General features: G+C 51.7%; 2 protein-coding genes across 2 annotated transcripts; both read right to left on the reverse strand.

The window, feature by feature from the left end:
• Positions 1 to 13,794: 13,794 nt before the first annotated feature.
• On the reverse strand, positions 13,795 to 14,100 carry LOC309599830 (feather keratin Cos2-3; the record flags this gene model as incomplete). The annotated part of the gene is made up of 1 exon (XM_082331669.1): positions 13,795 to 14,100. One exon carries the CDS (start codon positions 14,098 to 14,100, stop codon positions 13,795 to 13,797), a length of 306 nt encoding a protein of 101 aa, XP_082187795.1.
• Positions 14,101 to 42,827: 28,727 nt separating this feature from the next.
• LOC309600151 (feather keratin Cos2-3-like) lies at positions 42,828 to 54,046 on the reverse strand (the record flags this gene model as incomplete). The annotated part of the gene is made up of 2 exons (XM_082332225.1): positions 42,828 to 43,135; positions 53,968 to 54,046. The coding sequence occupies 2 exons, from the start codon at positions 54,044 to 54,046 to the stop codon at positions 42,828 to 42,830; spliced, it is 387 nt and encodes a 128-aa protein (XP_082188351.1).
• Between the last annotated feature and the right edge of the window lie 12,150 nt (positions 54,047 to 66,196).

The following is a 66,196-nucleotide window of genomic DNA, read 5'->3' on the forward strand; positions in this document are numbered from 1 at the left end:
CAGAGCTGGGCGTGTGCAACAGGTGCGAGGGGACAGCCCCGGCTGAGCCCACACAGGGGCGCCGCCACTCCACCCACCGAGGCCTCATTTCCCTGAGTACTGAGCATTCCTGCATGTCCTGCTAATAGAGATGAAGCCTGAAAGAGGGAAAGATGCCAGGGAACGGAGCGATGCAGCATATAGGAGGAGCGTCTCTTCTAGATGTATTGGGGAGAATGCTACCAATCTCTGTAGGTGCCAGCGTGACTTTTACAGCTGCGCCTAACATCCAGGGTCTTTGATGATGAAAAGAGTCCAAGAAAGCTGACTTGGTGGCTGCACCCTAAACAAGGCAAGCCAGCCTTGTAATTGCCTTCTGCTTAAAAGAGCTGGGACACTGGAGTGAGTACTCAGGGCAAGTGACCTATCAGCTTGTCTGCTTGTTCCCTTTCCCTCTGCCTCCACTGATGGCCACAGCTGGAGAACAAAGCTTGGGCAGGAGGCACAACTGCTCTTATGGTTTTGCCAGGTGACAAGGGTGGGCATCAGCCTGTCCTTGGGCACTGGTGCCTGGGCCTGCCTGCAGGTCTAAGAGCCAAGTGGCCAGCACAGGTGGACGCAGGAGGTTGGTGAATGAGCTCCAGAAGCACCACTGCTTCCAGAAGGGAGGAGTAGACGTTCAGTCTGGACTCAGTCATCTCACTTGGAGAGCTCTACACTCAGCTGACATCAATCCCACACTGCTCATAACAGTGTATCAGCCATGTTGATGCCTCCTCCTTAGGAAGTGGTCACGTGGGCTCCCTTCACTGTCAGTGTGCAGAGAGAAGAGCTTGGAGAACGTGATTCAGAACATCTGTTCTGAATTGACAATGGGAAGGGGAAAAGCAAGTGCCCTTTGGAAGGGCTGATGTCCTCCCAATGAGTGTAAAGAGAGACTTGCTCCCCAGCCAGCATTTCACAGCTCTGCAGTTTGGGGACTTGGCCAATCGCATTGAAGTGTGAGGGTCTCCAGCTACGTGAAAGGCTGTTGCAGTGAGGAAGGGAATAACATACGTGCACGCTTCAGGGCAGGAGGCATGGAGTTGTGATTTCAGCACATGAGACTGAGGGATTGGAAAACTGTCATGATAACGTGGCACTGGAAGAGATTTTCTTACCTCTTCTAGGTCAGTTCAACACAAGAGCTTCTGACTGAAATGGCAGTGGCACAGGGCAGCAGGCTAGTCTGACAGTCATTGCTCAAGGACTCATGGTCTTGTATATTTGCTTTCTTCCAAGTCCCAGCACAGGAAGCTTTGGGAAATACCTCCATTCCCTCCACTGACGTCTGCTTCTCAGCATAGCTCCTAGGGCTAGGGTTCACCTCTTTAAAATCTTGCCATCTCAGAGTGAGGGGAAGGATTTCTGCTGACCAAGTTGAAAGACCCACAATGAAATACTCCTATCTCAGCTCCTCAGCTTACCCTCCTTCTTTCTCAATGGACAGAGAAAAGGCACGGGGGAGACATGGCTCATCTTCCCGTATGTACATGGCTAAAAGCCCTCTAGAAGTTCCAGGTTGTCTCTGAGGTCTAAGGCAGGAGTCTAGTGAGAAGCTCAGATGGATAAGTCAGACATCTCAACTTGGGCAGAGATATCCATGCCTCAGTGCTTGAAGGCAAAAATCCCCTCCAAGGCAGCTCTGCTGAGAAGCCAGGCAAAATGCAGGGTATAATCTATGCTCTCCCTGCAGACAAGGGAGGATTCTTGATCAGTTCTCTAGAGGAGAATGGATCTCATCCTCAGGTGGGTGTCTAAGACAGGAGACAGAGAGAGCTGGACCACCGTCTGAATGAACCCTTTCTCTCCTTTCTTCCTCCTTAGGAATTTCCATACCAGAAATCTCATGTGGCTAAAGAGCAGAGAAATCCCCCTAAATCCATCTCTCCTTAACCATGCAAGGCATTGCAAGTCTATGCTTTGTGTCTTGGGCAGGCTTCACTCACAGCTCAGCCAATGGAACTGGTCCAAATGACATCTCTTCATGCACCATCCTCCAGATGAAGCCATGGTCCCCTTGGCTGAGGGAGAACATTGGGAAGAGGCTGATTTATTGGAGGGACTCTGGATGCAGTGATGTCAGGAGAAGCGTGGACGAGCAGCTCTCACCTTGCCAACTCACTTCAAGCTGTACACAATTGCCTGACCCTGTTTCCTCTCCATCCACCTGGTAGGTATTGACAGCTTGTGCTCCCGATTTTCTTTCCCCCTCACGGCCACCGCTGTACTTCCACAAAGGGGAGCTTTGTGTGCACACACAGTGTAAAGTCTCTGCAGTTTAGCTCCATATAGTGAGAGCGTACATCAGAGAGTCACCAGCATCATTAGCAGGAAATCATCCCCACACCCACGTCATTAACACACTGAAGTTCAAACTGGCCACGCCGAGGAGACGGTTTTCTGATTCCCCTCTGTGTGCCACAGGGAGTTTGATCTCTGGGGGATTTCATGGGATTGTCGCAGGCAGCTAATGCTCTCTCTTCACACAGGCCAATTAAAGAACAGCAATGCAATTCTCTCAAGTGGCTGTCAGGCTGGGTGTTTGCCTCCTGCCTGCAGCTGTGGTATGTGGACCTTGTCAGGAACCCAGTGCTCTCTTGTGTAGCCATTTGCTGACATGCGGAGGATGTCTGAAAGAGCCACGTCCCAAGAGACTGGAAGTGTCAAGTATTCGGTGCTGGATACTGACATGGTCTTGAAACCTCCAGGGTGGGAGAGAACTAAAGGCAAGCATGGACACAAGGCTACAGAGAGAGTAAGGTAAGGGATTCACCTACCTCATTTCTGAGCCTCTAACTGCAGTTAAGGCCTATGTCTTCAGTCTTCATTGAAGTGAAGATCTAAGTAAAGATCTAAGTGCAAAGTCAGACAAGACTTGAGTAGGGGGAAATTGATCTCCTCTGCCTCCAGAGCAGCTGTGTCTCCAGGTGACCTACTCATCTTTGCTCCATTGATCGTCAGCAGAGAGAGATAGGTGCCGTCAAGCCTCAGTTCAGCCTGTTCAAAAGGTGCTGCCTCACACAAATGAGGCAATCCATACCTCAGAAGCACCTATTTTTCTTCTGTTGACCCTCAAGATAAACTAGACAGCTAGCTTAAACAACACAGGCACACCCATCTCGACCTCTAGGCATCGAGAGTTAGTTGAGAAGACTCACACCCCAAGAGAGGCGGTCTGCACTGTCCACGGCTACCGCACATGTTTTGGAATTGAGAGAGTCATCGTCTGCAACTCCTGTGTCCAAGAGTTCAGTGTGGTTGAGAGAAAACTGATCTGCACCTGGTGTGAGGGGGAGATGCAGCTGCTGAGAGTAATGTGCCCAGGTTGAGCTCATTTGCTGGCACAGAAGTCCTCTCCCTGCTCTCCATCTCTCCTAGAGCAGCCTGGACAGGGATATGGGGTTTATGGTAGGACAGCCTGTGGGTTCACTTCTGATGGCATGATGAAGCCATGCACACGTGAGCAGCTACGCAGGCCCTGCTGTAAGCTTATGCTAGCTGGGGAGCTCAAAGGCCACAAATGGTCACTTGCAGGATCAGTGTCTCCAGAAAGATGATTTGTCCCATTAATGTGCACATCTGCTTTGGGATGGGATAAGTCCTGTGTGTGAGCTGATGTCTCTTCTCTGACTGTGGGAAGAGTCTGCAGAGTCCATTAGACTGAGTCCAGAGGAGGGCCATGAAGTGGTCAGAGGATTGGAACACCTCTCCGATGAAGGAAGGCTGAGAGAGTTGGCGCTGTTTAGCCTGGAGAAAAGAAGGCCCTGCAGAGACCTTCTTGCGGCCTTGCAGTATGTATATGGGGCTTCTAAGAAAGATGGAGAGAGACTTTTTACCAGGGCCTGTAGTGGCAGGACAAGGGACAATGGTTTTAAACTAAAGCAGGGTAGATTTAGATGAGATATAAGCAAGACATTTTATAGAATGAGGGTGGTGAGACACTGGAAAATGTTTCCCAGAGAAGTTGTGGATGCCTCATCATTAGAAGTGTTCAAGAAGAGGGTGGATGGAGCTTTGAGCATCGTGGTGCAGTGACCGATGTCCCTGCCCATGGCAGGTGGGTTGGACAAGATGATCTTTCAAGGTCCCTTCCACCCCAAAGCAGCGTATGCTTCTATGAATCTACGATTCCATGAATTTTGCTGAGAACAAAGATCGTTCCGTGAGGTCCTCCCTTCCAGGGCAGTGAGTTTGGGCTGAAAGAGCCTCCCTTCAGCAGATATGTCTTTTCAGCCCTGTGGGACCAATTCAGATTCCAAAGACATCCTCGTGTGGAGGCTCTTTCACTTGTTCTGAGATATGCTTCATGAGCCACAATTCCCTTTTCGTGGAGGACAGTGCTGTGGGGATTTCTGTTCTTCCAGTTGTACAGTTTTATCAAGCCATCTGGATTTTCATGCAGGAAATAGGATACGAGACTGTAGTGGCTACTACGAGCACTCACGCGCACACGCATACAGAAATGCACTTGTTCCCGAACACCCCGGCAGACACTCACTCTCACATGTGCAATTGCAAATGAACAAACAAATGCAAGCACGCAGGCACGAATACGCCCAAAGGCACAGCCAGATGCATATGCACATGAGGAAGCACAGGCTCTCCCCACACGCTGACAACCAGGACTCCACCGGCCACCTCTCTGCCCCTGACAACTTTCCACAAGTCCTTGAAAGCCCAGTGCTAAGAAGGTAAAGGAGGCACCAGCCATCCATGGTGGATTTAGTGACAGCAGAGGGCTTTGGGGCTTTTGGGGATTGGCCAGAAGTACTTCAATCGATTGTGTTCTCATTGCAGGAAAGAGAGAAGGTGTACTGGGGTCCAAGCCACAGGGTCTTGTTTGGAATTTCAGCCTGCAAAGTCTGTGCATGAAAGAGAAAGTCAAAGCTAGAGACCATCTCTATTGCTGCAACTTCAGGTGTTCTGCACTTTACAAGTCAAAAAATTCCCAAAGTCTGACAAGATGCAGCCCATCCCTGGTGATCAGCGTAGGGCGGTCTGGGACCAGTTCCAGCTTCAATGCAGGGAGAGGTGCTGCCCTGACACGCTCACATGGGAGCCAAGGGTGGTGTGCCTGTGGTGAGCCACACACCCTGCAGCTGCAAAGGCTGAGGCCGGGATGCCAGAAAGGAAGCTGGCCTGATGAAGTTGCCTTAAGATAAATACCCTCTCTTCAAAAGACAAAGTAATAATACTTAAAGTGGGCTTAAAAGAAAGATGGAGAGAGACATTTTAGTAAGGCCTGTAGTGACAGGACAAGGGGTAATGGTTTTAAACTGAAAGAAAGTAGATTTAGCTTGACATAAGGAAGAAATATTTTACGATTAGGGTGGTGATGCACTGGAGCAGGTTGTCCAAAAAAGTTGTGGATGTCCCATCATCAGAAGTGCTCAAGGTCAGGTTGGATGGGGCTTTGAGCAACCTGATCTAGCGACAGATGTCCCTGCCCATGGCGGGGGGGGGGGGGGGGGAGGGTTGGACTAGATGGTCTTTCGAGGTCCCTCCCAAACTAAACCAAACCAAACCAGTCTACGATTCTGTGATTCCATGATTCTATGACAGCCCTGGCCATCCCCGACAGGGGGCGCTGCCACTCTGCCTGCTGGAGCCACCTGGCCCTGCCTACCTGCCCACGAACCCCGGAGCGCTTCCCCCACTACCTGTCACTAGCATCGGCATGAACAATGGCAACGGCTAGGCACCGGCATCGGAATCAGCATCGGGCTTCTCCCAGGCTCCCCTCCATCACTCCCCCCCCGCCCCCAGGCGGTCTCTTCCGGTGCTTGGAGGCCATCCCACAATGCCAGAAGTTCGAGCTCAACACAGACAAGAGAAAATGATGTAGAGGTGACAGGAATCCTCAGGTTTTCTGCATAGGTTCCAGGCCATGAGGCTGTTGTAGAGGATTTCCCTGCACACCAAATGGAGAGCCTTTTGGTGTGCAGGAGGAGTCCCGGAGACAGGATGACAGCTTGGATCCCCTTTGTAAAGACACATTTAGGGCCCTGAGCGGAGAGGCCTCTGTCCATCTGGTCCCCAGGGAAGCCCGTATGGCTCTAGTAGCTCACTCAACTGTTTGAAGTCCATGTTCTTGGGCTTCAGAAGCAGAGAGAGAAACCCGGTTTCTGCAAAGGCAGAAGCCCCTGCCTTGAACTGGCAAAGGATCCCTTCTCCAGGCATTCCTCAAATGGGCTTCCAACTGGCCAGACTGCATGCTTGCCTCTGTGATGGTGTCTTGGAGCTCAGGGTAGCACAGGCAGCCAGGGGTTCTCCATGTGCATATCTGAAGGGCTGGATGAAGCCTGTCTATAAAACAGAGGGGAAGGTCATCTGTGCCACAGTCTGTGGCTCCCCAGTCTGTGCAGCAGTGAAAAAACTTTCGGGACATGTATGGGCATGACTTTTTCAGGCAAGTCCAGGCCCAGGGACTTGGGACACAGGAGTGGGTACTCAACAGAAGTATCCTACCTGCTTGTCTTGCTCCTATGCTTCCCTCAGCATCCACTGGGGGTTGTTGTCAGAGAGAATGGCTCTTGGCAGGAGACGTGATTGCTCCTGTGATTTATTTATTCCCTGGCCAAATTAGCCCAAGGAGGGAAAATCCCTTTCTTGCCTTGCGTCTAGGAATTGGCTGAACCTTGAACCTGCACTTCAGAGACATGGATCAGCCTTTGGGAGGTTATAGAAAGTGAGATGGAGAATGAGGCCAGTGAGAAAGCTGCTGAAGTGATGGCTAGATGGATAGGGAGGCAGGCAAAGCTGAAATACCTTTCTGGCTCTACAGATCACACGCAGAAGGAATCTGCGCTGCAGTTCCCACCAGAAGTGACCATCCAGGTAGGACACAAGAAAACAGGACTTTTCTCCAAAGGCCTGAGGCAAGAGCAACGAGTTCCTCTGGGGACAGGCACCTTTCATCTTGTGATGTAGCTTGGACCGTGTTGGAGGCAGAGGTTATAGGTGAGAGAGCTGGGAAGGCAGGGGATGCCTGGTGGCCAGTGGCTGAAGGGGAGTCAGCAGTGTGCCCTCGGGGCAAGGCAGACCAGCTGCACTCTGCGATGTCTTAGCAAAAGTGCAGCCAGCAGACCCAGGGAAGTGATCCTTCTCCTCTATTGATTCGCTCATGAGACCGTGCCTGGGGTCCTGTGGTATGTAAGAAAGGTACTGACATGTGGGAGCGAGTCTAGTGGAAGCCACCAAGGCAGTCAAGGGGCATGATGCACTAAGAGGGACTGAAGGAACAGGGCCTTAGGAGAAGAAGGCTCAAGGGAGACCTTATGGGTGTCTATGTGCTCTGAGGACATGGACGAGATGGAGCCAGGCTCTTCTCAAAGTGCACAATGGTAGGACTAGAGGCAACGGACACAATTTGGAATGCGGGTGTCATGGTTTAACCCCAGCTGGCAATTAAGCACCATGTGCAGCCTCTTGCTCACTCCTGCCCAGTGGGATGGGGGAGAGAATCAGAAGGGTAAAAGTGAGAAAACTTGTGGATTGAGATAAAGACAGTGTAATAGGTAAAGCAAAAGCCACGCGCACAAGCAAAGCAAAACAAGGAATTCATTCACTACTTCCCATCGGCAGGCAGGTGTTCAGCCATCTCCAGGAAAGCAGGGCTTCATCATGCGTAACGGTTACTTCGGAAGACAAACGCCATCGGTCCTAACAACGTCCACCGCTTCCTTCTTCTTCCCCCCCCCAGATTTATATACTGATCAAGACATCATATGGTATGGAATATCCCTTTGGTCAGTTGGGGTCAGCTCTCCCAGCTGTGTCCCCTCCCAGCTTCTTGCGCACCCCCAGCTCCTTGCTGGTGGGATGGTGTGAGAGGAGAAAAGGCCTTGACTTTGTGTAAGCACTGCTCAGCAGTAACTGAAACATCCTTGTATTATCAACACTGTTTTCCGCACAAATGCAAAACATAGCCTCATACTAGCTTCTATGATGAAAATTAACTCTATCCCAGCCAAAACCAGGACACTAGGAAAGTCTATTTAGATATAAGAAACGCTTTCACTTTTTTTGGACCCTGAAAATTCTCACGTACTGGAATGCACTGTCCACAGATGTTGTGCAGTCTCTGGCCTCGGAAGTTTTCAAGAATTGACTGGACGCAGCCCTGGCCAACCTCAATAATGCTATGGAAAGAGTGAAAACAGTATGGCAGGTTTGTTTGTTAAAGGCTAGAAGTAAGGAGAGGACTGGTTTTGAGGAAACTGAAAATGGAAAGGTTATGGTCAAGTGGAAAGGCTGTTTGTTGTTTTTGTTGTTTGGGGGTTTTCCCCCAATGAGCCTTTCAGAAGCTGGTTTATGAGATTGGCTGGGCAGTGTGGCAGGTAGCTTCATTTATTGATTCCTGAGATACCTTCCTTTGGAGAGAGGGAGAACGTCCACTGTGCCTGAGGGAGCTGAGAGGGACAGTTAGGGTCTGCAGGGTTTGGGGGGTATGCTGACAGGAGTTTGGGGCTAGACACTGTGCAGGAGCTTGGAGAGGCCAACCGCACCGAGGGCTGGTGGTTGGTGAGAGAGGAAGAAGAGGCATCAGAGAAGGAGAGACTCCCAAGATATTGCACAGGAGGATGTGTCAGAGAGGTTGGTCACCACGTGCAAGCATTTACCCCTTATACCCTTCACCTTGGAAAGGCAGAAGGTGTTGGCTGCAGGAACGACACGTGTCACTGCTGGAGGAGGGAGGACCACAGCAAGGGCATTTCAGGCATGCTAAGACCAAGCATTTTCTCCTCCCCATTTCTTTCTTTGTTCCCCTTGCAGAGTCATTTCCAGCAGCTCTGCTCTCTCGGGGCTCTTGGTGGGGACGTGTGGGGTTTTTGAGTCTCCCTCTCACACATGCAGAAGGATGGGTCTCAGCGTGCACCTTGGGTATCTCATCCTCGCTGCCTTCCTGAGGCAACCACTGGGGAAGCATTGGCTTTGACTGGAACCATGATTCCTCTTCTTCTCACGAGACCCTCACCCCTCAACAGATCTCTGCAGGGAGCTGCTCTTGACTTACGGGCATCGGATTACATGGGTGGATTTGGACCTATTTTCTCAAGATAGAGAAAGTAAAAACCTCAAGGGGAGGCTTAGGTTGGATATTAGGAAAAGGTTCTTCACCCCAAGGGTGGTGGAGAACTGGAACAGGCTCCCCAGAGAGGTAGTCATGGCGCCAAGCCTGACAATATTCAAGCAGCATTTGGACAACGCCCTCAGACATATTGTGTGAATTTTGGGGTTATCCTATGCAGGGACAGGAGTTGGAATCGGTGATCCTTGTGTGTCCCTTCCAACTCAGAACATTCTATGGTTCTAAGATGCTGTTACTGATGGAGAAGAAAAGATGAGACCGAGAAGAAACACCTCCTCTCCTTGTCGTCTTAGACCCCTTGCCTTCCTTTTCTCTTGCCAGCTGTCCACCTCTCTCCATCTTTCTCTTGTGATCTGTCTGGGCCCAGTGTTTCTCAGACATATCATTGCAGAAGCTCTTTTCTATCTCCGAACTACATATTTTCCTGGCACACAGGCCTTTTGAAAGCTGATGCCGGGACATGAAAGCTCTCCCGTCCCACTCACAGTGTTAGGGTGTCCCAGTGTCTCTCCTGGCTGGTACATGTCGTGCAGCATGCCCTGGCTAGCCATTTCTCCTGCATGTCCACAATGCCAGTGCTTCCTTCGCCCTCCCATGACCTCCGAGACTTCTGAGAGGACAGGGAATGAGGAGTAGGATGAAACTAGCACAGGAGAGCCAGGCGCTACAGGCTGTTCCCTGGAGACTCTGGGTAGCATGAGAGTCAGCATGGAAGACCTGGCTCTCTCTGGGGATATCCCTGTGGGAGGTAATTGACCTTATTGTGCTGTGGGATTCACGCTGAGCTGAGGTCTCAGACCTCCTGCCCAAAAACACCCACCGCCTTGCTGTTCCCATCCATGGAGCTCTGGCTGCAGAGCAAGGCCCAGGGAGCCTTCTCCTCCAACACTTTGCATCCCCTCTTGTTTTGCCTCTCAGAGCCATTCCCTGCACAGTTGCTGACCTTTGCTTTCTTCCAGGCACCATGGGACAGACCACTGTCACCCAGCAAGAAGGACAAGTCACAGTAGAGGAGAGAAACGCCTTGCAAACAACCTGTGCCTACCAGGTCTCTAACTTGCATGGCTTGTTCTGGTACCAGCAGAAGAAAGGCGAAGCCTCACACCTGGTCTTGTAGCAAGCATCAGCTGGCCCCAAGCAGAGCGGCCATCTCACCACATTGCTGAACACCACAGAGAAATACAGCCTCCTGCGGCTGGAGGAAGTTGAGGTCTCTGACAGTGTCTTGTACCTCTGCGCTGTACAAGACACCCTGGTGCAGGGAGTTTCTTTGGCTGTGCAGCGAGTTTCTTTGGCTGTGCAGCAACCCAGGGGAGGAAGGGGATGTGTCTGTGCACTATTTCCTCAGTGCACTCAGAGATCTGCAGGCGATTATATTCTTCCAGAAGGGGCTAGTGTCAGTGGCTTGAGAGGAAGGAGAAAGTAATGAAAGAACCCCTGCTCTGGAACTGGTTTCACTGTATACCCTAGGACAAGAGAGTATTTGCTGTGCAGAGAGCACTTGTCCATTCTCATCTGTGCACTCTGCACCTCCCCAAGGGCTGGAAAGAACCAGTCAGAGACTCACCTGAGCCTTGCAGTCAGTCCCTTGTAAAAAGTTCCTTTTTTTCTCTGAAAAAAAAAAAAAAAAAAGAAAGAGCTTCATTGTGTTCTCCGGGTTTTCCTCAAAACCCCGTCAGGGTCGACCTTTCCAGAGTAGGCATTTCTTGAGAAGACAGCAGTGCTGACACAGCTTCGGCAAGAACTGGATCCCTCAGTCCCCAAGAAAGTGGAAATCCCCAAGTGGGAAGGAGCACAAGGGATGAACCAAGGTTTCCATTTGACAAGCCCTGTGACGGTTTCCTCCACTCTACTCAGTCCAGGCTGACCACGGGAGGGCATTCAGGTGAAAATCCATCTTGCAGCAGTTATATTTTTGCTCAGGTGATTGTGGAGGCTGAATTCAGAAGTGTGGGATAACCTGAGCTCTGGCTGAACTTGGAGTCCTCCTTTTGAATCCTTTTAGGTCTGCAAAGGACAACTGTTCATCAGACATCATTGGTGTTTTCAGCCTGGCAGGATCAGGAACGCATGTGTGCACACATCAGGCTCCACTGAACTGTTTGGGGAGCTCTTCTGTGCACAGGGACAGGCCTCAGCCAAGCAGGGCATATGCTGTCAGGAATATTTTGCTGACAGTTCAGGAGCTATGTGGAGGAGAGTGTGGGAGGCTCAGGATCCTTGAACATCACCAGGAAGGAATTGCCTCCCCTGCTCTGCTTGTGTAGGGGCAAGACACTTCTCCCATCTTGCCTGGGTCAGCTTTTTACTTCTGTGACCCTCCTTTGCACTTCCCCAGATACTGTCTTTTGCCCTTCTCCTGATGCTTCTTGGACTTAAGCCCCTTTAGGGAGACCTCAGCCTTGCTCATACTGCATCCTCAGCTTTTCCTGCTTCTGCACCTCACCGATGAGGAAGGGGAGAGGATCTGGATCCAGTCTAATGATGGCATCCGGTCTGCAGCCACAGTGAGTGGTACCAACAGCTCAATCTCAGGCAGAGGCCACCTGTCCTCCTTTGGAGTTTAGATATCTCCTCTGATGTCCTCAGGAAGGTGAGCAATAACTCATGAGAACTTGCCACTCCCTGATGGCCTGGTCATCTTCTTAGGAGTAAAATGGTGTTCTGGGACCAGTCCCAGCTCCTATGCCAAAAGGCAGGGCCTGATGGCCGCTGGCTGTGGAGGAGCTTGAATATGTCTTCCTCAGCTCCAAGAGACAGTGACTGGAAGGGGCCCACTGCCCCGTGTTCGCTTGTTCCTTCACCTTATCCCCCGCCAGCCAAGGTAATGCCTTTCTTCCTTGGCAATATGAGACAATGTCTACCGATGAAAGGAATATGTGGAGGCAGAGGCTGTGATGCGGAAAGATTTCATAGAATCATAGAATGCTTTGGGATGGAAGGGACTTCTGAAGGTCATCCCCCCCTGCAATTGGCAGGGACATCTACAACTAGATCAGGTTGCTCAGAGCCCCATCCAGCCTGGCCTCGAATGTTTCCAAGGATGGGGCATCTACCACCTCTCTGGGTAACCTGTTCCAGTGTTTCACCAACCTCATCATGAAAAACGTGTTCCTTATATCTAGACTGAATCTACTCTCTTTAAGTTTAAAACCATTACCCCTTGTCCTATCGCAACAGGCCCTACTAAAAAGTTTGTCCCTTTTTTTTTTTTTATAGGTCCCCTTTAAGTACTGAAAGGCCACAATAAGGTCTCCTCGCAACCTTCTCTTCTCCAGGCTGAGCAACCCCAGCTCTTTCAGCCTTTCTTCACAGGAAAGGTGTTCCATCCCTCTGATCATTTTTGTGGCCCTCCTCTGGACCCTCTCCAACAGCTCCATGCCTTTCCTGTGCTGAGGACTCCAGACCTGGATGCAAGTACTCCAGGTGGGTTCTCACCAGAGAAGACTAGAGGGGCAGAATCACCTCCCTCAACCTGCTGGCCACACTTCTTTGGATGCAGCCCGGGAAACAGCTTTCTGGGCTGCAAGAACACATTGCTGGCTCGTGTCCAGCTTTTCATCCACCAGTACCCTCAAGTCCTTCTCTGCAAGGCTGCTCTCAATCCCTCTGTCCCCCAACCTGTATTGATACCAGGGGTTGCCCCGGCCCAGGTGCAGAACCTTGCACTTGTCCGTGTTGAACCTCATGAGGTTCACATGGGCCCACTTCTCGAGCTTGTCCAGGTCCCTCTGGATGGCATCCTGTCCCTCAGGCGTGTCAGCTGCACCACTCAGCTTGGTGTTGTGCGCAAACTTGCTGAGGGTGCACTCGATCCCGCTTTCTATGTCATTGATGAAGATATCAAGCAGTACTGGTCCCAATACAGACCCCTGAGGGATACCACTCATCACTCGTCTCCATCTGGACATGGATGCAACCATCCAACCAATTCCTCATCCACCAAACAGTCCACCCATCAGAGCCACCTCTCTTCAATTCAGACAGAAGGATGTTGTGGGCGACAGTGTCAAAGGCCTGATGCCAGAATGCAGGGCCTGATCGCCCCTGGCTTAGGAGGAACTGAGTATGTCTTCTTTAGCTCCAAGAGACAGTGACTGGAAGGGACTCCTTGTCCTGTGTCCCGCCCTCTCCTTCCTTTGGGAATGATGAAATGTCCACTTGTGCCCCCACCTTACTTCCCCCCACCCAAGACAATGCTTTTCTTCCTTGTCAACTAGAGACAATGACACCAAAGAAGGATTACGTGGAGGCAGAGGCTGAAATGCGGAAAAGTTTAATGACTCTGAAGAAGGAGATGAGATCACTTCTAGAGGAGGGGATGAGAGCAGGGAGAGCACTAGCAGCTGTTGAAAGTCTGTGCCCATTGCCCACAGGAGATATCCCACAGGGCATCCATCTGCCTGCACCACGGAGGAAGAGGGGTCAGCAGATCCCCCACATTGGCTCTGGGGGGGGTCTTACAGCCCAGAAGAAAAGCAGACAAGAAAGAGACGGGAGAGAGTGGAAGGCAAGGAAATTAGACTTTGGCCATGTTTTCAGAGAGCCCCAGCTGCACCTCCTCTGGAAGGGCAGCACTGCATGCTCAGCCTCTCCAAAATCGATGGCCAGGAGCTCTGTCCTCAGTCCAGAATCTAGGCCTGCATTCCTGGGCGTCCTCATCCAGGCTGTCACCAGTGGCTTTAGCAGGGGGGGCATCTGCTGCCACAGTAGCGGCTGGTGATGCAGGAGAGGTCACAGCAGCCAGAGGTGATGGGCACTCCCTGAGAGCTGAGGATGCTGCCAACGGCAGCAGAGGTGGAGGATCCCACAACGGTGTTCTGCGGGAAGGAGCTGAGGATGGGTCCGGGCAGGGTCACCACCACGGGGGAGGGCTCGATGACGACGGTGGAGTTCTGGCACTGCCTGACACAGGGCTCATTGCAGCTGTTGGCCAGCGGGGTCGGGCCGCAGGGCCGGCAGGGCAGGCACTGGTCGTAGCAGGACATGTCTGGAGGGTGGAGGTGCACCTGGGAGAGAGGGCAGAGAGGAATCAGAGCACAGGCACATGTGAGGAGCAGTCTGCCACGAGCTCATCACCCCACTGCAAGTGTGTCAAAGGCACCTGCTGAGCCAGGAGGTAGAAACTAAGCAGTGAGGCAGAAGGGTTTCTGGGCCTCATCCAGGCATGGTGCTGCAAAGTGTCACCTGGCCCAATGAGGCTGCTGCCCACTTCTTCAATTAAGAGCCTTCTCAGGCAAGTCCCAAACACTCCCTGAGTCAAACCTTCACCTGTCTTCAGCCCCTCATGAGAAGCAGCACCATGACCTAGCACAGGATGGAGAACCTCACATCTGCATGAACAGAAAAGGACATAAGGAAAGGGCTTCAGACTCACCTGGTTCCCAAGGAGAAAGAGGCAAGAGAAGTGGATGAGAGAGTGGGGAGCTGGGCTGGCTTTTATGGTGGCCCGGACCTGCCCCAGGCCCACACGTAGCTTCTACGGAAGTGGCAATTTTCTAAGGTGCTCGTGACAAACGGAACGCATCCCAGCTAATGACATAGGCAGGGTGGTTGTTTTCCAGGATGCTCCCTTTTCATTTCCTGGCTAATGCCATACTCGTTGCCTCACAGAGGCTTCTTCTGAGTGCTGGGCTTGAGAGGCCCCAGGTTTTCTGGGGCAGGAATGTCTCAGTGTCAGCAGAAGACGCAGCTCAAGTCCTGGATGGGTCCAATGCAAGGCAGTGATGTTGGCCTGGGGCAAACTGCTGGGGTTGCCTGGGGTCACATTGACAGGAAGGGGCCCAGCTGCTCCCAGCCCTACAATCCTCGGATGGTCACCCAAGGGCTTTCCATGCGTGAGGACATGCTGTGTCTTTCTCTTTCCATCCCTCCCTCCCAACACAATGAGGATGATTCACTGTGGAGGCTGCCTGCTGCCCTCCCAAGTCCTGAGGGAGCGTTTGAAGGGTCCATTTTGGCCCCCAGCCTCAAATACAGCAGGGGCAGAGGAAGCAGCAGTCCACCTCATGGCTTCCATGGAGCACAGTGGGACCAGCTGGTTCAGAGGTTTGGAGCCAGACAATATCTGGAAGGATACAGTTATTAATTTATATCGGGCATTACTCGCTACGTGAAAATTATTGAAACTTGAACAGACAGGCAGAAAGAAGATGTCATTTTGTGGCCTGAACACAGTAAGAAAAACTCCATGAAACATCAAATGGCAAAACTGTTTTTAAATTCTCTGTGGGGAACATTTGGACAGAGGTACAACCTACTCAACATCAACATTGTAAGACAACCAGATGAGTTGTATAGTTACCTCTTTTCTCCAGCTTGTGCTTTTATCGATGAGGATGCAGCCACCGTCTCATGGAACCACGCCGAAGGGTACATGACCCTGGCGTACAATACTAACATTTCCATAGGTTTCTTCACCGCAACATATTCAGACCTAGAGCTTTACAATCTCTCAGGTGCCCTGCAAGACCATTACCTTTATCTTGACAGAGGCTCCGTGATATCTGTGAGTCATCCAGGGGACGGGGAACCCCCTCCTCAGTGAGTTGATGGGCACGTGTCTGTCAGAGGAGCATATCGTGGCGTTTGTGTCATCAGGCCCTAAATCCTATAGCGTCTTGCAGTCTAGAGAGAAGTGCAATTTAGAGGTTAAAGGCATCATTCTAAATGCATCAAACAGAGAAAAGGTCAATTTTGAGGCACTGAGGGATCTCGTGTTGGATTACAGTGTAAATCTAGACAGTGACAACCCTGAAAAGATCATGATAAAACATTGTTGTATCGCCAGGAACAAGCAGATATGGACAATAGAAACCAAGGCCCCTTTGAAAGATGCAGGAAGTAATCTATGACAAAAGACTACTGACTAAAAATTTAAAAGCCTCCTTTATGGCTTTTGATCATGGGCATGCACTAGAAACACCCCTTTTCTGCTATCCCAGAAGGGCAGAGCAACTGTGGGAAAAGTTATTTTGTAAAAAGTCTTTTGGAGAATCACCAAATGGTAGAGGTTGGAAGGGACCACTAGAAGTGACTTCTCCAACCACCCTTCTGAAGCAGAGTCACCTAGAGCAGGTTACCGAGAACTATGTTCTGATGGCTCTTGAATATCTCCAAGGAGGGAGACTCCACAGCCTCTCTGGGCAACCTGTCCCAGTGCTCAGTCACACTCACAGTAAAAAAAAGTGTTTCATGATGTTTCAGACACAGCCTCGTGTGTTTCAGCCTGTGCCCATTGCCTGTGGTCCTGTTGTTGGGCGCCACTGAGGAGAGTCTTCTTTGCACCTTCCCAGGGCCTCCAACGTGCCCACAGTTCCTCTCTGGAGGACAGCAGTTGTCAGGATTCCTGTTCCTGACATGCTGCAGGGCCAAGGGAGTATTTCTGAGCAGAGGCGCAGCAAGGCAAGGACTGACGACCATCGGCTGTGGAGTAACTCGGGATGTCTTCCTCAGCTTCAAAGAGGCAGTGCCTCTTTCAGAGGCCTCGCTGCAGTGTGTCCCACCCTCCAATGCCTCTAGGAGTGATGAAGGGTCCCCCTGTGTCCCCCCTCCTAATTTCCCCCCAAAGCAATGGCTTTCTCCCTTGGCAGTCAGTATGAAAGACACTCCACGGGACAAAGACGGGGTTGCAGCAATTCTTTAATGAGTGTAAAGAGGGAAATGAGGTCACTGCAAGTGGAGGCCACCAGTGCGGGGAGGAGCAGGAGAAGCCAAGAATCTGTTGCCCTTTTCCTGTGGCAGAGTTCCCACAGGGCATCTGTCGACGTGCCCGGCAAAGGGAGACAGGCAAGCAGGTCATTCAAGGCTGGTTTCTGGGGTCCTCGCAGCACACTTTGAGGGGAGCACAAGACAACAAAGAGAAGAGAGAAGACGGGTGAGTGGAAGAGAGGAAAGGTAGACCTTGGCCATGTTTTCTGAGAGCCCAGGCTGGTCCCTTCCAGTCTGCCCTTGCAGGGCAAGCCAGAGATGGTCAGCTGCTCTTAAAACAGCGGCACAAAGTTTGATCGTCTGTCCAGCATCATGTTTTGAGTTCCTGGGGGTCCTTATCCGAGGCCGTTGTAAGCACTTTTAGCAAGGGGGGCATCTGCTGCCACAGTAGCGGCTGGTGATGCAGGAGAGGTCACAGCAGCCAGAGGTGATGGGCACTCCCTGAGAGCTGAGGATGCTGCCAGCGGCAGCGGAGGTGGAGGATCCCACAACGGTGTTCTGCGGGAAGGAGCTGAGGATGGGTCCGGGCAGGGTCACCACCACGGGGGAGGGCTGGATGATGACGGTGGAGTTCTGGCACTGCCTGACACAGGGCTCATTGCAGCTGTTGGCCAGCGGGGTCGGGCCGCAGGGCCGGCAGGGCAGGCACTGGTCGCAGCAGGACATGTCTTGGTATCCGAGGTGCACCTGGGGGAGAGGCAGGGAGGAAGCAAAACATGGGGATGTGTGAGGAGCATCCTTTCAACACACCATGAGGGAGCCAAAGAACAAGCAGGCCCACGAGGTGAAGGCTGTGCAGAGATGGATGAGGGCTTCTTGGCCTCATCCTGCCAGGGCCCAAAACCAGCCACCTCAGGTGGCTCACACTCAACAGGTGTTATGTGGCTACTGCCTAGCTCCTGAGTCCAGAAGCCACCTCAGTACTGTCCCAGCATCCCTCCATGTCTAACCTTCCCCCCACTTCCCTCTCCCATGACAAGCATCCTCAAGAGCTGGCATAGGACAAAACTGGTGTCAGCTGAGAGGTCCATTAAGGTGAGGCCTCCTTTTAAGGGAAGTGGAGAAGGAGAAGGGTCTTCAGACTCACCTGACTCCCAAGGAGAAGGAGGCAAGAGAAGTGGATGAGAGAGCGAGGAGCTGGCCTGCCTTTTATGGTGGGCCTTCACTGCCCCAGGCTGCCAGAGGCATCCCTTGCAGCCGCGATTATTTTCTGACAAGTTCATCTTGAATGCAAAGCATCCCAGCTAATGCGATGGGCTGTGTTCTGGCTTCCTGAATGGCTGTCTTTTCATTTCCTGCTTTATGCCAGGCACATTCCCCAGGGAAGGCACCTTTTGCGTGGCAGGATGAGAGGCCCAAGCATTTCCGGAGCAAAACACAGCAGTGTGGGCAGAGGACTCAGCTCACCTGCTGGAGGAGTCCAGCAAAGGCAAATGATGTCAGCCTGGGTCACTCCTTTGGGGCTCTTGGTGGCCCTGTTGCCGAGAAGTGGCTCAGCTTCTGGGTTTGACCATATCCCACCTACCACTGCTCCCAGGAAAATTCTGCTGGCCTATTTTGCCTCCTCCTTCTCTGCACCAGAGAGAGGGTGTGGGCCCCATATCTGGGGCCTTGTCCTTTCCCAGAATGCTCTATCCCTGCCACGGTCATCCCCAGATGTCCACAGCAGAGTCCACAGCTGGTTGTGTTCCTACGGGTGTTCTTGCCTTGCTGCACTTGTGTGCAGCTGTGTTCGCGTGAATGCACTCGGGTGCAAAAATTCGTGCATGATTCCATGCTGATCTGCATCAATGTGTGTGTCCCTCCTCATGAGGGATTGTTCTGCTCATGGCAGCAGCACTCTCCACTGCTCTGTCAATGAGCTCCACAGAGCAGCCAGAGTCAGAAGGAGCCCGAGTGCAGCTGAACAAAGCTAGAACAAACCTAGCAGAGACTTGTTCTCAGCACAGGCACTGAAATGCAACCTTCTGTACCTTCATTTCTCCTTTTCCTGCTCCTCCAAAGCTCACACTCTGCTGCTGCTGATTCCAGGCCCCAACAAGGACTGTTTCACACCAGTTTGGATCCTTAGTTTAATTCAGCGTAAACAGTATTGGGAATGCCTCAGCTTGTCTGGCAATCCCCACTCCCTGCTTCTCCAGGCCAGGACACAACTCTCCCCAGATCTAGGCGGTTCAAAAAGGATGGGGTTTCCTTTATGGACAGGGACAAAGGCCGAGAAATCCTGCCAACCTCATTCAGGCTATGCCCAAGTGGATCTGCTTCCAGCGTCAGTGCTGTCTGGTGTGAGACACAGCCCTGCCTCATGTCCGAGTCAATGTCAGATGTACCTTTGCAGCCCATCAGCCTGGTGCTGTGCCAGACAGAGGCTGAGACCTTGGACCAAACAGGTACTGAACTAAACGAACATGGCATAGGGAAAAGCCTGAAGTGCTCTACAGATACTTGTCCTCAGTTTTTACTGGTATGGCTTCTCCTCAGGCCCATCATCTGAGCCTGCCAGTAGACTCTCTGGGAATGACGCAGCACCCACAGTAGAAGAAAGAATTAAGGAGCTCTTACTACCAATTGGACATAGATACGTCCATGGGACCAGCTGGGATATATCCAAGGGTGTTCAAGGAGCTGGCTGGTCAGTCTCCACTCAGTCCCTGAAAAGAAGCTCTCAGAAGCCTTTTCTAAAGTCATGGAAGACAATAAAAACCACTGGGAGCAGCTCACGTGTCTACTGAGGGCAAATCATGCCTGACCGACTTCATTGCTTTCTATAAGGAGGTGAGTGGTACTGCGGAGGGTGTGTGGTGTGCCTTGAGTTTTAGCACGACTTTTGACTCTCTTTCCTGTAGTACCCTACTCACCAAACAGGTGGGATAGGGCTGGATAGGTGGACAAGAAGGAGGCTGGAAAATTAGCTGGCCTGCTGAGCTCAGGGAGTTGTGACCACTGGCACAAAGCCCAGCCGCAGCCAATAACCACAGTGGGAACCCTCAGGCGTCAATACTGGCACCAATACTGTTTAATATTTTCATTAACGACCTGACTAGTGGGGAGGAGTGCACTCTCAACAAGTTTGCGGAGGATCCCTAATTGTAGGGAGTCATCAATACAATATAGGGCAGGGCTGCTAGTCAGAGGGATCTGAGCAGATTGGAGAATTGGGCTGACCAGAACCACAAAAAGTTCAACACAAGCAAGCACAAACCACCCCATACACTAGTACAGGCCGGGGGCTGGCTGCCTAGGAAGCAGCTCAGCACAAAAAGATGTGAGGTCCTGCTGGGCACCCAGCTGAACATGAGACAGCAGTGTCCTCTTGCAGCAAAGAAGGTACACTGCATCCTGAGCTGTATTACTCAGAGTGTAGCCAGCAAGTCCAGAGAAGTGATCTTGCTCCTCTGTCTGGGACTTGTGAGCCTGTATCTGGAGCAGCGCACCCGGTTTGGGGCTCCGCAGTCCCGGAAAGATATTGATCAACAGGCGTGAGTCGTGTGGAGGCCACCAAGATGGTCAGGTAGCCAGAGTCATGACGTGCAAGGAGAGGATGAGAGCTGGGCCTGCTCATCTTGGAGAAGAGAAGAGTAAGGGAAGGCGTACTTGCTGCCTACTACCGCTTCACTGGAGGACACAGAGAAGATTGAGCTAGACTCTCGAGATAAACTATGATTACAGTAGGACCAATGAATGCAATGCAATGAGTGGAGGGAATTGCATACTCACCCTCATAGGCTCATCCACCAAAAAAAAAGCATACATGCACCCCCTCATGGGTGCACACACATGCATACCTACACACACACAGAGGTGTGCACGCTCACAGGCATGCACACACATGGTCCCGCACACGGGCACAACCACACCTATGCGTTTACATGCACCTGAAGAGCAGCCTTTGTGTGTGCACCCACAGAGGTCTGTGTACACGTTTCCAAAGAAGTCCATGTGCAGACACATGCACAGCCACACCGTCATACCAATGTGTATGCACAGATACTCAAACACACATGCTTACACGTGCATGCACCTGCACGCATATGTTTGTGTAGATACATGTGTACACTTCTGTACACAAATGATAATACATAAAAGCAGCCATCCACACACCCTATGCCCACACACTTACATATAAGCAGATCAACGTCACGGACATCCATACTCACCTGCATGAAACACATGCACACTCATGAACAGGTGTGCCCAAACACACACACACACACACACATACACACTATTTGCACACAGTCATGCCTGCATGTGCATTACCCCAGGCACACACGTGTACATGTGAATGAACACATGAGTACAGCCAGATGAGCATGTATGTGACATGCACACACACCACTGAGAACCAGGGCATCAGACGCCAGCTCTCAGGCTCTTGAGATGATTCTAGCAAGTCCTTCAGACCCTACAGTTAAGGCAACGGATAAGGAACTGGCCAGCCCCGTCAGCTTTAGTGAGCTCAAGGGTTTGACAGTGGTTCAGCCAGCTGTTTTCCCACTGACAGAGGAAACCACAGCAGAGTCCAAGCTGTCATGACCTTTGCAGACATTGAACATGTCCAAGTCCCAAGTCTGCATGTGAAGGATAATTTAAAACCATAGAATAGGCTATAGGCCTCCCAAATGCCCATTTTACAGGCCAAAAAAAAATCAGAAAAATCTTACAGCCTTAGAAGCTTCCACCTGTCTTAGTGATCTCCTCAAGGGTCTGGGACCAGCCACCACCCTTGCAAAGGGATCAGCAGTGACAAAATCACGTGGTAGCACAGGGTTGTGTGCCTGGGACAGACTAGATTCCCCTTGGGCTACAGACGCTGAGTCTGGGACATCAGAAGTGATTTGTAGTAGTGAGGCTTTCTCTGGACTCCCTTTAGAGTAAATACCCGCTCTTCAAAAGGCAGAGAAATGCAGAAGCAACATTAATTTAGAGAGCAGTTGAAAAAATGGTTTGTCTACCCTGTGAATGTTCATGTATTCCTTTTTTATGTTGTTTTCCTGGCTTTATTTGATGTGCTGGTCTTTTTTCCTCTGTGTTTTGCATGCAGGTGCAGGTTGTTTAATCGCCTGTAGCACGTGGAAGCTGCCTGCAGCCTCCTCTGTTACCACTAGATGGCTGAGTTAATGCTACAGCCAAAGTTCTTACATACAAAGTTTCTGCACATAATATCATAAGGGTAAAGACAGTGTGTTGTGTTTATGTGGCAAGGTTTTCGGCGGGGGGGGAGGGGGGGGGTGGTGGTGTCTGCAGGAATGGCTTCTGTGAGAAGACACCAGAAGGTGCCCACATGTCAGACAGAGCCACTTCCAGCTCCAAGATGGACCCACTACTGGCCAAAGCTGAGCCAAGCAGTGAAGCTGGTGGCACCGCTGGGAAAACATATTTAAGAAAGGGTAAAAAATGCTGCACAGCAATTGTGAGAGAGGAGTGAGAAAACGTGAGAGAAACACCAAGATCAGTGAAGGAGGAGGGGGAGGAAGGTGCTCCAGGTGCCAGAGCAGAGATTCCCTACAGCCTGTGGTGAAGACTATGGTGATGCAGATTGTCTCCCTGCAGCCCATGGCAGACCATGGTGGACTAGCTATCCACACTGCAGCCCATGGAGGACCCCAAGATGGAGCAGGTGGACGTGTCCTGAAGGAAGCTGCACTCCATGGAGATGAGCCCACACTGGAGCAGTTTTTCTGGCAGGACCTGTGGCCCATGAGGGACTCCCGCTGGAGCAGGCTCTTCCTGAAGGCCTGTACCCCATGGGTACAGTCTTGAAGAAATGCAGCTTGTGGGAAGGACCCATGTTGGAGAAGTTCATGAAGGACTGTATACTGTGGGTGGGATCCAATGCTACAGCAGGGGAAGAGCATGAAAAGGAAGGAGCAGCAGAGACAAAGCATTATGAATGTGTTATGAGTCTCTGTGTCCTTATCTTCACCCAGGAGCTTTTCACCGTATTTTCTCCCCTTATCTTGTTGATGCAGGAAGAGTGATAGAGAGACATGGTGGATACCTGGCAGCCAGCCAAGATCAACCCACCACAGGCAGTTTAAGCAAACATTAGTGAGTGGTGAGAGCACGTGTAGCGTAGCAGTGGTTCTGAGATAGGCTTCATTAGCCACAATTCCCTCTTGGTGGAGGACAGTGGTGTGGGGATTTCTGTTCTTTCACTTGTACATTTTTGTCAAGCCATCTGGATTTTCATGGAGGAAATAGGATATGAGACTGTAGTGGCTGCCAAGAGGCATTTCAACCAATCAGAAGGGATGGGATTTCCATGTAAAAAACCATCCTCTGCCCACAGAATGGCAGCCAATCCCTGACCACAGATTCTCTGGGGAGACCAATGAAGCAGTCAAGAGCTCTGCACCCATCTGCAGCTCTCTTGGGAAGTGCACCTACTACCCCCATCCTTGCTGATCTTCATGTTCCCCTGCATGCTCTGTATCAGAGCAATTTGATCTCCATCAGAAATACACCCTTTCACTGCCCCAATTTCTGTGCTGGCAGCCCTCAGCTCCCATTAGCCCCTTAGCTCCAATTTCCAGCCTCGACACATTCAGCAGCTACTCCTTGTAATAGCATGTCTCTCCTACTCCTGCCCATGGCTGTTGGCCATGGCCCCTAGACTGGATGGTGGAGAGGAGAGGAAGGTGGAGTAGCAGTTATGGGCCATGTCAAGGGCTGTTCCCTGTGTTATGACTCCTGCTGTTCTGCAAAGCAAATCACATTCCAGAGCTCCACACCCGCCCCACCCCCACCCCAGTTCAGCTGCAGCCATAGTAAGAGGAATGTCCTACCTCAAGACCTCATGGGGCTCCTGACCCTTCAGCGCCTCTTGCCTTTCTGGGCATTTGTGGACAGGCACAGCACTGATGCTCACTCGCAGCAGAGCAGCCAGGGATGTCTTCCTCAGCTCCAAGGGATGGTGCCCAAAAGAGGAGCCTCTGCAGGGTGTGAAAACCTCCCATGCCTCTGTGAATGGAGAAGGGTCGCCTTGTGCCCTCACTCCCTTCCACTCTAGAGCAACACCTTTCTCCTTTGGCACTGAGGAATGTCCAGAGAGGGAAGGAGCACACGGAGGCCAGGCTTGAATGCAGCAGAACTTTAATGAGCCAAAAGGGGGAAACAAAGTCACTCCAAGTGGAGGTCAGCAGTGCATGGAGCCCTGGGGGCAGGAGAGAGTCTGCAGTCCTTGGCTGTGGAGACGTTCCTGGATGACGTTTGTCTGCCTGTCCCAAAAAGGGGGAAAGGAGACAGATGGTCCCCACCAGGCTGGCCTTGGGGGGACATTGGGGCCCAGGTGAACCAAGGCAAACAAGGAAAAGGGAAAGAAAGGCAAAACCATTCAGCTATCCTGAAAACAACATCCAAAAATCGATGGCCCTCTGCCCAGCACCATGCTCTGAGTTCCTCAAGGTGTCTCCCTGGGACTTTCTCAGCATCTCTGTCAGGGGAGGCACCTTCTGCCACTATAGCGGCTGCTGATGCAGGAGAGGTCACAGCAGCCAGAGGTGATGGGCACTCCATCACAGCTGAGGATGCTGCCAACAGCAGCGGAGGTGGAGGATCCCACAACGGTGTTCTGTGGGAAGGAGCTGAGGATGGGGCCAGGCAGGGTCACCACCACAGTGGAGGGCTCAATGACGACGTTGGAGTTCTGGCACTGCCTGACACAGGGCTCATTGCAGCTGTTGGCCAGCGGGGTCGGGCCGCAGGGCCGGCAGGGCAGGCACTGGTTGTAGCAGGACATGTCCCTGGGTTGCAGGTGCACCTGGGAGAGAGAGCATGGAGGAAGCATAGCACAAGGGTGGCTGAGGAGCAGCCTGGTTACACCATCACAAAGGAACCAAGGCCACTACAGAATGGGGAGCTGTGCCACGAGCCAGAGTCTTCATTGCCTCAGCCAGCCAGGGCCCTAAAAACAGAAGCCTGACCCAAGGAACTTCTCTCCTGGTGCGTAAGCCAAAAGCCACCACATCCATGTCCCAACCTCTCTCTAAGCTGACCTTCTCCCTGCTTCCCTCTGTCATGACAAGGCACTCCAAGCCCCAGCACAGGACAGAGCCAACATCAAACTGAGATGTCCGTCTCACTTTGGAAGAGGAGGATGAAGGTGTTTCAGACTCACCTAGTTCCCAAGGAGAAGGAGGCAGGAGAAGTGGATGAGAGAGCAGAGAGTTGGGCTGGCTTTTATACCTGCCCTTCATTGCTGCAGGACCAGAGGCACCCTTTGCAGAGGTAACAATTTTCTGACAAGCTCATCTTCAATGCAGACCGTCGCAGCTAATGATATGGGCTGTGCTTTGGTTTCCAGCACTGCTGCCTTTTCATTTCCAGATTTGGGCCATGCCCATTCCCCAATGAAGGCTTCCTCTGAGCACTGGGAGGAAAGGCTCCAGGATTTCTAGGGCAGGAATGCAGCAGTGCTGGCAGAAGACTCAGCTCAAGTGCTGGACGGGTTCAGGGCAGGCAAATGACATCAGCCTGGGTCACTCTGGTGGGGCTGCTTCAAGTGTCTTTCTCCGGCAGAAGCTGCAGCAATTCTCAGCTGGACATCCAGCTTCTCCTGTGCATGTGGAAGGTCCCTGTCCTTCTCTTTCCCGTCCCAATGGTTGCTTGCTGTTGTCTTTCCAGGTGCGCGCATTGTGCTCCTAGGTTTTGACCCCATCCTGCCTGACACTGCCCTCAGGAAAAATTTCTGGTCTGTTTTGACTCGTCCGCGCTCTGTGCAGTCTGTGAGTACACGAGCAATGCCATGGACATGCCTGGGGTCTTGTCCTTCCCCATAACGCTGCAGCCCTGCCACAGTTGTCCCTGGCTGTCCTCAGCAGAGGCCACAGCTGGTTGTTTTCCTAGAACCTTGACCTTGACAGTCTAGAGAGGTGGGACCATGCGAACATCATGAAGTTCAACAAGCCCAAACGCAAGGTCCTGAACGTGGGTCGGTGCAATCCCAAACATGGATACAGCCTGGCTGACGAGTGGATTGAAAGCAGCCTGCGGAGAAGGGCTTGGGGGTATTGGTGGATGAAAAACTGAGTATGAGCTGGCAATGTGTGCTTGCAGCCCAGAAAGCCCATCAAAAGAAGCATGGGCAGCATGTGAAGGGAGGTGATTCCGTCCCGCTGCTCTGCTCTCGTGAGACCCCACCTGGAGTACTGTGTTCAGCTCTGGGGCCCCCAGCATAAGACAGACATGGACCTGCTCGAGCAGGTCCAGAGGAGAACCACAAAGATGATTAGGAAGCTGGAGCACCTCCCCTGTGAGGACAAGCTGAAGGAGTTGGGATTGTTTAGCCTAGAGAAGAGGAAGAGAAGAGAAGAGAAGAGAAGAGAAGAGAAGAGAAGAGAAGAGAAGAGAAGAGAAGAGAAGAGAAGAGAAGAGAAGAGAAGAGAAGAGAAGAGAAGAGAAGAGAGAAAAGAGAAGAGAAGAGAAGAGAAGAGAAGAGAAGAGAAGAGAAGAGAAGAGAAGAGAAGAGAAGAAGAGAAGAGAAGAGAAGAGAAGAGAAGAGAAGAGAAGAGAAGAGAAGAGAAGAGAAGAGAAGAGAAGAGAAGAGAAGAGAAGAGAAGAGAAGAGAAGAGAAGAGAAGAGAAGAGAAGAGAAGAGAGAAAGAAGGGTCCGCAAGACCTTATAGTTGCCTTCCAGTACTTAAAGGGGACCTACAGGAAAGACAAGGAGGGATTCTGTATCAGGGAGTGTATTGATAGGATGAGGGGTAACAGTTTTAAACTGAAAGAGGGTAGATTTAGATTAGATATTAGAAAGAAATTCTTTACTGTGAGAGTGGTGAGATATCAACAGGGTGCCCAGAGAAGTTATGGATGCCGTATCATTGGAAGTGTTCAAGGACAGGTTGGATGGCAGCAACTGCCCCTGGGAGGGAAAGGACATTGGATTTGAGGCCACAACCGACAAACCCTGCTGCTATTGCACAGGGGTGTGCAGAAGGGACCCTCTTTCCAACAAGGGCAGTGCACAGTGTGAAGAGTTCCTGAACCCATCTCCCTGCCTCAATGTTTGCCCGCCTGGGCTCAAGTCCCACTTGGAGCGAGTGCAGACAACAGTTTCCCCCTTCCCTTTAGTGACCTTGGTGTGACCACTGCCAGGGAGTTCTGCTGGGAGAGCTCAGCCAGGGCAGATTTCCCTCTACATGGTGCTGTTGTTTCTGAGCTGAGGCTCTAGTGTAGACAAGGGCCAACCTCATTGCTTTCTCGGAGGTGATGGGCACTGTGGACAAGGGAAGGGTAGGCAATGTGCGTACCTAGAGTTTCGTAACACCTTTGACAGCCTCTCCTGTACTTCCTTTATGACAAATTTGCAGATGAATGGGTTCAGTTAGAGGATGATAAGGTGGGTGGAAGATTGGCTGGATTACCAGGCTCGGAGACTTGTGACCATGGAGGAAGGGGCTGACCGGAATGTCATGAGGGTCAAAAAGAGCAAGGCAAGGTTTTGAGTCTGGGGGAGAAACCAGCCCATGCAGTCATGCAGGCTGGGGGCTGGCTGCCTAGGAAGCAGGTCCACAGAAAAAGATATGTGGTTTTTAGAAGACGCACAGCTGAACATGAGACCACAGCGTGCCCTTGTAGCAAAGGCGGCTAAAAGTATCCTGAGCTGAGCTAGTAAAAGTGTTGCTAGCAGGTCAAGGAAAGTGACGTTGCCCCTCTGTCCCATGTGAGACCACACGTAGAGTACTGCTTCCAGGTTGGGGCTCCCCAGTCCACGAAGGATATTGACATACTGAAGTGAGTCCAAAAAAGGCCACCAAGTTGATTAGGGGGCTGGCAAACATGACATGCAAGGAAAGGCTGAGAGAACTGGGCCCGCTCATCTTGGAGAAGAGATGGCTCAGAGGAGACCTTCTTGCTTGCTACAACTACTTGTTCAGAGGAGACAGAGAAGAGCGGTGCCGACACGTGGCGCAGCCCCAGGGCAGAGCTGGTGGCAGTGGGCGATAGCAGCAGAGAGTAGGTGCTGGAGCCATATTAGACAGCCCGCGCTGGCAATGGGCAGTGAGAGGTGGATGGCAGAGGGTGGGATGTGCAGGTCTGGTGGGGCTGGCCGCGGTGCCACTGGGTGTGCAGGGCGGGCATCAGCTGTGGGTGGCCAGGGCTGTGCTCATTCTTCAAGGCACCTCTCACCCTCCCTGCCTGTCTGCCGTCTCACTTCCCCATTTCCCAACTCTGAAAGTGGGGACTGAGTCCCCGCTCAGTATTCTTGCATTGTCTCCAGCCACTCTATTGGTATGAGCTTGCTTACATGTACAGCTGCCTTTCAATATACCTACTGTTTCCATTGTGCGTTCAGAAGGTAGTTCCCTGCATTCAGGCCTCTGTCCTTCACTGTAACACCCACTTTCCCTGCCAGTGGTCCTCTCTTTCTTCATCCACGCGTCCACCCACCCACCCATCTGTCTTTTGACCCATGTCTCCATGCACCTACCATCTCTAACCTCTCTTCCTACTGAGAGCCCTCTCTCATCTTTCCCTCGGCTTTCTTCATACCTGTAGGCGCAAGTTTGCTTTCCTGCACCTTTCCATTATTCCGCATAGCCCTGCATCCCCTTGTGCATTCAGCATTCATTCTTGTTCTGAATTCAGCACCCTCTCCTACACTGTACTCGCAGCTCTCCTCTCTACTCTTCCTCTCGTCATCCATCCGGCCATCCATGCATCGGACACTCATGTCATCTCCCCATGCAACAATTTCAAATCCCATCCCAGCCATTTCCCCGTCGCTCCACAAAATGACACCAGGATCATGCTCTATCCCTGTCCCTGTGGGCACGCGTCCCCATCCGTTCCTGTCCAGCTCTATCTCACTGCCACTGTTTCTGACCATTTCTCTGGGAAACAAGCCATCAGAGCTGAGTGATATTTGGTGATTTTTGGCATTTTCCTCTCCTTTCCCTGCACTGGCTCCTGGTGGACCCCAGGTGCAGAAGAAGCCATCACCAGAGACCACCGTGGGCACCAGTATCAGAATCACCTGCTCACACCCCAACATACAGTCCACTGAGTTCATCCATGCCTACCATCTGCTCCCTGGCTGAGGCCCTGCATTCTTTGTGAGCAGTCTAAAAGGTTCCAGACTGCTGCTGGAAACACTGGAGTGGCTGCTGGTGGTGGCAGACCACTGTTCCAGTGCCCTATGGCTTGCCTGACACTCACATGGGGAAGTGGTGGTGTGTTACTGCGTGCTAGGATACACAGGGAGAGGAGCAGAAACCACCGCAGGCAGAGCTGGGCGTGTGCAACAGGTGCGAGGGGACAGCCCCGGCTGAGCCCACGCAGGGGCGCCGCCACTCCACCCACCGAGGCCTCATTTCCCTGAGTACTGAGCATTCCTGCATGTCCTGCTAATAGAGATGAAGCCTGAAAGAGGGAAAGATGCCAGGGAACGGAGCGATGCAGCATATAGGAGGAGCGTCTCTTCTAGATGTATTGGGGAGAATGCTACCAATCTCTGTAGGTGCCAGCGTGACTTTTACAGCTGCGCCTAACATCCAGGGTCTTTGATGATGAAAAGAGTCCAAGAAAGCTGACTTGGTGGCTGCACCCTAAACAAGGCAAGCCAGCCTTGTAATTGCCTTCTGCTTAAAAGAGCTGGGACACTGGAGTGAGTACTCAGGGCAAGTGACCTATCAGCTTGTCTGCTTGTTCCCTTTCCCTCTGCCTCCACTGATGGCCACAGCTGGAGAACAAAGCTTGGGCAGGAGGCACAACTGCTCTTATGGTTTTGCCAGGTGACAAGGGTGGGCATCAGCCTGTCCTTGGGCACTGGTGCCTGGGCCTGCCTGCAGGTCTAAGAGCCAAGTGGCCAGCACAGGTGGACGCAGGAGGTTGGTGAATGAGCTCCAGAAGCACCACTGCTTCCAGAAGGGAGGAGTAGACGTTCAGTCTGGACTCAGTCATCTCACTTGGAGAGCTCTACACTCAGCTGACATCAATCCCACACTGCTCATAAAAGTGTATCAGCCATGTTGATGCCTCCTCCTTAGGAAGTGGTCACGTGGGCTCCCTTCACTGTCAGTGTGCAGAGAGAAGAGCTTGGAGAACGTGATTCAGAACATCTGTTCTGAATTGACAATGGGAAGGGGAAAAGCAAGTGCCCTTTGGAAGGGCTGATGTCCTCCCAATGAGTGTAAAGAGAGACTTGCTCCCCAGCCAGCATTTCACAGCTCTGCAGTTTGGGGACTTGGCCAATCGCATTGAAGTGTGAGGGTCTCCAGCTACGTGAAAGGCTGTTGCAGTGAGGAAGGGAATAACATACGTGCACGCTTCAGGGCAGGAGGCATGGAGTTGTGATTTCAGCACATGAGACTGAGGGATTGGAAAACTGTCATGATAACGTGGCACTGGAAGAGATTTTCTTACCTCTTCTAGGTCAGTTCAACACAAGAGCTTCTGACTGAAATGGCAGTGGCACAGGGCAGCAGGCTAGTCTGACAGTCATTGCTCAAGGACTCATGGTCTTGTATATTTGCTTTCTTCCAAGTCCCAGCACAGGAAGCTTTGGGAAATACCTCCATTCCCTCCACTGACGTCTGCTTCTCAGCATAGCTCCTAGGGCTAGGGTTCACCTCTTTAAAATCTTGCCATCTCAGAGTGAGGGGAAGGATTTCTGCTGACCAAGTTGAAAGACCCACAATGAAATACTCCTATCTCAGCTCCTCAGCTTACCCTCCTTCTTTCTCAATGGACAGAGAAAAGGCACGGGGGAGACATGGCTCATCTTCCCGTATGTACATGGCTAAAAGCCCTCTAGAAGTTCCAGGTTGTCTCTGAGGTCTAAGGCAGGAGTCTAGTGAGAAGCTCAGATGGATAAGTCAGACATCTCAACTTGGGCAGAGATATCCATGCCTCAGTGCTTGAAGGCAAAAATCCCCTCCAAGGCAGCTCTGCTGAGAAGCCAGGCAAAATGCAGGGTATAATCTATGCTCTCCCTGCAGACAAGGGAGGATTCTTGATCAGTTCTCTAGAGGAGAATGGATCTCATCCTCAGGTGGGTGTCTAAGACAGGAGACAGAGAGAGCTGGACCACCGTCTGAATGAACCCTTTCTCTCCTTTCTTCCTCCTTAGGAATTTCCATACCAGAAATCTCATGTGGCTAAAGAGCAGAGAAATCCCCCTAAATCCATCTCTCCTTAACCATGCAAGGCATTGCAAGTCTATGCTTTGTGTCTTGGGCAGGCTTCACTCACAGCTCAGCCAATGGAACTGGTCCAAATGACATCTCTTCATGCACCATCCTCCAGATGAAGCCATGGTCCCCTTGGCTGAGGGAGAACATTGGGAAGAGGCTGATTTATTGGAGGGACTCTGGATGCAGTGATGTCAGGAGAAGCGTGGACGAGCAGCTCTCACCTTGCCAACTCACTTCAAGCTGTACACAATTGCCTGACCCTGTTTCCTCTCCATCCACCTGGTAGGTATTGACAGCTTGTGCTCCCGATTTTCTTTCCCCCTCACGGCCACCGCTGTACTTCCACAAAGGGGAGCTTTGTGTGCACACACAGTGTAAAGTCTCTGCAGTTTAGCTCCATATAGTGAGAGCGTACATCAGAGAGTCACCAGCATCATTAGCAGGAAATCATCCCCACACCCACGTCATTAACACACTGAAGTTCAAACTGGCCACGCCGAGGAGACGGTTTTCTGATTCCCCTCTGTGTGCCACAGGGAGTTTGATCTCTGGGGGATTTCATGGGATTGTCGCAGGCAGCTAATGCTCTCTCTTCACACAGGCCAATTAAAGAACAGCAATGCAATTCTCTCAAGTGGCTGTCAGGCTGGGTGTTTGCCTCCTGCCTGCAGCTGTGGTATGTGGACCTTGTCAGGAACCCAGTGCTCTCTTGTGTAGCCATTTGCTGACATGCGGAGGATGTCTGAAAGAGCCACGTCCCAAGAGACTGGAAGTGTCAAGTATTCGGTGCTGGATACTGACATGGTCTTGAAACCTCCAGGGTGGGAGAGAACTAAAGGCAAGCATGGACACAAGGCTACAGAGAGAGTAAGGTAAGGGATTCACCTACCTCATTTCTGAGCCTCTAACTGCAGTTAAGGCCTATGTCTTCAGTCTTCATTGAAGTGAAGATCTAAGTAAAGATCTAAGTGCAAAGTCAGACAAGACTTGAGTAGGGGGAAATTGATCTCCTCTGCCTCCAGAGCAGCTGTGTCTCCAGGTGACCTACTCATCTTTGCTCCATTGATCGTCAGCAGAGAGAGATAGGTGCCGTCAAGCCTCAGTTCAGCCTGTTCAAAAGGTGCTGCCTCACACAAATGAGGCAATCCATACCTCAGAAGCACCTATTTTTCTTCTGTTGACCCTCAAGATAAACTAGACAGCTAGCTTAAACAACACAGGCACACCCATCTCGACCTCTAGGCATCGAGAGTTAGTTGAGAAGACTCACACCCCAAGAGAGGCGGTCTGCACTGTCCACGGGCTACCGCACATGTTTTGGAATTGAGAGAGTCATCGTCTGCAACTCCTGTGTCCAAGAGTTCAGTGTGGTTGAGAGAAAACTGATCTGCACCTGGTGTGAGGGGGAGATGCAGCTGCTGAGAGTAATGTGCCCAGGTTGAGCTCATTTGCTGGCACAGAAGTCCTCTCCCTGCTCTCCATCTCTCCTAGAGCAGCCTGGACAGGGATATGGGGTTTATGGTAGGACAGCCTGTGGGTTCACTTCTGATGGCATGATGAAGCCATGCACACGTGAGCAGCTACGCAGGCCCTGCTGTAAGCTTATGCTAGCTGGGGAGCTCAAAGGCCACAAATGGTCACTTGCAGGATCAGTGTCTCCAGAAAGATGATTTGTCCCATTAATGTGCACATCTGCTTTGGGATGGGATAAGTCCTGTGTGTGAGCTGATGTCTCTTCTCTGACTGTGGGAAGAGTCTGCAGAGTCCATTAGACTGAGTCCAGAGGAGGGCCATGAAGTGGTCAGAGGATTGGAACACCTCTCCGATGAAGGAAGGCTGAGAGAGTTGGCGCTGTTTAGCCTGGAGAAAAGAAGGCCCTGCAGAGACCTTCTTGCGGCCTTGCAGTATGTATATGGGGCTTCTAAGAAAGATGGAGAGAGACTTTTTACCAGGGCCTGTAGTGGCAGGACAAGGGACAATGGTTTTAAACTAAAGCAGGGTAGATTTAGATGAGATATAAGCAAGACATTTTATAGAATGAGGGTGGTGAGACACTGGAAAATGTTTCCCAGAGAAGTTGTGGATGCCTCATCATTAGAAGTGTTCAAGAAGAGGGTGGATGGAGCTTTGAGCATCGTGGTGCAGTGACCGATGTCCCTGCCCATGGCAGGTGGGTTGGACAAGATGATCTTTCAAGGTCCCTTCCACCCCAAAGCAGCGTATGCTTCTATGAATCTACGATTCCATGAATTTTGCTGAGAACAAAGATCGTTCCGTGAGGTCCTCCCTTCCAGGGCAGTGAGTTTGGGCTGAAAGAGCCTCCCTTCAGCAGATATGTCTTTTCAGCCCTGTGGGACCAATTCAGATTCCAAAGACATCCTCGTGTGGAGGCTCTTTCACTTGTTCTGAGATATGCTTCATGAGCCACAATTCCCTTTTCGTGGAGGACAGTGCTGTGGGGATTTCTGTTCTTCCAGTTGTACAGTTTTATCAAGCCATCTGGATTTTCATGCAGGAAATAGGATACGAGACTGTAGTGGCTACTACGAGCACTCACGCGCACACGCATACAGAAATGCACTTGTTCCCGAACACCCCGGCAGACACTCACTCTCACATGTGCAATTGCAAATGAACAAACAAATGCAAGCACGCAGGCACGAATACGCCCAAAGGCACAGCCAGATGCATATGCACATGAGGAAGCACAGGCTCTCCCCACACGCTGACAACCAGGACTCCACCGGCCACCTCTCTGCCCCTGACAACTTTCCACAAGTCCTTGAAAGCCCAGTGCTAAGAAGGTAAAGGAGGCACCAGCCATCCATGGTGGATTTAGTGACAGCAGAGGGCTTTGGGGCTTTTGGGGATTGGCCAGAAGTACTTCAATCGATTGTGTTCTCATTGCAGGAAAGAGAGAAGGTGTACTGGGGTCCAAGCCACAGGGTCTTGTTTGGAATTTCAGCCTGCAAAGTCTGTGCATGAAAGAGAAAGTCAAAGCTAGAGACCATCTCTATTGCTGCAACTTCAGGTGTTCTGCACTTTACAAGTCAAAAAATTCCCAAAGTCTGACAAGATGCAGCCCATCCCTGGTGATCAGCGTAGGGCGGTCTGGGACCAGTTCCAGCTTCAATGCAGGGAGAGGTGCTGCCCTGACACGCTCACATGGGAGCCAAGGGTGGTGTGCCTGTGGTGAGCCACACACCCTGCAGCTGCAAAGGCTGAGGCCGGGATGCCAGAAAGGAAGCTGGCCTGATGAAGTTGCCTTAAGATAAATACCCTCTCTTCAAAAGACAAAGTAATAATACTTAAAGTGGGCTTAAAAGAAAGATGGAGAGAGACATTTTAGTAAGGCCTGTAGTGACAGGACAAGGGGTAATGGTTTTAAACTGAAAGAAAGTAGATTTAGCTTGACATAAGGAAGAAATATTTTACGATTAGGGTGGTGATGCACTGGAGCAGGTTGTCCAAAAAAGTTGTGGATGTCCCATCATCAGAAGTGCTCAAGGTCAGGTTGGATGGGGCTTTGAGCAACCTGATCTAGCGACAGATGTCCCTGCCCATGGCAGGGGGGGGGGGGGGGGAGGGTTGGACTAGATGGTCTTTCGAGGTCCCTCCCAAACTAAACCAAACCAAACCACTCTACGATTCTGTGATTCCATGATTCTATGACAGCCCTGGCCATCCCCGACAGGGGGCGCTGCCACTCTGCCTGCTGGAGCCACCTGGCCCTGCCTACCTGCCCACGAACCCCGGAGCGCTTCCCCCACTGCCTGTCACTAGCATCGGCATGAACAATGGCAACGGCTAGGCACCGGCATCGGAATCAGCATCGGGCTTCTCCCAGGCTCCCCTCCATCACTCCCCCCCCGCCCCCAGGCGGTCTCTTCCGGTGCTTGGAGGCCATCCCACAATGCCAGAAGTTCGAGCTCAACACAGACAAGAGAAAATGATGTAGAGGTGACAGGAATCCTCAGGTTTTCTGCATAGGTTCCAGGCCATGAGGCTGTTGTAGAGGATTTCCCTGCACACCAAATGGAGAGCCTTTTGGTGTGCAGGAGGAGTCCCGGAGACAGGATGACAGCTTGGATCCCCTTTGTAAAGACACATTTAGGGCCCTGAGCGGAGAGGCCTCTGTCCATCTGGTCCCCAGGGAAGCCCGTATGGCTCTAGTAGCTCACTCAACTGTTTGAAGTCCATGTTCTTGGGCTTCAGAAGCAGAGAGAGAAACCCGGTTTCTGCAAAGGCAGAAGCCCCTGCCTTGAACTGGCAAAGGATCCCTTCTCCAGGCATTCCTCAAATGGGCTTCCAACTGGCCAGACTGCATGCTTGCCTCTGTGATGGTGTCTTGGAGCTCAGGGTAGCACAGGCAGCCAGGGGTTCTCCATGTGCATATCTGAAGGGCTGGATGAAGCCTGTCTATAAAACAGAGGGGAAGGTCATCTGTGCCACAGTCTGTGGCTCCCCAGTCTGTGCAGCAGTGAAAAAACTTTCGGGACATGTATGGGCATGACTTTTTCAGGCAAGTCCAGGCCCAGGGACTTGGGACACAGGAGTGGGTACTCAACAGAAGTATCCTACCTGCTTGTCTTGCTCCTATGCTTCCCTCAGCATCCACTGGGGGTTGTTGTCAGAGAGAATGGCTCTTGGCAGGAGACGTGATTGCTCCTGTGATTTATTTATTCCCTGGCCAAATTAGCCCAAGGAGGGAAAATCCCTTTCTTGCCTTGCGTCTAGGAATTGGCTGAACCTTGAACCTGCACTTCAGAGACATGGATCAGCCTTTGGGAGGTTATAGAAAGTGAGATGGAGAATGAGGCCAGTGAGAAAGCTGCTGAAGTGATGGCTAGATGGATAGGGAGGCAGGCAAAGCTGAAATACCTTTCTGGCTCTACAGATCACACGCAGAAGGAATCTGCGCTGCAGTTCCCACCAGAAGTGACCATCCAGGTAGGACACAAGAAAACAGGACTTTTCTCCAAAGGCCTGAGGCAAGAGCAACGAGTTCCTCTGGGGACAGGCACCTTTCATCTTGTGATGTAGCTTGGACCGTGTTGGAGGCAGAGGTTATAGGTGAGAGAGCTGGGAAGGCAGGGGATGCCTGGTGGCCAGTGGCTGAAGGGGAGTCAGCAGTGTGCCCTCGGGGCAAGGCAGACCAGCTGCACTCTGCGATGTCTTAGCAAAAGTGCAGCCAGCAGACCCAGGGAAGTGATCCTTCTCCTCTATTGATTCGCTCATGAGACCGTGCCTGGGGTCCTGTGGTATGTAAGAAAGGTACTGACATGTGGGAGCGAGTCTAGTGGAAGCCACCAAGGCAGTCAAGGGGCATGATGCACTAAGAGGGACTGAAGGAACAGGGCCTTAGGAGAAGAAGGCTCAAGGAGACCTTATGGGTGTCTATGTGCTCTGAGGACATGGACGAGATGGAGCCAGGCTCTTCTCAAAGTGCACAATGGTAGGACTAGAGGCAACGGACACAATTTGGAATGCGGGTGTCATGGTTTAACCCCAGCTGGCAATTAAGCACCATGTGCAGCCTCTTGCTCACTCCTGCCCAGTGGGATGGGGGAGAGAATCAGAAGGGTAAAAGTGAGAAAACTTGTGGATTGAGATAAAGACAGTGTAATAGGTAAAGCAAAAGCCACGCGCACAAGCAAAGCAAAACAAGGAATTCATTCACTACTTCCCATCGGCAGGCAGGTGTTCAGCCATCTCCAGGAAAGCAGGGCTTCATCATGCGTAACGGTTACTTCGGAAGACAAACGCCATCGGTCCTAACAACGTCCACCGCTTCCTTCTTCTTCCCCCCCCCAGATTTATATACTGATCAAGACATCATATGGTATGGAATATCCCTTTGGTCAGTTGGGGTCAGCTCTCCCAGCTGTGTCCCCTCCCAGCTTCTTGCGCACCCCCAGCTCCTTGCTGGTGGGATGGTGTGAGAGGAGAAAAGGCCTTGACTTTGTGTAAGCACTGCTCAGCAGTAACTGAAACATCCTTGTATTATCAACACTGTTTTCAGCACAAATGCAAAACATAGCCTCATACTAGCTTCTATGATGAAAATTAACTCTATCCCAGCCAAAACCAGCACACTAGGAAAGTCTATTTAGATATAAGAAACGCTTTCACTTTTTTTGGACCCTGAAAATTCTCACGTACTGGAATGCACTGTCCACAGATGTTGTGCAGTCTCTGGCCTCGGAAGTTTTCAAGAATTGACTGGACGCAGCCCTGGCCAACCTCAATAATGCTATGGAAAGAGTGAAAACAGTATGGCAGGTTTGTTTGTTAAAGGCTAGAAGTAAGGAGAGGACTGGTTTTGAGGAAACTGAAAATGGAAAGGTTATGGTCAAGTGGAAAGGCTGTTTGTTGTTTTTGTTGTTTGGGGGTTTTCCCCCAATGAGCCTTTCAGAAGCTGGTTTATGAGATTGGCTGGGCAGTGTGGCAGGTAGCTTCATTTATTGATTCCTGAGATACCTTCCTTTGGAGAGAGGGAGAACGTCCACTGTGCCTGAGGGAGCTGAGAGGGACAGTTAGGGTCTGCAGGGTTTGGGGGGTATGCTGACAGGAGTTTGGGGCTAGACACTGTGCAGGAGCTTGGAGAGGCCAACCGCACCGAGGGCTGGTGGTTGGTGAGAGAGGAAGAAGAGGCATCAGAGAAGGAGAGACTCCCAAGATATTGCACAGGAGGATGTGTCAGAGAGGTTGGTCACCACGTGCAAGCATTTACCCCTTATACCCTTCACCTTGGAAAGGCAGAAGGTGTTGGCTGCAGGAACGACACGTGTCACTGCTGGAGGAGGGAGGACCACAGCAAGGGCATTTCAGGCATGCTAAGACCAAGCATTTTCTCCTCCCCATTTCTTTCTTTGTTCCCCTTGCAGAGTCATTTCCAGCAGCTCTGCTCTCTCGGGGCTCTTGGTGGGGACGTGTGGGGTTTTTGAGTCTCCCTCTCACACATGCAGAAGGATGGGTCTCAGCGTGCACCTTGGGTATCTCATCCTCGCTGCCTTCCTGAGGCAACCACTGGGGAAGCATTGGCTTTGACTGGAACCATGATTCCTCTTCTTCTCACGAGACCCTCACCCCTCAACAGATCTCTGCAGGGAGCTGCTCTTGACTTACGGGCATCGGATTACATGGGTGGATTTGGACCTATTTTCTCAAGATAGAGAAAGTAAAAACCTCAAGGGGAGGCTTAGGTTGGATATTAGGAAAAGGTTCTTCACCCCAAGGGTGGTGGAGAACTGGAACAGGCTCCCCAGAGAGGTAGTCATGGCGCCAAGCCTGACAATATTCAAGCAGCATTTGGACAACGCCCTCAGACATATTGTGTGAATTTTGGGGTTATCCTATGCAGGGACAGGAGTTGGAATCGGTGATCCTTGTGTGTCCCTTCCAACTCAGAACATTCTATGGTTCTAAGATGCTGTTACTGATGGAGAAGAAAAGATGAGACCGAGAAGAAACACCTCCTCTCCTTGTCATCTTAGACCCCTTGCCTTCCTTTTCTCTTGCCAGCTGTCCACCTCTCTCCATCTTTCTCTTGTGATCTGTCTGGGCCCAGTGTTTCTCAGACATATCATTGCAGAAGCTCTTTTCTATCTCCGAACTACATATTTTCCTGGCACACAGGCCTTTTGAAAGCTGATGCCGGGACATGAAAGCTCTCCCGTCCCACTCACAGTGTTAGGGTGTCCCAGTGTCTCTCCTGGCTGGTACATGTCGTGCAGCATGCCCTGGCTAGCCATTTCTCCTGCATGTCCACAATGCCAGTGCTTCCTTCGCCCTCCCATGACCTCCGAGACTTCTGAGAGGACAGGGAATGAGGAGTAGGATGAAACTAGCACAGGAGAGCCAGGCGCTACAGGCTGTTCCCTGGAGACTCTGGGTAGCATGAGAGTCAGCATGGAAGACCTGGCTCTCTCTGGGGATATCCCTGTGGGAGGTAATTGACCTTATTGTGCTGTGGGATTCACGCTGAGCTGAGGCCCAAAAACACCCACCGCCTTGCTGTTCCCATCCATGGAGCTCTGGCTGCAGAGCAAGGCCCAGGGAGCCTTCTCCTCCGACGCTTTGCATCCCCTCTTGTTTTGCCTCTCAGAGCCATTCCCTGCACAGTTGCTGACCTTTGCTTTCTTCCAGGCACCATGGGACAGACCACTGTCACCCAGCAAGAAGGACAAGTCACAGTAGAGGAGAGAAACGCCTTCCAAACAACCTGTGCCTACCAGGTCTCTAACTTGCATGGCTTGTTCTGGTACCAGCAGAAGAAAGGCGAAGCCTCACACCTGGTCTTGTAGCAAGCATCAGCTGGCCCCAAGCAGAGCGGCCATCTCACCACATTGCTGAACACCACAGAGAAATACAGCCTCCTGCGGCTGGAGGAAGTTGAGGTCTCTGACAGTGTCTTGTACCTCTGCGCTGTACAAGACACCCTGGTGCAGGGAGTTTCTTTGGCTGTGCAGCAAGTTTCTTTGGCTGTGCAGCAACCCAGGGGAGGAAGGGGATGTGTCTGTGCACTATTTCCTCAGTGCACTCAGAGATCTGCAGGCGATTATATTCTTCCAGAAGGGGCTAGTGTCAGTGGCTTGAGAGGAAGGAGAAAGTAATGAAAGAACCCCTGCTCTGGAACTGGTTTCACTGTATACCCTAGGACAAGAGAGTATTTGCTGTGCAGAGAGCACTTGTCCATTCTCATCTGTGCACTCTGCACCTCCCCAAGGGCTGGAAAGAACCAGTCAGAGACTCACCTGAGCCTTGCAGTCAGTCCCTTGTAAAAAGTTCCTTTTTTTCTCTGAAAAAAAAAAAAAAAAAAGAAAGAGCTTCATTGTGTTCTCCGGGTTTTCCTCAAAACCCCGTCAGGGTCGACCTTTCCAGAGTAGGCATTTCTTGAGAAGACAGCAGTGCTGACACAGCTTCGGCAAGAACTGGATCCCTCAGTCCCCAAGAAAGTGGAAATCCCCAAGTGGGAAGGAGCACAAGGGATGAACCAAGGTTTCCATTTGACAAGCCCTGTGACGGTTTCCTCCACTCTACTCAGTCCAGGCTGACCACGGGAGGGCATTCAGGTGAAAATCCATCTTGCAGCAGTTATATTTTTGCTCAGGTGATTGTGGAGGCTGAATTCAGAAGTGTGGGATAACCTGAGCTCTGGCTGAACTTGGAGTCCTCCTTTTGAATCCTTTTAGGTCTGCAAAGGACAACTGTTCATCAGACATCATTGGTGTTTTCAGCCTGGCAGGATCAGGAACGCATGTGTGCACACATCAGGCTCCACTGAACTGTTTGGGGAGCTCTTCTGTGCACAGGGACAGGCCTCAGCCAAGCAGGGCATATGCTGTCAGGAATATTTTGCTGACAGTTCAGGAGCTATGTGGAGGAGAGTGTGGGAGGCTCAGGATCCTTGAACATCACCAGGAAGGAATTGCCTCCCCTGCTCTGCTTGTGTAGGGGCAAGACACTTCTCCCATCTTGCCTGGGTCAGCTTTTTACTTCTGTGACCCTCCTTTGCACTTCCCCAGATACTGTCTTTTGCCCTTCTCCTGATGCTTCTTGGACTTAAGCCCCTTTAGGGAGACCTCAGTCTTGCTCATACTGCATCCTCAGCTTTTCCTGCTTCTGCACCTCACCGATGAGGAAGGGGAGAGGATCTGGATCCAGTCTAGTGATGGCATCCGGTCTGCAGCCACAGTGAGTGGTACCAACAGCTCAATCTCAGGCAGAGGCCACCTGTCCTCCTTTGGAGTTTAGATATCTCCTCTGATGTCCTCAGGAAGGTGAGCAATAACTCATGAGAACTTGCCACTCCCTGATGGCCTGGTCATCTTCTTAGGAGTAAAATGGTGTTCTGGGACCAGTCCCAGCTCCTATGCCAAAAGGCAGGGCCTGATGGCCGCTGGCTGTGGAGGAGCTTGAATATGTCTTCCTCAGCTCCAAGAGACAGTGACTGGAAGGGGCCCACTGCCCCGTGTTCGCTTGTTCCTTCACCTTATCCCCCGCCAGCCAAGGTAATGCCTTTCTTCCTTGGCAATATGAGACAATGTCTACCGATGAAAGGAATATGTGGAGGCAGAGGCTGTGATGCGGAAAGATTTCATAGAATCATAGAATGCTTTGGGATGGAAGGGACTTCTGAAGGTCATCCCCCCCTGCAATTGGCAGGGACATCTACAACTAGATCAGGTTGCTCAGAGCCCCATCCAGCCTGGCCTCGAATGTTTCCAAGGATGGGGCATCTACCACCTCTCTGGGTAACCTGTTCCAGTGTTTCACCAACCTCATCATGAAAAACGTGTTCCTTATATCTAGACTGAATCTACTCTCTTTAAGTTTAAAACCATTACCCCTTGTCCTATCGCAACAGGCCCTACTAAAAAGTTTGTCCCTTTTTTTTTTTTTATAGGTCCCCTTTAAGTACTGAAAGGCCACAATAAGGTCTCCTCGCAACCTCTTCTCCAGGCTGAGCAACCCCAGCTCTTTCAGCCTTTCTTCACAGGAAAGGTGTTCCATCCCTCTGATCATTTTTGTGGCCCTCCTCTGGACCCTCTCCAACAGCTCCATGCCTTTCCTGTGCTGAGGACTCCAGACCTGGATGCAAGTACTCCAGGTGGGTTCTCACCAGAGAAGACTAGAGGGGCAGAATCACCTCCCTCAACCTGCTGGCCACACTTCTTTGGATGCAGCCCGGGAAACAGCTTTCTGGGCTGCAAGAACACATTGCTGGCTCGTGTCCAGCTTTTCATCCACCAGTACCCTCAAGTCCTTCTCTGCAAGGCTGCTCTCAATCCCTCTGTCCCCCAACCTGTATTGATACCAGGGGTTGCCCCGGCCCAGGTGCAGAACCTTGCACTTGTCCGTGTTGAACCTCATGAGGTTCACATGGGCCCACTTCTCGAGCTTGTCCAGGTCCCTCTGGATGGCATCCTGTCCCTCAGGCGTGTCAGCTGCACCACTCAGCTTGGTGTTGTGCGCAAACTTGCTGAGGGTGCACTCGATCCCGCTTTCTATGTCATTGATGAAGATATCAAGCAGTACTGGTCCCAATACAGACCCCTGAGGGATACCACTCGTCACTCGTCTCCATCTGGACATGGATGCAACCATCCAACCAATTCCTCATCCACCAAACAGTCCACCCATCAGAGCCACCTCTCTTCAATTCAGACAGAAGGATGTTGTGGGCGACAGTGTCAAAGGCCTGATGCCAGAATGCAGGGCCTGATCGCCCCTGGCTTAGGAGGAACTGAGTATGTCTTCTTTAGCTCCAAGAGACAGTGACTGGAAGGGACTCCTTGTCCTGTGTCCCGCCCTCTCCTTCCTTTGGGAATGATGAAATGTCCACTTGTGCCCCCACCTTACTTCCCCCCACCCAAGACAATGCTTTTCTTCCTTGTCAACTAGAGACAATGACACCAAAGAAGGATTACGTGGAGGCAGAGGCTGAAATGCGGAAAAGTTTAATGACTCTGAAGAAGGAGATGAGATCACTTCTAGAGGAGGGGATGAGAGCAGGGAGAGCACTAGCAGCTGTTGAAAGTCTGTGCCCATTGCCCACAGGAGATATCCCACAGGGCATCCATCTGCCTGCACCACAGAGGAAGAGGGGTCAGCAGATCCCCCACATTGGCTCTGGGGGGGGTCTTACAGCCCAGAAGAAAAGCAGACAAGAAAGAGACGGGAGAGAGTGGAAGGCAAGGAAATTAGACTTTGGCCATGTTTTCAGAGAGCCCCAGCTGCACCTCCTCTGGAAGGGCAGCACTGCATGCTCAGCCTCTCCAAAATCGATGGCCAGGAGCTCTGTCCTCAGTCCAGAATCTAGGCCTGCATTCCTGGGCGTCCTCATCCAGGCTGTCACCAGTGGCTTTAGCAGGGGGGGCATCTGCTGCCACAGTAGCGGCTGGTGATGCAGGAGAGGTCACAGCAGCCAGAGGTGATGGGCACTCCCTGAGAGCTGAGGATGCTGCCAACGGCAGCAGAGGTGGAGGATCCCACAACGGTGTTCTGCGGGAAGGAGCTGAGGATGGGTCCGGGCAGGGTCACCACCACGGGGGAGGGCTCGATGACGACGGTGGAGTTCTGGCACTGCCTGACACAGGGCTCATTGCAGCTGTTGGCCAGCGGGGTCGGGCCGCAGGGCCGGCAGGGCAGGCACTGGTCGTAGCAGGACATGTCTGGAGGGTGGAGGTGCACCTGGGAGAGAGGGCAGAGAGGAATCAGAGCACAGGCACATGTGAGGAGCAGTCTGCCACGAGCTCATCACCCCACTGCAAGTGTGTCAAAGGCACCTGCTGAGCCAGGAGGTAGAAACTAAGCAGTGAGGCAGAAGGGTTTCTGGGCCTCATCCAGGCATGGTGCTGCAAAGTGTCACCTGGCCCAATGAGGCTGCTGCCCACTTCTTCAATTAAGAGCCTTCTCAGGCAAGTCCCAAACACTCCCTGAGTCAAACCTTCACCTGTCTTCAGCCCCTCATGAGAAGCAGCACCATGACCTAGCACAGGATGGAGAACCTCACATCTGCATGAACAGAAAAGGACATAAGGAAAGGGCTTCAGACTCACCTGGTTCCCAAGGAGAAAGAGGCAAGAGAAGTGGATGAGAGAGTGGGGAGCTGGGCTGGCTTTTATGGTGGCCCGGACCTGCCCCAGGCCCACACGTAGCTTCTACGGAAGTGGCAATTTTCTAAGGTGCTCGTGACAAACGGAACGCATCCCAGCTAATGACATAGGCAGGGTGGTTGTTTTCCAGGATGCTCCCTTTTCATTTCCTGGCTAATGCCATACTCGTTGCCTCACAGAGGCTTCTTCTGAGTGCTGGGCTTGAGAGGCCCCAGGTTTTCTGGGGCAGGAATGTCTCAGTGTCAGCAGAAGACGCAGCTCAAGTCCTGGATGGGTCCAATGCAAGGCAGTGATGTTGGCCTGGGGCAAACTGCTGGGGTTGCCTGGGGTCACATTGACAGGAAGGGGCCCAGCTGCTCCCAGCCCTACAATCCTCGGATGGTCACCCAAGGGCTTTCCATGCGTGAGGACATGCTGTGTCTTTCTCTTTCCATCCCTCCCTCCCAACACAATGAGGATGATTCACTGTGGAGGCTGCCTGCTGCCCTCCCAAGTCCTGAGGGAGCGTTTGAAGGGTCCATTTTGGCCCCCAGCCTCAAATACAGCAGGGGCAGAGGAAGCAGCAGTCCACCTCATGGCTTCCATGGAGCACAGTGGGACCAGCTGGTTCAGAGGTTTGGAGCCAGACAATATCTGGAAGGATACAGTTATTAATTTATATCGGGCATTACTCGCTACGTGAAAATTATTGAAACTTGAACAGACAGGCAGAAAGAAGATGTCATTTTGTGGCCTGAACACAGTAAGAAAAACTCCATGAAACATCAAATGGCAAAACTGTTTTTAAATTCTCTGTGGGGAACATTTGGACAGAGGTACAACCTACTCAACATCAACATTGTAAGACAACCAGATGAGTTGTATAGTTACCTCTTTTCTCCAGCTTGTGCTTTTATCGATGAGGATGCAGCCACCGTCTCATGGAACCACGCCGAAGGGTACATGACCCTGGCGTACAATACTAACATTTCCATAGGTTTCTTCACCGCAACATATTCAGACCTAGAGCTTTACAATCTCTCAGGTGCCCTGCAAGACCATTACCTTTATCTTGACAGAGGCTCCGTGATATCTGTGAGTCATCCAGGGGACGGGGAACCCCCTCCTCAGTGAGTTGATGGGCACGTGTCTGTCAGACGAGCATATCGTGGCGTTTGTGTCATCAGGCCCTAAATCCTATAGCGTCTTGCAGTCTAGAGAGAAGTGCAATTTAGAGGTTAAAGGCATCATTCTAAATGCATCAAACAGAGAAAAGGTCAATTTTGAGGCACTGAGGGATCTCGTGTTGGATTACAGTGTAAATCTAGACAGTGACAACCCTGAAAAGATCATGATAAAACATTGTTGTATCGCCAGGAACAAGCAGATATGGACAATAGAAACCAAGGCCCCTTTGAAAGATGCAGGAAGTAATCTATGACAAAAGACTACTGACTAAAAATTTAAAAGCCTCCTTTATGGCTTTTGATCATGGGCATGCACTAGAAACACCCCTTTTCTGCTATCCCAGAAGGGCAGAGCAACTGTGGGAAAAGTTATTTTGTAAAAAGTCTTGTGGAGAATCACCAAATGGTAGAGGTTGGAAGGGACCACTAGAAGTGACTTCTCCAACCACCCTTCTGAAGCAGAGTCACCTAGAGCAGGTTACCGAGAACTATGTTCTGATGGCTCTTGAATATCTCCAAGGAGGGAGACTCTACAGCCTCTCTGGGCAACCTGTCCCAGTGCTCAGTCACACTCACAGTAAAAAAAGTGTTTCATGATGTTTCAGACACAGCCTCGTGTGTTTCAGCCTGTGCCCATTGCCTGTGGTCCTGTTGTTGGGCGCCACTGAGGAGAGTCTTCTTTGCACCTTCCCAGGGCCTCCAACGTGCCCACAGTTCCTCTCTGGAGGACAGCAGTTGTCAGGATTCCTGTTCCTGACATGCTGCAGGGCCAAGGGAGTATTTCTGAGCAGAGGCGCAGCAAGGCAAGGACTGACGACCATCGGCTGTGGAGTAACTCGGGATGTCTTCCTCAGCTTCAAAGAGGCAGTGCCTCTTTCAGAGGCCTCGCTGCAGTGTGTCCCACCCTCCAATGCCTCTAGGAGTGATGAAGGGTCCCCCTGTGTCCCCCCTCCTAATTTCCCCCCAAAGCAATGGCTTTCTCCCTTGGCAGTCAGTATGAAAGACACTCCACGGGACAAAGACGGGGTTGCAGCAATTCTTTAATGAGTGTAAAGAGGGAAATGAGGTCACTGCAAGTGGAGGCCACCAGTGCGGGGAGGAGCAGGAGAAGCCAAGAATCTGTTGCCCTTTTCCTGTGGCAGAGTTCCCACAGGGCATCTGTCGACGTGCCCGGCAAAGGGAGACAGGCAAGCAGGTCATTCAAGGCTGGTTTCTGGGGTCCTCGCAGCACGCTTTGAGGGGAGCACAAGACAACAAAGAGAAGAGAGAAGACGGGTGAGTGGAAGAGAGGAAAGGTAGACCTTGGCCATGTTTTCTGAGAGCCCAGGCTGGTCCCTTCCAGTCTGCCCTTGCAGGGCAAGCCAGAGACGGTCAGCTGCTCTTAAAACAGCGGCACAAAGTTTGATCGTCTGTCCAGCATCATGTTTTGAGTTCCTGGGGGTCTTTATCCAAGGCCGTTGTAAGCACTTTTAGCAAGGGGGGCATCTGCTGCCACAGTAGCGGCTGGTGATGCAGGAGAGGTCACAGCAGCCAGAGGTGATGGGCACTCCCTGAGAGCTGAGGATGCTGCCAGCGGCAGCGGAGGTGGAGGATCCCACAACGGTGTTCTGCGGGAAGGAGCTGAGGATGGGGCCAGGCAGGGTCACCACCACAGTGGAGGGCTCAATGACGACGGTGGAGTTCTGGCACTGCCTGACACAGGGCTCATTGCAGCTGTTGGCCAGCGGGGTCGGGCCGCAGGGCCGGCAGGGCAGGCACTGGTCGCAGCAGGACATGTCTTGGTATCCGAGGTGCACCTGGGGGAGAGGCAGGGAGGAAGCAAAACATGGGGATGTGTGAGGAGCATCTTGTCAACACACCATGAGGGAGCCAAAGAACAAGCAGGCCCACGAGGTGAAGGCTGTGCAGAGATGGATGAGGGCTTCTTGGCCTCATCCTGCCAGGGCCCAAAACCAGCCACCTCAGGTGGCTCACACTCAACAGGTGTTATGTGGCTACTGCCTAGCTCCTGAGTCCAGAAGCCACCTCAGTACTGTCCCAGCATCCCTCCATGTCTAACCTTCCCCCCACTTCCCTCTCCCATGACAAGCATCCTCAAGAGCTGGCATAGGACAAAACTGGTGTCAGCTGAGAGGTCCATTAAGGTGAGGCCTCCTTTTAAGGGAAGTGGAGAAGGAGAAGGGTCTTCAGACTCACCTGACTCCCAAGGAGAAGGAGGCAAGAGAAGTGGATGAGAGAGCGAGGAGCTGGCCTGCCTTTTATGGTGGGCCTTCACTGCCCCAGGCTGCCAGAGGCATCCCTTGCAGCCGCGATTATTTTCTGACAAGTTCATCTTGAATGCAAAGCATCCCAGCTAATGCGATGGGCTGTGTTCTGGCTTCCTGAATGGCTGTCTTTTCATTTCCTGCTTTATGCCAGGCACATTCCCCAGGGAAGGCACCTTTTGCGTGGCAGGATGAGAGGCCCAAGCATTTCCGGAGCAAAACACAGCAGTGTGGGCAGAGGACTCAGCTCACCTGCTGGAGGAGTCCAGCAAAGGCAAATGATGTCAGCCTGGGTCACTCCTTTGGGGCTCTTGGTGGCCCTGTTGCCGAGAAGTGGCTCAGCTTCTGGGTTTGACCATATCCCACCTACCACTGCTCCCAGGAAAATTCTGCTGGCCTATTTTGCCTCCTCCTTCTCTGCACCAGAGAGAGGGTGTGGGCCCCATATCTGGGGCCCTGTCCTTTCCCAGAATGCTCTAGCCCTGCCACGGTCATCCCCAGATGTCCACAGCAGAGTCCACAGTTGGTTGTGTTCCTACGGGTGTTCTTGCCTTGCTGCACTTGTGTGCAGCTGTGTTCGTGTGAATGCACTCGGGTGCAAAAATTCGTGCATGATTCCATGCTGATCTGCATCAATGTGTGTGTCCCTCCTCATGAGGGATTGTTCTGCTCATGGCAGCAGCACTCTCCACTGCTCTGTCAATGAGCTCCACAGAGCAGCCAGAGTCAGAAGGAGCCCGAGTGCAGCTGAACAAAGCTAGAACAAACCTAGCAGAGACTTGTTCTCAGCACAGGCACTGAAATGCAACCTTCTGTACCTTCATTTCTCCTTTTCCTGCTCCTCCAAAGCTCACACTCTGCTGCTGCTGATTCCAGGCCCCAACAAGGACTGTTTCACACCAGTTTGGATCCTTAGTTTAATTCAGCGTAAACAGTATTGGGAATGCCTCAGCTTGTCTGGCAATCCCCACTCCCTGCTTCTCCAGGCCAGGACACAACTCTCCCCAGATCTAGGCGGTTCAAAAAGGATGGGGTTTCCTTTATGGACAGGGACAAAGGCCGAGAAATCCTGCCAACCTCATTCAGGCTATGCCCAAGTGGATCTGCTTCCAGCGTCAGTGCTGTCTGGTGTGAGACACAGCCCTGCCTCATGTCCGAGTCAATGTCAGATGTACCTTTGCAGCCCATCAGCCTGGTGCTGTGCCAGACAGAGGCTGAGACCTTGGACCAAACAGGTACTGAACTAAACGAACATGGCATAGGGAAAAGCCTGAAGTGCTCTACAGATACTTGTCCTCAGTTTTTACTGGTATGGCTTCTCCTCAGGCCCATCATCTGAGCCTGCCAGTAGACTCTCTGGGAATGACGCAGCACCCACAGTAGAAGAAAGAATTAAGGAGCTCTTACTACCAATTGGACATAGATACGTCCATGGGACCAGCTGGGATATATCCAAGGGTGTTCAAGGAGCTGGCTGGTCAGTCTCCACTCAGTCCCTGAAAAGAAGCTCTCAGAAGCCTTTTCTAAAGTCATGGAAGACAATAAAAACCACTGGGAGCAGCTCACGTGTCTACTGAGGGCAAATCATGCCTGACCGACTTCATTGCTTTCTATAAGGAGGTGAGTGGTACTGCGGAGGGTGTGTGGTGTGCCTTGAGTTTTAGCACGACTTTTGACTCTCTTTCCTGTAGTACCCTACTCACCAAACAGGTGGGATAGGGCTGGATAGGTGGACAAGAAGGAGGCTGGAAAATTAGCTGGCCTGCTGAGCTCAGGGAGTTGTGACCACTGGCACAAAGCCCAGCCGCAGCCAATAACCACAGTGGGAACCCTCAGGCGTCAATACTGGCACCAATACTGTTTAATATTTTCATTAACGACCTGACTAGTGGGGAGGAGTGCACTCTCAACAAGTTTGCGGAGGATCCCTAATTGTAGGGAGTCATCAATACAATATAGGGCAGGGCTGCTAGTCAGAGGGATCTGAGCAGATTGGAGAATTGGGCTGACCAGAACCACAAAAAGTTCAACACAAGCAAGCACAAACCACCCCATACACTAGTACAGGCCGGGGGCTGGCTGCCTAGGAAGCAGCTCAGCACAAAAAGATGTGAGGTCCTGCTGGGCACCCAGCTGAACATGAGACAGCAGTGTCCTCTTGCAGCAAAGAAGGTACACTGCATCCTGAGCTGTATTACTCAGAGTGTAGCCAGCAAGTCCAGAGAAGTGATCTTGCTCCTCTGTCTGGGACTTGTGAGCCTGTATCTGGAGCAGCGCACCCGGTTTGGGGCTCCGCAGTCCCGGAAAGATATTGATCAACAGGCGTGAGTCGTGTGGAGGCCACCAAGATGGTCAGGTAGCCAGAGTCATGACGTGCAAGGAGAGGATGAGAGCTGGGCCTGCTCATCTTGGAGAAGAGAAGAGTAAGGGAAGGCGTACTTGCTGCCTACTACCGCTTCACTGGAGGACACAGAGAAGATTGAGCTAGACTCTCGAGATAAACTATGATTACAGTAGGACCAATGAATGCAATGCAATGAGTGGAGGGAATTGCATACTCACCCTCATAGGCTCATCCACCAAAAAAAAAGCATACATGCACCCCCTCATGGGTGCACACACATGCATACCTACACACACACAGAGGTGTGCACGCTCACAGGCATGCACACACATGGTCCCGCACACGGGCACAACCACACCTATGCGTTTACATGCACCTGAAGAGCAGCCTTTGTGTGTGCACCCACAGAGGTCTGTGTACACGTTTCCAAAGAAGTCCATGTGCAGACACATGCACAGCCACACCGTCATACCAATGTGTATGCACAGATACTCAAACACACATGCTTACACGTGCATGCACCTGCACGCATATGTTTGTGTAGATACATGTGTACACTTCTGTACACAAATGATAATACATAAAAGCAGCCATCCACACACCCTATGCCCACACACTTACATATAAGCAGATCAACGTCACGGACATCCATACTCACCTGCATGAAACACATGCACACTCATGAACAGGTGTGCCCAAACACACACACACACACACACATACACACTATTTGCACACAGTCATGCCTGCATGTGCATTACCCCAGGCACACACGTGTACATGTGAATGAACACATGAGTACAGCCAGATGAGCATGTATGTGACATGCACACACACCACTGAGAACCAGGGCATCAGACGCCAGCTCTCAGGCTCTTGAGATGATTCTAGCAAGTCCTTCAGACCCTACAGTTAAGGCAACGGATAAGGAACTGGCCAGCCCCGTCAGCTTTAGTGAGCTCAAGGGTTTGACAGTGGTTCAGCCAGCTGTTTTCCCACTGACAGAGGAAACCACAGCAGAGTCCAAGCTGTCATGACCTTTGCAGACATTGAACATGTCCAAGTCCCAAGTCTGCATGTGAAGGATAATTTAAAACCATAGAATAGGCTATAGGCCTCCCAAATGCCCATTTTACAGGCCAAAAAAAAATCAGAAAAATCTTACAGCCTTAGAAGCTTCCACCTGTCTTAGTGATCTCCTCAAGGGTCTGGGACCAGCCACCACCCTTGCAAAGGGATCAGCAGTGACAAAATCACGTGGTAGCACAGGGTTGTGTGCCTGGGACAGACTAGATTCCCCTTGGGCTACAGACGCTGAGTCTGGGACATCAGAAGTGATTTGTAGTAGTGAGGCTTTCTCTGGACTCCCTTTAGAGTAAATACCCGCTCTTCAAAAGGCAGAGAAATGCAGAAGCAACATTAATTTAGAGAGCAGTTGAAAAAATGGTTTGTCTACCCTGTGAATGTTCATGTATTCCTTTTTTATGTTGTTTTCCTGGCTTTATTTGATGTGCTGGTCTTTTTTCCTCTGTGTTTTGCATGCAGGTGCAGGTTGTTTAATCGCCTGTAGCACGTGGAAGCTGCCTGCAGCCTCCTCTGTTACCACTAGATGGCTGAGTTAATGCTACAGCCAAAGTTCTTACATACAAAGTTTCTGCACATAATATCATAAGGGTAAAGACAGTGTGTTGTGTTTATGTGGCAAGGTTTTCGGCGGGGGGGTGGTGTCTGCAGGAATGGCTTCTGTGAGAAGACACCAGAAGGTGCCCACATGTCAGACAGAGCCACTTCCAGCTCCAAGATGGACCCACTACTGGCCAAAGCTGAGCCAAGCAGTGAAGCTGGTGGCACCGCTGGGAAAACATATTTAAGAAAGGGTAAAAAATGCTGCACAGCAATTGTGAGAGAGGAGTGAGAAAACGTGAGAGAAACACCAAGATCAGTGAAGGAGGAGGGGGAGGAAGGTGCTCCAGGTGCCAGAGCAGAGATTCCCTACAGCCTGTGGTGAAGACTATGGTGATGCAGATTGTCTCCCTGCAGCCCATGGCAGACCATGGTGGACTAGCTATCCACACTGCAGCCCATGGAGGACCCCAAGATGGAGCAGGTGGACGTGTCCTGAAGGAAGCTGCACTCCATGGAGATGAGCCCACACTGGAGCAGTTTTTCTGGCAGGACCTGTGGCCCATGAGGGACTCCCGCTGGAGCAGGCTCTTCCTGAAGGCCTGTACCCCATGGGTACAGTCTTGAAGAAATGCAGCTTGTGGGAAGGACCCATGTTGGAGAAGTTCATGAAGGACTGTATACTGTGGGTGGGATCCAATGCTACAGCAGGGGAAGAGCATGAAAAGGAAGGAGCAGCAGAGACAAAGCATTATGAATGTGTTATGAGTCTCTGTGTCCTTATCTTCACCCAGGAGCTTTTCACCGTATTTTCTCCCCTTATCTTGTTGATGCAGGAAGAGTGATAGAGAGACATGGTGGATACCTGGCAGCCAGCCAAGATCAACCCACCACAGGCAGTTTAAGCAAACATTAGTGAGTGGTGAGAGCACGTGTAGCGTAGCAGTGGTTCTGAGATAGGCTTCATTAGCCACAATTCCCTCTTGGTGGAGGACAGTGGTGTGGGGATTTCTGTTCTTTCACTTGTACATTTTTGTCAAGCCATCTGGATTTTCATGGAGGAAATAGGATATGAGACTGTAGTGGCTGCCAAGAGGCATTTCAACCAATCAGAAGGGATGGGATTTCCATGTAAAAAACCATCCTCTGCCCACAGAATGGCAGCCAATCCCTGACCACAGATTCTCTGGGGAGACCAATGAAGCAGTCAAGAGCTCTGCACCCATCTGCAGCTCTCTTGGGAAGTGCACCTACTACCCCCATCCTTGCTGATCTTCATGTTCCCCTGCATGCTCTGTATCAGAGCAATTTGATCTCCATCAGAAATACACCCTTTCACTGCCCCAATTTCTGTGCTGGCAGCCCTCAGCTCCCATTAGCCCCTTAGCTCCAATTTCCAGCCTCGACACATTCAGCAGCTACTCCTTGTAATAGCATGTCTCTCCTACTCCTGCCCATGGCTGTTGGCCATGGCCCCTAGACTGGATGGTGGAGAGGAGAGGAAGGTGGAGTAGCAGTTATGGGCCATGTCAAGGGCTGTTCCCTGTGTTATGACTCCTGCTGTTCTGCAAAGCAAATCACATTCCAGAGCTCCACACCCGCCCCACCCCCACCCCAGTTCAGCTGCAGCCATAGTAAGAGGAATGTCCTACCTCAAGGACCTCATGGGGGTCCTGACCCTTCAGCGCCTCTTGCCTTTCTGGGCATTTGTGGACAGGCACAGCACTGGTGCTCACTCGCAGCAGAGCAGCCAGGGATGTCTTCCTCAGCTCCAAGGGATGGTGCCCAAAAGAGGAGCCTCTGCAGGGTGTGAAAACCTCCCATGCCTCTGTGAATGGAGAAGGGTCGCCTTGTGCCCTCACTCCCTTCCACTCTAGAGCAACACCTTTCTCCTTTGGCACTGAGGAATGTCCAGAGAGGGAAGGAGCACATGGAGGCCAGGCTTGAATGCAGCAGAACTTTAATGAGCCAAAAGGGGGAAACAAAGTCACTCCAAGTGGAGGTCAGCAGTGCATGGAGCCCTGGGGGCAGGAGAGAGTCTGCAGTCCTTGGCTGTGGAGACGTTCCTGGATGACGTTTGTCTGCCTGTCCCAAAAAGGGGGAAAGGAGACAGATGGTCCCCACCAGGCTGGCCTTGGGGGGACATTGGGGCCCAGGTGAACCAAGGCAAACAAGGAAAAGGGAAAGAAAGGCAAAACCATTCAGCTATCCTGAAAACAACATCCAAAAATCGATGGCCCTCTGCCCAGCACCATGCTCTGAGTTCCTCAAGGTGCCTCCCTGGGACTTTCTCAGCATCTCTGTCAGGGGAGGCACCTTCTGCCACTATAGCGGCTGCTGATGCAGGAGAGGTCACAGCAGCCAGAGGTGATGGGCACTCCATCACAGCTGAGGATGCTGCCAACAGCAGCGGAGGTGGAGGATCCCACAACGGTGTTCTGTGGGAAGGAGCTGAGGATGGGGCCAGGCAGGGTCACCACCACAGTGGAGGGCTCAATGACGACGGTGGAGTTCTGGCACTGCCTGACACAGGGCTCATTGCAGCTGTTGGCCAGCGGGGTCGGGCCGCAGGGCCGGCAGGGCAGGCACTGGTTGTAGCAGGACATGTCCCTGGGTTGCAGGTGCACCTGGGAGAGAGAGCATGGAGGAAGCATAGCACAAGGGTGGCTGAGGAGCAGCCTGGTTACACCATCACAAAGGAACCAAGGCCACTACAGAATAGGGAGCTGGGAGCTGTGCCACGAGCCAGAGTCTTCATTGCCTCAGCCAGCCAGGGCCCTAAAAACAGAAGCCTGACCCAAGGAACTTCTCTCCTGGTGCGTAAGCCAAAAGCCACCACATCCATGTCCCAACCTCTCTCTAAGCTGACCTTCTCCCTGCTTCCCTCTGTCATGACAAGGCACTCCAAGCCCCAGCACAGGACAGAGCCAACATCAAACTGAGATGTCCGTCTCACTTTGGAAGAGGAGGATGAAGGTGTTTCAGACTCACCTAGTTCCCAAGGAGAAGGAGGCAGGAGAAGTGGATGAGAGAGCAGAGAGTTGGGCTGGCTTTTATACCTGCCCTTCATTGCTGCAGGACCAGAGGCACCCTTTGCAGAGGTAACAATTTTCTGACAAGCTCATCTTCAATGCAGACCGTCGCAGCTAATGATATGGGCTGTGCTTTGGTTTCCAGCACTGCTGCCTTTTCATTTCCAGATTTGGGCCATGCCCATTCCCCAATGAAGGCTTCCTCTGAGCACTGGGAGGAAAGGCTCCAGGATTTCTAGGGCAGGAATGCAGCAGTGCTGGCAGAAGACTCAGCTCAAGTGCTGGACGGGTTCAGGGCAGGCAAATGACATCAGCCTGGGTCACTCTGGTGGGGCTGCTTCAAGTGTCTTTCTCCGGCAGAAGCTGCAGCAATTCTCAGCTGGACATCCAGCTTCTCCTGTGCATGTGGAAGGTCCCTGTCCTTCTCTTTCCCGTCCCAATGGTTGCTTGCTGTTGTCTTTCCAGGTGCGCGCATTGTGCTCCTAGGTTTTGACCCCATCCTGCCTGACACTGCCCTCAGGAAAAATTTCTGGTCTGTTTTGACTCGTCCGCGCTCTGTGCAGTCTGTGAGTACACGAGCAATGCCATGGACATGCCTGGGGTCTTGTCCTTCCCCATAACGCTGCAGCCCTGCCACAGTTGTCCCTGGCTGTCCTCAGCAGAGGCCACAGCTGGTTGTTTTCCTAGAACCTTGACCTTGACAGTCTAGAGAGGTGGGACCATGCGAACATCATGAAGTTCAACAAGCCCAAATGCAAGGTCCTGAACCTGGGTCGGTGCAATCCCAAACATGGATACAGCCTGGCTGACGAGTGGATTGAAAGCAGCCTGCGGAGAAGGGCTTGGGGGTATTGGTGGATGAAAAACTGAGTATGAGCTGGCAATGTGTGCTTGCAGCCCAGAAAGCCCATCAAAAGAAGCATGGGCAGCATGTGAAGGGAGGTGATTCCGTCCCGCTGCTCTGCTCTCGTGAGACCCCACCTGGAGTACTGTGTTCAGCTCTGGGGCCCCCAGCATAAGACAGACATGGACCTGCTCGAGCAGGTCCAGAGGAGAACCACAAAGATGATTAGGAAGCTGGAGCACCTCCCCTGTGAGGACAAGCTGAAGGAGTTGGGATTGTTTAGCCTAGAGAAGAGGAAGAGAAGAGAAGAGAAGAGAAGAGAAGAGAAGAGAAGAGAAGAGAAGAGAAGAGAAGAGAAGAGAAGAGAAGAGAAGAGAAGAGAGAAGAGAAGAGAGAAAAGAGAAGAGAAGAGAAGAGAAGAGAAGAGAAGAGAAGAGAGAAGAGAAGAGAAGAGAAGAGAAGAGAAGAGAAGAGAAGAGAAGAGAAGAGAAGAGAAAGAGAAGAGAAGAGAAGAGAAGAGAAGAGAAGAGAAGAGAAGAGAAGAGAAGAGAAGAGAAGAGAAGAGAAGAGAGAAAGAAGGGTCCGCAAGACCTTATAGTTGCCTTCCAGTACTTAAAGGGGACCTACAGGAAAGACAAGGAGGGATTCTGTATCAGGGAGTGTATTGATAGGATGAGGGGTAACAGTTTTAAACTGAAAGAGGGTAGATTTAGATTAGATATTAGAAAGAAATTCTTTACTGTGAGAGTGGTGAGATATCAACAGGGTGCCCAGAGAAGTTATGGATGCCGTATCATTGGAAGTGTTCAAGGACAGGTTGGATGGCAGCAACTGCCCCTGGGAGGGAAAGGACATTGGATTTGAGGCCACAACCGACAAACCCTGCTGCTATTGCACAGGGGTGTGCAGAAGGGACCCTCTTTCCAACAAGGGCAGTGCACAGTGTGAAGAGTTCCTGAACCCATCTCCCTGCCTCAATGTTTGCCCGCCTGGGCTCAAGTCCCACTTGGAGCGAGTGCAGACAACAGTTTCCCCCTTCCCTTTAGTGACCTTGGTGTGACCACTGCCAGGGAGTTCTGCTGGGAGAGCTCAGCCAGGGCAGATTTCCCTCTACATGGTGCTGTTGTTTCTGAGCTGAGGCTCTAGTGTAGACAAGGGCCAACCTCATTGCTTTCTCGGAGGTGATGGGCACTGTGGACAAGGGAAGGGTAGGCAATGTGCGTACCTAGAGTTTCGTAACACCTTTGACAGCCTCTCCTGTACTTCCTTTATGACAAATTTGCAGATGAATGGGTTCAGTTAGAGGATGATAAGGTGGGTGGAAGATTGGCTGGATTACCAGGCTCGGAGACTTGTGACCATGGAGGAAGGGGCTGACCGGAATGTCATGAGGGTCAAAAAGAGCAAGGCAAGGTTTTGAGTCTGGGGGAGAAACCAGCCCATGCAGTCATGCAGGCTGGGGGCTGGCTGCCTAGGAAGCAGGTCCACAGAAAAAGATATGTGGTTTTTAGAAGACGCACAGCTGAACATGAGACCACAGCGTGCCCTTGTAGCAAAGGCGGCTAAAAGTATCCTGAGCTGAGCTAGTAAAAGTGTTGCTAGCAGGTCAAGGAAAGTGACGTTGCCCCTCTGTCCCATGTGAGACCACACGTAGAGTACTGCTTCCAGGTTGGGGCTCCCCAGTCCACGAAGGATATTGACATACTGAAGTGAGTCCAAAAAAGGCCACCAAGTTGATTAGGGGGCTGGCAAACATGACATGCAAGGAAAGGCTGAGAGAACTGGGCCCGCTCATCTTGGAGAAGAGATGGCTCAGAGGAGACCTTCTTGCTTGCTACAACTACTTGTTCAGAGGAGACAGAGAAGAGCGGTGCCGACACGTGGCGCAGCCCCAGGGCAGAGCTGGTGGCAGTGGGCGATAGCAGCGGAGAGTAGGTGCTGGAGCCATATTAGACAGCCCGTGCTGGCAATGGGCAGTGAGAGGTGGATGGCAGAGGGTGGGATGTGCAGGTCTGGTGGGGCTGGCCGCGGTGCCACTGCGTGTGCAGGGCGGGCATCAGCTGTGGGTGGCCAGGGCTGTGCTCATTCTTCAAGGCACCTCTCACCCTCCCTGCCTGTCTGCCGTCTCACTTCCCCATTTCCCAACTCTGAAAGTGGGGACTGAGTCCCCGCTCAGTATTCTTGCATTGTCTCCAGCCACTCTATTGGTATGAGCTTGCTTACATGTACAGCTGCCTTTCAATATACCTACTGTTTCCATTGTGCGTTCAGAAGGTAGTTCCCTGCATTCAGGCCTCTGTCCTTCACTGTAACACCCACTTTCCCTGCCAGTGGTCCTCTCTTTCTTCATCCACGCGTCCACCCACCCACCCATCTGTCTTTTGACCCATGTCTCCATGCACCTACCATCTCTAACCTCTCTTCCTACTGAGAGCCCTCTCTCATCTTTCCCTCGGCTTTCTTCATACCTGTAGGCGCAAGTTTGCTTTCCTGCACCTTTCCATTATTCCGCATAGCCCTGCATCCCCTTGTGCATTCAGCATTCATTCTTGTTCTGAATTCAGCACCCTCTCCTACACTGTACTCGCAGCTCTCCTCTCTACTCTTCCTCTCGTCATCCATCCGGCCATCCATGCATCGGACACTCATGTCATCTCCCCATGCAACAATTTCAAATCCCATCCCAGCCATTTCCCCGTCGCTCCACAAAATGACACCAGGATCATGCTCTATCCCTGTCCCTGTGGGCACGCGTCCCCATCCGTTCCTGTCCAGCTCTATCTCACTGCCACTGTTTCTGACCATTTCTCTGGGAAACAAGCCATCAGAGCTGAGTGATATTTGGTGATTTTTGGCATTTTCCTCTCCTTTCCCTGCACTGGCTCCTGGTGGACCCCAGGTGCAGAAGAAGCCATCACCAGAGACCACCGTGGGCACCAGTATCAGAATCACCTGCTCACACCCCAACATACAGTCCACTGAGTTCATCCATGCCTACCATCTGCTCCCTGGCTGAGGCCCTGCATTCTTTGTGAGCAGTCTAAAAGGTTCCAGACTGCTGCTGGAAACACTGGAGTGGCTGCTGGTGGTGGCAGACCACTGTTCCAGTGCCCTATGGCTTGCCTGACACTCACATGGGGAAGTGGTGGTGTGTTACTGCGTGCTAGGATACACAGGGAGAGGAGCAGAAACCACCGCAGGCAGAGCTGGGCGTGTGCAACAGGTGCGAGGGGACAGCCCCGGCTGAGCCCACGCAGGGGCGCCGCCACTCCACCCACCGAGGCCTCATTTCCCTGAGTACTGAGCATTCCTGCATGTCCTGCTAATAGAGATGAAGCCTGAAAGAGGGAAAGATGCCAGGGAACGGAGCGATGCAGCATATAGGAGGAGCGTCTCTTCTAGATGTATTGGGGAGAATGCTACCAATCTCTGTAGGTGCCAGCGTGACTTTTACAGCTGCGCCTAACATCCAGGGTCTTTGATGATGAAAAGAGTCCAAGAAAGCTGACTTGGTGGCTGCACCCTAAACAAGGCAAGCCAGCCTTGTAATTGCCTTCTGCTTAAAAGAGCTGGGACACTGGAGTGAGTACTCAGGGCAAGTGACCTATCAGCTTGTCTGCTTGTTCCCTTTCCCTCTGCCTCCACTGATGGCCACAGCTGGAGAACAAAGCTTGGGCAGGAGGCACAACTGCTCTTATGGTTTTGCCAGGTGACAAGGGTGGGCATCAGCCTGTCCTTGGGCACTGGTGCCTGGGCCTGCCTGCAGGTCTAAGAGCCAAGTGGCCAGCACAGGTGGACGCAGGAGGTTGGTGAATGAGCTCCAGAAGCACCACTGCTTCCAGAAGGGAGGAGTAGACGTTCAGTCTGGACTCAGTCATCTCACTTGGAGAGCTCTACACTCAGCTGACATCAATCCCACACTGCTCATAAAAGTGTATCAGCCATGTTGATGCCTCCTCCTTAGGAAGTGGTCACGTGGGCTCCCTTCACTGTCAGTGTGCAGAGAGAAGAGCTTGGAGAACGTGATTCAGAACATCTGTTCTGAATTGACAATGGGAAGGGGAAAAGCAAGTGCCCTTTGGAAGGGCTGATGTCCTCCCAATGAGTGTAAAGAGAGACTTGCTCCCCAGCCAGCATTTCACAGCTCTGCAGTTTGGGGACTTGGCCAATCGCATTGAAGTGTGAGGGTCTCCAGCTACGTGAAAGGCTGTTGCAGTGAGGAAGGGAATAACATACGTGCACGCTTCAGGGCAGGAGGCATGGAGTTGTGATTTCAGCACATGAGACTGAGGGATTGGAAAACTGTCATGATAACGTGGCACTGGAAGAGATTTTCTTACCTCTTCTAGGTCAGTTCAACACAAGAGCTTCTGACTGAAATGGCAGTGGCACAGGGCAGCAGGCTAGTCTGACAGTCATTGCTCAAGGACTCATGGTCTTGTATATTTGCTTTCTTCCAAGTCCCAGCACAGGAAGCTTTGGGAAATACCTCCATTCCCTCCACTGACGTCTGCTTCTCAGCATAGCTCCTAGGGCTAGGGTTCACCTCTTTAAAATCTTGCCATCTCAGAGTGAGGGGAAGGATTTCTGCTGACCAAGTTGAAAGACCCACAATGAAATACTCCTATCTCAGCTCCTCAGCTTACCCTCCTTCTTTCTCAATGGACAGAGAAAAGGCACGGGGGAGACATGGCTCATCTTCCCGTATGTACATGGCTAAAAGCCCTCTAGAAGTTCCAGGTTGTCTCTGAGGTCTAAGGCAGGAGTCTAGTGAGAAGCTCAGATGGATAAGTCAGACATCTCAACTTGGGCAGAGATATCCATGCCTCAGTGCTTGAAGGCAAAAATCCCCTCCAAGGCAGCTCTGCTGAGAAGCCAGGCAAAATGCAGGGTATAATCTATGCTCTCCCTGCAGACAAGGGAGGATTCTTGATCAGTTCTCTAGAGGAGAATGGATCTCATCCTCAGGTGGGTGTCTAAGACAGGAGACAGAGAGAGCTGGACCACCGTCTGAATGAACCCTTTCTCTCCTTTCTTCCTCCTTAGGAATTTCCATACCAGAAATCTCATGTGGCTAAAGAGCAGAGAAATCCCCCTAAATCCATCTCTCCTTAACCATGCAAGGCATTGCAAGTCTATGCTTTGTGTCTTGGGCATCACTCACAGCTCAGCCAATGGAACTGGTCCAAATGACATCTCTTCATGCACCATCCTCCAGATGAAGCCATGGTCCCCTTGGCTGAGGGAGAACATTGGGAAGAGGCTGATTTATTGGAGGGACTCTGGATGCAGTGATGTCAGGAGAAGCGTGGACGAGCAGCTCTCACCTTGCCAACTCACTTCAAGCTGTACACAATTGCCTGACCCTGTTTCCTCTCCATCCACCTGGTAGGTATTGACAGCTTGTGCTCCCGATTTTCTTTCCCCCTCACGGCCACCGCTGTACTTCCACAAAGGGGAGCTTTGTGTGCACACACAGTGTAAAGTCTCTGCAGTTTAGCTCCATATAGTGAGAGCGTACATCAGAGAGTCACCAGCATCATTAGCAGGAAATCATCCCCACACCCACGTCATTAACACACTGAAGTTCAAACTGGCCACGCCGAGGAGACGGTTTTCTGATTCCCCTCTGTGTGCCACAGGGAGTTTGATCTCTGGGGGATTTCATGGGATTGTCGCAGGCAGCTAATGCTCTCTCTTCACACAGGCCAATTAAAGAACAGCAATGCAATTCTCTCAAGTGGCTGTCAGGCTGGGTGTTTGCCTCCTGCCTGCAGCTGTGGTATGTGGACCTTGTCAGGAACCCAGTGCTCTCTTGTGTAGCCATTTGCTGACATGCGGAGGATGTCTGAAAGAGCCACGTCCCAAGAGACTGGAAGTGTCAAGTATTCGGTGCTGGATACTGACATGGTCTTGAAACCTCCAGGGTGGGAGAGAACTAAAGGCAAGCATGGACACAAGGCTACAGAGAGAGTAAGGTAAGGGATTCACCTACCTCATTTCTGAGCCTCTAACTGCAGTTAAGGCCTATGTCTTCAGTCTTCATTGAAGTGAAGATCTAAGTAAAGATCTAAGTGCAAAGTCAGACAAGACTTGAGTAGGGGGAAATTGATCTCCTCTGCCTCCAGAGCAGCTGTGTCTCCAGGTGACCTACTCATCTTTGCTCCATTGATCGTCAGCAGAGAGAGATAGGTGCCGTCAAGCCTCAGTTCAGCCTGTTCAAAAGGTGCTGCCTCACACAAATGAGGCAATCCATACCTCAGAAGCACCTATTTTTCTTCTGTTGACCCTCAAGATAAACTAGACAGCTAGCTTAAACAACACAGGCACACCCATCTCGACCTCTAGGCATCGAGAGTTAGTTGAGAAGACTCACACCCCAAGAGAGGCGGTCTGCACTGTCCACAGCTACCGCACATGTTTTGGAATTGAGAGAGTCATCGTCTGCAACTCCTGTGTCCAAGAGTTCAGTGTGGTTGAGAGAAAACTGATCTGCACCTGGTGTGAGGGGGAGATGCAGCTGCTGAGAGTAATGTGCCCAGGTTGAGCTCATTTGCTGGCACAGAAGTCCTCTCCCTGCTCTCCATCTCTCCTAGAGCAGCCTGGACAGGGATATGGGGTTTATGGTAGGACAGCCTGTGGGTTCACTTCTGATGGCATGATGAAGCCATGCACACGTGAGCAGCTACGCAGGCCCTGCTGTAAGCTTATGCTAGCTGGGGAGCTCAAAGGCCACAAATGGTCACTTGCAGGATCAGTGTCTCCAGAAAGATGATTTGTCCCATTAATGTGCACATCTGCTTTGGGATGGGATAAGTCCTGTGTGTGAGCTGATGTCTCTTCTCTGACTGTGGGAAGAGTCTGCAGAGTCCATTAGACTGAGTCCAGAGGAGGGCCATGAAGTGGTCAGAGGATTGGAACACCTCTCCGATGAAGGAAGGCTGAGAGAGTTGGCGCTGTTTAGCCTGGAGAAAAGAAGGCCCTGCAGAGACCTTCTTGCGGCCTTGCAGTATGTATATGGGGCTTCTAAGAAAGATGGAGAGAGACTTTTTACCAGGGCCTGTAGTGGCAGGACAAGGGACAATGGTTTTAAACTAAAGCAGGGTAGATTTAGATGAGATATAAGCAAGACATTTTATAGAATGAGGGTGGTGAGACACTGGAAAATGTTTCCCAGAGAAGTTGTGGATGCCTCATCATTAGAAGTGTTCAAGAAGAGGGTGGATGGAGCTTTGAGCATCGTGGTGCAGTGACCGATGTCCCTGCCCATGGCAGGTGGGTTGGACAAGATGATCTTTCAAGGTCCCTTCCACCCCAAAGCAGCGTATGCTTCTATGAATCTACGATTCCATGAATTTTGCTGAGAACAAAGATCGTTCCGTGAGGTCCTCCCTTCCAGGGCAGTGAGTTTGGGCTGAAAGAGCCTCCCTTCAGCAGATATGTCTTTTCAGCCCTGTGGGACCAATTCAGATTCCAAAGACATCCTCGTGTGGAGGCTCTTTCACTTGTTCTGAGATATGCTTCATGAGCCACAATTCCCTTTTCGTGGAGGACAGTGCTGTGGGGATTTCTGTTCTTCCAGTTGTACAGTTTTATCAAGCCATCTGGATTTTCATGCAGGAAATAGGATACGAGACTGTAGTGGCTACTACGAGCACTCACGCGCACACGCATACAGAAATGCACTTGTTCCCGAACACCCCGGCAGACACTCACTCTCACATGTGCAATTGCAAATGAACAAACAAATGCAAGCACGCAGGCACGAATACGCCCAAAGGCACAGCCAGATGCATATGCACATGAGGAAGCACAGGCTCTCCCCACACGCTGACAACCAGGACTCCACCGGCCACCTCTCTGCCCCTGACAACTTTCCACAAGTCCTTGAAAGCCCAGTGCTAAGAAGGTAAAGGAGGCACCAGCCATCCATGGTGGATTTAGTGACAGCAGAGGGCTTTGGGGCTTTTGGGGATTGGCCAGAAGTACTTCAATCGATTGTGTTCTCATTGCAGGAAAGAGAGAAGGTGTACTGGGGTCCAAGCCACAGGGTCTTGTTTGGAATTTCAGCCTGCAAAGTCTGTGCATGAAAGAGAAAGTCAAAGCTAGAGACCATCTCTATTGCTGCAACTTCAGGTGTTCTGCACTTTACAAGTCAAAAAATTCCCAAAGTCTGACAAGATGCAGCCCATCCCTGGTGATCAGCGTAGGGCGGTCTGGGACCAGTTCCAGCTTCAATGCAGGGAGAGGTGCTGCCCTGACACGCTCACATGGGAGCCAAGGGTGGTGTGCCTGTGGTGAGCCACACACCCTGCAGCTGCAAAGGCTGAGGCCGGGATGCCAGAAAGGAAGCTGGCCTGATGAAGTTGCCTTAAGATAAATACCCTCTCTTCAAAAGACAAAGTAATAATACTTAAAGTGGGCTTAAAAGAAAGATGGAGAGAGACATTTTAGTAAGGCCTGTAGTGACAGGACAAGGGGTAATGGTTTTAAACTGAAAGAAAGTAGATTTAGCTTGACATAAGGAAGAAATATTTTACGATTAGGGTGGTGATGCACTGGAGCAGGTTGTCCAAAAAAGTTGTGGATGTCCCATCATCAGAAGTGCTCAAGGTCAGGTTGGATGGGGCTTTGAGCAACCTGATCTAGCGACAGATGTCCCTGCCCATGGCGGGGGGGGGGGGGGGGGGGGAGGGTTGGACTAGATGGTCTTTCGAGGTCCCTCCCAAACTAAACCAAACCAAACCACTCTACGATTCTGTGATTCCATGATTCTATGACAGCCCTGGCCATCCCCGACAGGGGGCGCTGCCACTCTGCCTGCTGGAGCCACCTGGCCCTGCCTACCTGCCCACGAACCCCGGAGTGCTTCCCCCACTACCTGTCACTAGCATCGGCATGAACAATGGCAACGGCTAGGCACCGGCATCGGAATCAGCATCGGGCTTCTCCCAGGCTCCCCTCCATCACTCCCCCCCCGCCCCCAGGCGGTCTCTTCCGGTGCTTGGAGGCCATCCCACAATGCCAGAAGTTCGAGCTCAACACAGACAAGAGAAAATGATGTAGAGGTGACAGGAATCCTCAGGTTTTCTGCATAGGTTCCAGGCCATGAGGCTGTTGTAGAGGATTTCCCTGCACACCAAATGGAGAGCCTTTTGGTGTGCAGGAGGAGTCCCGGAGACAGGATGACAGCTTGGATCCCCTTTGTAAAGACACATTTAGGGCCCTGAGCGGAGAGGCCTCTGTCCATCTGGTCCCCAGGGAAGCCCGTATGGCTCTAGTAGCTCACTCAACTGTTTGAAGTCCATGTTCTTGGGCTTCAGAAGCAGAGAGAGAAACCCGGTTTCTGCAAAGGCAGAAGCCCCTGCCTTGAACTGGCAAAGGATCCCTTCTCCAGGCATTCCTCAAATGGGCTTCCAACTGGCCAGACTGCATGCTTGCCTCTGTGATGGTGTCTTGGAGCTCAGGGTAGCACAAGCAGCCAGGGGTTCTCCATGTGCATATCTGAAGGGCTGGATGAAGCCTGTCTATAAAACAGAGGGGAAGGTCATCTGTGCCACAGTCTGTGGCTCCCCAGTCTGTGCAGCAGTGAAAAAACTTTCGGGACATGTATGGGCATGACTTTTTCAGGCAAGTCCAGGCCCAGGGACTTGGGACACAGGAGTGGGTACTCAACAGAAGTATCCTACCTGCTTGTCTTGCTCCTATGCTTCCCTCAGCATCCACTGGGGGTTGTTGTCAGAGAGAATGGCTCTTGGCAGGAGACGTGATTGCTCCTGTGATTTATTTATTCCCTGGCCAAATTAGCCCAAGGAGGGAAAATCCCTTTCTTGCCTTGCGTCTAGGAATTGGCTGAACCTTGAACCTGCACTTCAGAGACATGGATCAGCCTTTGGGAGGTTATAGAAAGTGAGATGGAGAATGAGGCCAGTGAGAAAGCTGCTGAAGTGATGGCTAGATGGATAGGGAGGCAGGCAAAGCTGAAATACCTTTCTGGCTCTACAGATCACACGCAGAAGGAATCTGCGCTGCAGTTCCCACCAGAAGTGACCATCCAGGTAGGACACAAGAAAACAGGACTTTTCTCCAAAGGCCTGAGGCAAGAGCAACGAGTTCCTCTGGGGACAGGCACCTTTCATCTTGTGATGTAGCTTGGACCGTGTTGGAGGCAGAGGTTATAGGTGAGAGAGCTGGGAAGGCAGGGGATGCCTGGTGGCCAGTGGCTGAAGGGGAGTCAGCAGTGTGCCCTCGGGGCAAGGCAGACCAGCTGCACTCTGCGATGTCTTAGCAAAAGTGCAGCCAGCAGACCCAGGGAAGTGATCCTTCTCCTCTATTGATTCGCTCATGAGACCGTGCCTGGGGTCCTGTGGTATGTAAGAAAGGTACTGACATGTGGGAGCGAGTCTAGTGGAAGCCACCAAGGCAGTCAAGGGGCATGATGCACTAAGAGGGACTGAAGGAACAGGGCCTTAGGAGAAGAAGGCTCAAGGGAGACCTTATGGGTGTCTATGTGCTCTGAGGACATGGACGAGATGGAGCCAGGCTCTTCTCAAAGTGCACAATGGTAGGACTAGAGGCAACGGACACAATTTGGAATGCGGGTGTCATGGTTTAACCCCAGCTGGCAATTAAGCACCATGTGCAGCCTCTTGCTCACTCCTGCCCAGTGGGATGGGGGAGAGAATCAGAAGGGTAAAAGTGAGAAAACTTGTGGATTGAGATAAAGACAGTGTAATAGGTAAAGCAAAAGCCACGCGCACAAGCAAAGCAAAACAAGGAATTCATTCACTACTTCCCATCGGCAGGCAGGTGTTCAGCCATCTCCAGGAAAGCAGGGCTTCATCATGCGTAACGGTTACTTCGGAAGACAAACGCCATCGGTCCTAACAACGTCCACCGCTTCCTTCTTCTTCCCCCCCCCAGATTTATATACTGATCAAGACATCATATGGTATGGAATATCCCTTTGGTCAGTTGGGGTCAGCTCTCCCAGCTGTGTCCCCTCCCAGCTTCTTGCGCACCCCCAGCTCCTTGCTGGTGGGATGGTGTGAGAGGAGAAAAGGCCTTGACTTTGTGTAAGCACTGCTCAGCAGTAACTGAAACATCCTTGTATTATCAACACTGTTTTCCGCACAAATGCAAAACATAGCCTCATACTAGCTTCTATGATGAAAATTAACTCTATCCCAGCCAAAACCAGCACACTAGGAAAGTCTATTTAGATATAAGAAACGCTTTCACTTTTTTTGGACCCTGAAAATTCTCACGTACTGGAATGCACTGTCCACAGATGTTGTGCAGTCTCTGGCCTCGGAAGTTTTCAAGAATTGACTGGACGCAGCCC

This window comes from Platalea leucorodia (assembly GCF_965183815.1).
Source record: "Platalea leucorodia genome assembly, chromosome: 22".
In the NCBI taxonomy this organism is placed as follows: Eukaryota; Metazoa; Chordata; class Aves; order Pelecaniformes; family Threskiornithidae; genus Platalea; species Platalea leucorodia.